This window comes from Rutilus rutilus (genome assembly GCF_951802725.1).
Source record: "Rutilus rutilus genome assembly, chromosome: 1".
Taxonomy (NCBI): Eukaryota; Metazoa; Chordata; class Actinopteri; order Cypriniformes; family Leuciscidae; genus Rutilus; species Rutilus rutilus.
In genome coordinates this window covers 15,645,931-15,718,019 of record NC_140209.1, presented here as the reverse complement: position 1 = coordinate 15,718,019, position 72,089 = coordinate 15,645,931, and the positions used below count along the sequence as shown (strand labels likewise).

The window sequence follows — 72,089 nt, the reverse complement described above, 5'->3', positions numbered from 1 at the left end:
ACCATCTGTCAAAGTTTCAAAGTTCCAGCTCTTACGGTTTGGGCTGCACGATGCGTTTTACGGCGGAATAATAATAATAATTAAAGCTGCAAGCAGCATTTATCGGGGTTCAAGCATTTAAGGCCTTTAAGCACATAAGCATTTAAGACATTTTAACCACTAAAATAATAGATGGAAAAGACCATTTAGAGCCAAAACAGGCAATTTACCAAAGGAAATATATGGTTTTCAAAGCTGTTTAACAGTTATAGCGCCACCTATCGTCCGATCTTCATGAAATTTTACATGCTTGTTTAGAATGTTATGGCACATATGCTCACCATTTTTTGTGAAGTTCTGAGTTTTCGTTTAGGATTTATAGGCTTTTGAGTGCATTTTGCCACGCCCATTTTCTTTATGACCCAATGTACCCATGCGAAAAATGCTAAAGTTCAACTTTTTTTTGATAATTATTGATCTAGAGAGTCCAGAGAATTGTCCTAGACTGGTCTGGTTCCGATCGGGCGAAAAACCTAGGACTAGTTCGCAAAAGTATGTTTTTAACATATTCATGAATATTTAATGAACTGTTTGATTGACAGCAATGGTTCTAGAGGCAAAGTTGTTCAGCATGAGCAGATCTATCATATGATATGCATTTTGTGACGATAAGTGTAACACCACGTGATTACAGAGCCATAAAACTCGTTAGCGCCAACTAGTGGCCGATTTCTTTCAAAATTCTTACAGACCTCTAGGGGCTTGAGCCGAACATGCCCACTGAGTTTCGTTCTGATCGGCCTCCGTTAACCTTGTCTAATAGGTGCTCAAACTTCATTGGCCGATAGCGGCCATGTTTTTTGAGATACACCAATGTCCTCATAGACATACATGGCACCTTGGACCAAGACACTGCATACCAATTTTCAAGTCAATCGGACTAACGGTCAGGTGGTTATAGCCTGTTTTATGTTTTTTTCATATTATAGCGCCACCATGAGGCCAATCACCGCGATTTTTTTACTGTCACCTCAACTTGAGCTCATACATATGTGTACCGAGTTTGGTGAAAATATCTCATTTCGTTCACGAGTTATAGCCATTTTCGTATAATTAGCTCCGCCTCCTGCGAACGTTTTGATACCCCTTAGCAACCGTGGATCGAAATTTTACATTTTTTTCGATAATTATTGATCTTCAGACTCCTGTGAATATTTCTGCACTGGTTTGGTTCCGATCGGGCGAAAAACCAGGGACTAGTTCGCAAAAGTAGGTTTTGGACAAAATCCAAAATGGCGGAAAAATTTGCATACCGGAAATGAAATCCTTGAGGCCTTTTTTGTTCGGCTTGACCCAAGGATTCCAAAGATATAAGACACTTGAGTCTGTGACAAAGGGTTGATGAGATTTAAGCAAAAATATGCCATTTTTTTGTTTTTTGCACTGTAGCGCCACCTATTGGCCAATCTAGCTCATATTCTCTGAACCTCTCCTCGATTTTTGTACTACCTTCTGGCCAAGTTTCAAGTCTCTAGCACTTACGGTTTAGGCTGCACGATGCGTTTTACGGCAGAATAATAATAATAATAATAAAAATCAGCACAATTACAATAGGGTTTCAGCATTTCATGCTTGAACCCCTAATTAAAGCTGCAAGCAGCATTTATCGGGGTTCAAGCAGTTAAGGCCTTTAAGGCATTTAAGCATTTAAGACATTAAGATTTATTTAGAAAGCTTTTAACCACTGAAATAATAGATTGAAAAGTCCATTTACAGCCAATACAGGCAATTTACCATAGGAAATATGTGGTTTTAAAGCCTTTTAACAGTTATAGTGCCACCTTTGGTCCGATGTCCATAAAATTTGGCATGCTTGTTAATGATGTTATGTGACTTATGCTCACCAATTTTTGTGAAGTTTTGAGTTTTCATTTAGGATTTATAGGCTTTTTAGTGTATTTTGCCACGCCCATTTTATAAATGACCCTATTACAGCCATCCAAATGCAAAAGTTCAACTTTTTTTTGATAATTATTGATCTAGAGAGTCCAGAGAATTGTCCTAGACTGGTTTGGTTCCGATTGGGCAAAAAACCTAGGACTAGTTCGCAAAAGTAGGTTTTTAACATATTTGCGAATATTAAATGAACGGTTTGATTGACAGCAATGGTTCTTGAGGCAAAGTTGTTCAGTATGAGGAGATTTATCAACTGATATGCATATTGTGTGGATGTGTGCAACACCACGTGATTACAGAGCCAAAAAATCTCGTTAGCGCCAACTAGTGGCCGATTTCTTTCAAAATTCTTACAGACCTCTTGGGCCATGAGTCGAACATGCCCATCGAGTTTCGTTCCGATCAGCCTCCGTTAACCTTGTCTAATAGGTGCTCAAACTTCATTGGCCGATGGCGGCCATGTTTTTTGAGATACGTCAATGTCCTCATAGGCATACATGGCACCTTGGACCAAGACACTGCATACCAATTTTCAAGTCAATCGGACAAACGGTCAGGTGGTTATAGCCCTTTTCATGTTTTTTTCAAGTTATAACGCCACCTACTGTTCAATCGTCGCGATTTTTTTACTGTGACCTCAAATTGAACGATTACACATGTTTACCGAGTTTGGTGAAGATACCTCATTTATTTCTCGAGTTATAGCCGTTTTAGTAAAATAGGCTCCTCCCACAACGTACGTTTTGGCGCCCCCTAGCGACCGTGAATCGAAATTTCAACTTTTTTTCGATAATTATTGATATTCAGACTCCAGAGAACATTTCTGCACTGGTTTGGTTCCAATCGGACGAAAAACCTAGGACTAGTTCGCAAAAGTAGGTTTTTGAGAAAATTCAAAATGGCGGAAAATTTTCCCAGGCGGAAATGAAATCGGAGATATACGTTTTGACCGTCTTGAGCCAAGGATTACAGTGATATAAGACACTTGATTCTATGACATACCGTCTAGGAGTTATGGCTGATTTCATACTTTTGCTTGCTATAGCGCCACCTATTGACCAATCGGGGTCATACTTTGATAGGTTCTCCCCAAATTGAGGACTACCATTTGGCTGAGTTTCAAGTCTCCAGCACTTACGGTTTGGGCTGCACGATGCGTTTTAGGGGAAAATAATAATAATAAAAATCAGAGCAATTACAATAGGGTTTCAGCACTTCGTGCTTGAACCCCTAATAATAATAATGAATAAGCAGTCACAAATCAAAATCACAAACGATACAAATATTAAAACAATAAAAAGAAAAAACAAAACAAATCAACTCGAACAGCAGGGGAGACAAGCTCGCACGGAGCAAACACGTAGTGTTGTGCTCTCCTGTTCCAAAAATTAGTGAGCATCAACCCCAAAAATAAAGCAAACTATAAATCAACGAAACCAGACAGCAACAATCCCCTCTATTAGTTGGAAAATACGGCGTTCTCCCAGTATGGCAGCAGAGAAGTGACAGGGCTTGCGGCTATATTCGTCGTATAGCGATAGAGAAAACGATCGGCAAAACGAGAGGGAGAATCCTGAGCCAAATACAAACAGAGAAAAAAAACAATTACTAAGATTTTATGAGTCAACTGCTAAAATTCTCAGCTCATAACTACATGCACGACGACACTTACCGGAAAAGGAAAATGTGCACTATTATCCTTTTACAGGCATGAGTACACAGCATTCATATAACCCGCCGTTTAGCTGGGATACAGGGATACTGCACATAACGCAAAACATCAGCCAATCCCTAAGCCCCGAGTGAAGCTAAACAATCTGCTTTTCACAGAACAGTTCGCACATACCTGAGAGGTGAGCAGTCTTAGAATCCTTCGTTGCAACAATGAATCGTTAATGCCACATGCACAGCAAACTAAAAGCAAAACCGCTACCTGCTAACGGCACATACCTGCAGCTCGTGTCAACAACAGAAAGGGGAGGAGCCGGACGTGACACATCCCAGGCTATAGCCAACCAGTTCTTAAATAGGAGAAACTCCTCGCTGATAGGTGCTCACAAATGTCAATCATCGCCACTCATCTCATTCATTCGGTTACACAGAGTATTTTCACATTAAACTCAAGCTGTTCAAGACTCATCTACAAAAGAGGCAGTTAACACATTTTCCATCCTTGTTGAAGGCAAGTGGACATGCAGCAGAGGTTGTAAATGTGAGTACTGCAGGTATGCAACACTGCTTGAAAATCTCGAACAGAGTTTTGAGGACAGATTCTCCGGCCTACGCCAAAAAATTTCATTTCTTATCAACCTATTCACTGCTGAATCAGACTGTTTAAAAGCCCCTTTAGTGGAAGATGAAGCGGCATCTCAGCTTGAAATGATTGAACTTTCGGAGGATGACAGACTTTAAAGTGTTCTGAGGGAAGGAACCGTGGAGTTTTGGAAGATTGTGCCGAATGAGAGATATCCCAATGTCAAACAGGCTGCAGTCAAACTAGTGTCAATGTTTGGGTCAACTTACATGTGTGAATCACTTTTTTCAACACTGAAACGAGTGAAATCAAAGCATCGCTCTGTCCTCCTGACTGACACGCATGAGAAAGAGTTACTACGAGTAACGGCTGATACTATGACAAACATTGACAAACATTAAAATCCATGAAAACTATTGTGTGTTATGTAATTGTAATAAGTAATAAATTGTAATGGTAATGTTATTGTGAGACATCTGTTGTGTGGCTCTTTGCAGTGATGAGGGATTTTTTTTTGGCTCATCATGCTGAACAGGTTCGCCACCCCTGTTCTAGATGTTCTGTAATGTGTGTATTATTATTATTATTATTATTATTATTATATTCATTCATTCATTTGTTTTATTTTAATGTTTTAATGTTCAAACAAATGTCAATAAATATAAAAAAAAAACATTTTTTTTTATTTATTATTTCTACACTGTTAAGAAAAGCCTGTGAAATTTATGGTAAAAAACCGGCAGCTGTGGTTTCCAGTATTTTACTGTAAAAAATATGGTGGCAACCTTTTATGTTTTACAGTACTTAAATTTATGGGCAAACACAATAAAAAAAAAAAAGTGATATTACGGTAAAAAAAAAAACGTCAGCTTGGTTGCCAGTATTTTACCATAAAAATGCGGTAGCAACCTTACTTTGGACTTAAATTTACAGCAAAAAAAAAAAAAACTTAAATGTGTGGTAAATAACAAAAATCTGCTGTGGTTCCCAGTACTGTACCATAAAGAAAACAGTAGTAACCTTTTAGTTTTCACGGGACAACCCTTACATTTCATAACCAATAAAAGTTATCATTCAATTTCACTAAAGTATTAAAATCTGCTTTATACCTTTGTAATATACAGATAACCACCATAATAATAATAAAATAAAAATGGATGATGGATGGATGTTCACATACCGTAAAATCAAAATAGTAATTAACTGGAAATGTTGCAACTTCTCATCCCAGAAAATTTCAACGACTGATAAAAACTGCAGTTTACTGGCAACATTACAGAAATCACAGACTGACGCAGAGAGACTAAACATCCATGAATCAAATATAAGCAAAGCTGAAGTTTCGAGATGAACTGGCCCTTTCAAGATTTAACAGGAAATCCTCTTTTAAGGAAGAGCATGTGACTTCTGCAAACACACACTAAAAATAAAGCTTCCAAAAAGTGAGGCTATTCCATTAAACCTACTGTAGGACCTCTCACTTTTGACACTTTCAGTTGCCCTTCCCATAATTATATAAATGTGGTGCTGCGTTATTGACCGAGACACAACAACGCTCCACCAAAGAGACTGAGATTGAGAACTTGTGATACACTAAAATGTCTACAAAACTACAAGTGAGCCACCAGGGACACGATGAAAGTGGTAAGTGGATTTGAATATAAAGCTTGTTGTTTTTCTAAATATCTGTGTCTGTTTGCACTGCATTAAAGTTAATTTGTTTTATTTGCAGATGAAGACTGTGACATGCCCACTAACAAACATGAACATAGTGGAAATGGTAAGTGTATTGCAATAGTTGTTCTATATATGAAGAGTTCAGGTGCAAAAGCCTTTAAGTGACATCTGAAATTTTCTTCTAGAATGATAATTTTGATCAAGTTTGTATATTTAAGTTCTGTAATTTCACTTAAATGCAATTAATAGTTCATTTTCATTGCCATTAAAGTGAAATGACTGAAAATGAACATTCTAGAAGAAAATTTCAGATGGCAGTTAGAGGCTTTTGCATCTGAACTCTTCATATATTAAGATAAAAACAAAAATAAGAAGGCATTTAATTGTTTATTAATAAACTAGTGTTTTCGAAATCAGTATCAGCTTCAAACATATCTCCATCTCCGCTGTAAAGGGAAATACATCTTTCATACTGATTACTTAATCAGACGGTATTTGCTTTCAATTTGAATTTGTTTGTTTAAAAGTGGACATTTCAAACTTTATAAAGGTATATTTCTGATGTCTGAGACAAGTATATGCTGTGTTTCAGTTCATTTTTGAGACAAGTAAAAAAAAATGCTATGTTGGCTTTAAGTAACTTTTTTATGTCAACTGGTTCAAAAATTACAAAGCTGGACAAAATTAAGACTGTTATCCTTATTCAACTAAATGGCATTGGATTAAACTTATGTAATTAACTTAAGTTAATTTAAATAAATAATGTTACATAAATTCAACCTTAACCTAGTTACGTGGAACCAGTTGACATAAAAAAGTTAATTAAAGCCAACATAGCATTTTTTAGAGTGCAGTTCAAGGAGATCATGAAAGTGCGCCTGCATAAACACGAATAAGAATATTAACTAGAATGCATTTCCGGAGGAACTGCGAAGTGTGCTTGCTCGGGTGCGGTTCACTAATGTGAGCAGGTAGTGGATAAGGGTGCATTGAAGTTTGCTTGATCTGAGAATTTCAACAATAGTACTTTTTTCAAGATTGGGCAAAAAGGTGAAAAGTTATGTGCATTAAGAGACATGTCTGCAATGTAGACTAGTGCCAATGGCATTGTTTATGTGGCTTGGCTGTTGGTTTTGAAATATTTGGTTATGAATATACAGCAGAGAGTGGGAGTGTTTTGGGTGATGAAATAGTATTGAAAAGAAGTTGACAGTCTTCATTTACTGTATCCAATAAGCCAATACAAATTTCACCCAGCTGTTCTGTGGTTGAGTGTTCCCTTTGATTAGGATCAAATTTACTATCTCAAATTAAGGTCTACCGTAATTAGCGCGATGCTTTTATTGCTGCTGTCAAGATGGTTGCCATCACCTACACAGAAACGCTGATTTTTATAGCCTACCGTCAGTCCTCATATTGTAATTAAATGAAAAACGTTATCAGTTTCACTATTAGCTTATTCTAGCGATGCAATCGCAACAACATGGATAACGCTGTTTGGCCTTGCCTAACTTTATATGACATATGCGCCATATGCTAGAGTTACACATCCCGCTCCCGCTGCCATTTCAGGGCTTGAATTTCGGTGCGGGAATGTGGGGATTGCGCATAATTTAAACCATTCCCACAAGGTTAGCTTTTATAGTGCGAGAAATTCCCGCACAAATATATTCGCTTCATCTCAGAACAAATTATTAAAAAGTAAATTCACAGATGCAAGAAAAAAGATGTCAAACTGTCTTTTATTTTCTAATTTAATTCCTCAATCAGCGCTGGACCGGCATTTTCTGTCTTCCGCTGAGTCCTGGCCATAGACCGATCATATGTTTCACGCTGTCAATGCAGTGGTCAGCGTTGCGCTGATCTTATTCACACTATCGAGTGTAGGTGCAGCCTTCTAACATTGAGTCATAATGAGCTGTTTGTGAAGAAATTATCCGCTTCCAAATTATGTCATTTTAATCATGAAATTGAAACATTAAAAAACAATTTGCTCTTTATGGTGTGCAAGTATAGAGCGCGGCAGTCAACAAATTATATATTTACAATTATATTGCACTATTTTACAACTACCTAAAATAAAATCACTTTACTTCACAAACTAGCTAAGCTGCCTGCATTCACAGAGGTAAATTATAATCATCAAAAATAGTATATGTAATATTCACAACAATAACCGTTAAAAATACTGTCATATGTATAACAATGGCGAAATGTATGAATACTTACACACATACGTAAACTCCTCCATCGTTAGTTATGACCATTCTGACTGGTGATGATGTGGTCATATACTGTCTATGGACGTGGTGCGCGAAATGTCAGTTGGGTGATCATCGCTCTCCACTTCCTGTGAAGTGATGTATCGATGTTCCCTTATTCCCTATGCGCAGTGCCCTTCGAACTGAACATGTTCGCTCCCTTCGGATTGGAATCTCACTTAAGATGGCGGAATACCCTGTGAAGTCCACTTCGCAGTCCACTTACGGTCAAATGGAACGCACCTCTAGAGCGACGTTGTTGATTGTTTGAGCATGTGACTGCGCGTTTCTCCTTGTTTTCTATTGTTTTGCAGCATATTTCCCGCGCGCACAAACACAGCCACAGACAATGAATTGTTTGTTCGGCTAGCGAAGAAGAGCATGATCATAATGATGTATTTTGTATAAAGTTTTTTTTTGTTTTGTTATTAACTGTTTTGAGAACTGGAAATGCACAATTCATGCATACAAATATGTAGATATTAATAAATGAAGATGATTAAATTAGACCGATGCATCAAAAGTTACCCCCCCCCCCCCCCCCATAATCTTTAGATCCCCCCTTGACCCATGTAAGCGGGAATTCCCTCCCAGTTTAAAAAAATGAAATTCAGGCCCCGCATTTATTAAGACAATCCTAGTAAAAACGAATGCAGTATATACACTGACTTGGCAGCTCTTTGAAATGTAATACAACAGTGCCACCTACTGTCTAAATGCATTAACATTAAAAGTGTGAGGTGAAACTCTTTTGCATAGACATAGATTTTTTTTTTTTTTTTTTTTTTTTTTTTTTAAATGGGTTTGTCAATTAGCCTGAAATAATTTTTTTTTTATAAAATGTCAGATCTTGTGCTTCCTCACATTGGAGTCCCGAGTTCATGTACAAAGTTTGGTTTCGATACGTGTCAGCGTTCCTTAAATATGAACTACTTCCTGTTTTGGCGACTACGCCGCCGATTTCGTTTGGCTGTGACGGGCAAACGCTTCCGAAAATCAAAAATCCTTCTAGTAACTTTTGCGAGGCTTGGTCCAAGGATCATCTACGTCCAGTTTCGTGAAGTCCGGACTAAATTTGTGACCTGTGAAAATTTAGTTTCGCTTTCTGTTCAATCCAATATGGCGGACAAACGACATGGACTCGTGGTGTCATCTTCGCTAGCAACTTACACCGGTACTGACCGTACGTTTTAAAGTTGGAACGGTGTCTCTGCCTCAAAGGGCCTAGGCGCAGGAGCTGGGCAAAATTTCTCTCCCGGGAATAATAATAATAACTAGAAAAATGCATTTCCGGAGGAACTGCAAAGTGTGCTTGCTCGGGTGCAGTGCACTAACGTTAGCAGGTAGTGGATAGATGCGAGATGCGAGAAAAAATGCGAGAATGCGAGAAAAAAGATGTAAAACTGTCTTTTATTTTATAATTTAATTCCTCAATCAGCGCTGGACCGGCATTCTCTGTCTTCAGCTGAGCCCTGGCCGTAGACAGATCATATGTTTTACCCTGTCAATGCAGTGGTCTGCGTAGCGCTGATCTTATTCACACTATCGAGTGTAGGTGCAGCATTCTAACATTGAGTCATAATGAGCTGTTTGTGAAGAAATTATCCGCTTCCAAATTATGTCATTTTAATCACGAAATTAAAACATTAAAAAACAATTTGCTCTTTATGGTGTGCGAGTGATAGAGCGCGGCAGCAACGAACCATCAGCTTGCAGCGTAACAACATTGAATGCTCAGCCGAACAGCTGATCATAGCTGTACAGGGCACCTTAATATTTTCCATCTCCATAAATATATCTAGTAGTAAAGCTAATGCAAGGGCTAGAAATCTATTAATCTTTTGCTGATACTTCCTTAGCTGTGTCTGAAACCGCTCACTCGTTCACTAATCCCTACATAATGAATGGCAGTTGAGTGCATTACATCAGCAAAGAATTCGGACGCTGACATAATTATCACGCGCCAGAGAGCTCAGACAATTTGTCATAAACATTACCTAACCATCTTTAATATTTCCTTTTTTTGGCTGTATGAATTGTATGTAACAATTGCATGTATGTATTTTTCACGTTTATTGCGTTATTTGATAAAAAAAAAAGAGAATAAAAACACTTGCTTGTCATATTTATTTACTTTTTACATTTATATGTGAAAATTAAAGAGAACAAAACACTACACAACACATTTGTTTATTCAAATATAGATATACCGGTATATATAAATAAATAACCAGGCGTCTGGTCTTATAAATGATTGTTTTCTAACTCGCGTGCACCGTTGCCATGGTGACATTTTTGTTTATTTTTCATTCGCGCTCTATCGCCTTATCGTGTTGGATTGTGGGAAATAGTGTCTCAGCAAGTGTACATCGTATGTACACTCGAATTCAGAGAGGATTGTGGGTAAAAGTAGTGAAGAATGTAGGGAACATAGACAGTAAAAGAAATGGACACAGCGACCCCATTGGAACTCAATTGAGACAAGTGAAGACCATTTTTAGCGATTTCTTAGCACTTCCTTTCCTGACGCGCAGACTCAAACCGTGCAAAGCATTACACGGACCACGTGAGCATCCCGTCTGTCTTCTAGTAGCTGTGCCAAGAGAAATCTGAATCATTCCCTTCCAAATCTTGCAGAGACGGAGAGTGTGAGTAGGAGCTGTCCATGAGCTAGGAGCAGGAGCAACTTTTGCTAGGTATTCTGATTAATTATATTGTCATTTTGCCTCCACGTCCCCCCGATTGCCCGCGAGCTTCTCCTCCCGTCCATACGGTAATCTCTCTACTGTGCGACAGAGAGTCGCGTGGTTATGACGCAATCGTTAGCCTACTTTTACAAAAACTGCTTCTACGGGGCCATAACATAAGCTAGAAGGTAATGGAGCATTTTATACATTGTCGTGTTTCTTTAGAAATAAATAATGGACAAATGGAGTCTTCAGATGCCTCAGATGTAAAGTTATTCGCTGTCAAAGTGACGCCAAAATGAATAGGAGTCAATGGGATGCTAACAGCAGGTGAAGTTCTGCTACAAGATGGTGGCACGCGGCCGGCTTCAACTTCCGGTCGACTTCCTTCCCACCTGGTAGGGAATGATGTCGTTCACTCAGAATTCGGACACCACTACAAAATGGCCGACACCCTAAATAGTGCACTATATAGTGGATAGGGAGCGATTTCAGACACAGCTCTTGTCATCATGGAGAGCGCAGTTCACGGTTGCATAGCAACGACAGACGCCACAGGAGAACAAGCGCTTGTGGAAAGGAGACAGCGGCGCGCTCACGCTTTCCACTTGTTTTTACACATCTAATGTGCTTTACATTCGACAGGGTCCATACGCAGTGTTCACTGCTCCCCTACTCCCTGAGCACGGTATATCAGTTGAAGTGGACTTCACTGACAATACCTGCTCATTTGAAACGCCCTGCAAATGTCATCAAAGAAAGTCAACGACGGAGTCAGATTATGATATAACATAAATATATATAGGACTACATTCATATTTTAATTTTTATTATTATAGTATATATTTATAGGTAAATTATAATCATCAAAAATAGTATATGTAATATTCACAACAATAACCGTTAAAATACTGTCATTTGTATAACAATGGCGAAATGTATGAATACTTACACACATACGTAAACTCCTCCATCGTTAGTTATGACCGTTCTGACTGGTGATGACGTGGTGCGCGAAATGACAGTTGGGTGATCATCGCTCTCCACTTCCTGTGAAGTGATGTATCGATGTTCCCTTATTCCCTATGCCGTGCGCAGTGCTCTTTGAACTGAACATGTTCGCTCCCTTCGGATTAGAATCTAACTTAAGATGGTGGAAAACCCTGTGAAGTCCACTTCGCAGTCCACTTACGGTCGAACGCACCTCTAGAGCGACGTTGTTGATTGTTTGAGCATGTGACTGCGCATTTCTCCTTGTTTTCTATTGTTATGCGCAGCATATTTCCCGTGCGCACAAACACAGCCACAGACAATTAATTGTTTGTTCGGTTAGCGAAGAAGAGCATGATGTATTTTGTATAAAGTTTTTTTTTTTTTTTTTTTTTTATTAACTGCTTTGAGAACTGGAAATGCACAATTCATGCATACAAATCTGTATATATTAATAAATACAGATGATGATTAAATTAGACCAATGCAAAAAACGAAATTCATGCCTGCATTTATTAAGACAAACCTAGTAAAAATGAATGCAGTATATACACTGACTTGGCTGCTCTGTGAAATGTAATACAACAGTGCCACCTACTGTCTAAATGCATTAACATTAAAGGTGAAACTCTTGCATAGACATAGGTAAATGGGTTTGTCTATTAGCCTAACAAAAAAAAAAAATCAGATCTTGTGCTTCCTCACATTGGAGTCCCGAGTTCATGTATAAAGTTTGGTTTCGATACGTGACAGAGTTCCTGAGATATGGACGACTTCCTGTTTGGCGACTACGCCGCTGATTTCGTTTGGCTGTGACGGGCAAACGCTTCCGAAAATCAAAAATCCTTCTACTAACTTTTGTGAGGCTTGGTCCAAGGATCATGCACGTCCAGTTTCGTGAAGTTCGGACTAAATTTGTGACCTGTGAAAATTTAGTTTAGCTTTCTGTTCAATCCAATATTGCGGACAAACGACATGGACTCGTGATGTCATCTTCGCGAGCAACTTACACCGGTACTGACCGGACGTTTTAAAGTTGAAACGGTGTCTCTGTCTCAAAGGGCCTAGGCGCAGGAGCTGGCCAAAATTTTTCTCCCGGGAATAATAAGAAGAAGAAGAAGAAGAAGAAGAAGAAGAATAAATCTTAAGAAGAACAGTAAGTGTGCTGCTTTCAGCAAGCACACTTAATAATCAACATTATCATTATTATTAGACTACATATTTAGAAGACGCTTTTATCCAAAAAAGGAACAAAGCAATTCGTTAAATGTCAGGTTAGACAATAATAATACAAGGCTAAGATTATCATAAAATAAAAGAAAACAATCTATAAACGAGTTCACTTAAGACAGTAATATGTTTATCATAAAATAATTCATCAATGTTTTATTTTTATATAACCTAACCATTTACAGTTTTGGAAATGTGTTTGTGTTATATTACTTTTTTATAGGCCTATATGAAGTCTTATTTGCTTATTCTATTATACTGAACTGAAAAAAAAAGACTTTAAAAGATGCAAGTAAATGTGTTTTTTTTTTATTAAGGAAATCATCCATTTAGAAAAATAGTTTAAACACAATGCATCCCACAGCTAAACAGTGGCCTGGTTGAATCCGCCGGCACAGACTGAGGGCGGGCCACAAATCCATGAGGACAAACCTGTGGGAATGGATTGCGAAAGCGTGGGCATGGTTTATGAATTTTTGGGTACAGATTGCAAAAAACTGAAGGCACGGTTTACAAATCTGAGAGCACAGATGAGGAACTCGTGGGCACGATTTGTTTACCGAGGGAACAGTTTAAGGATTCGTGAGTACGGTTTATAAACTGAGGGGACGGATTGCAAAACCGTAGCCACAATTTTTTTTTTTTTTTTTTTTCTCCCACAGGGCTCCGTAAAAACCAACTTGTTCTAATGTACAATGTTCTAATGTTCAGGGCAAAATGGTGTACATGTACATTTACATAGGAGCTTGTTTTTTTTTTTTTACATGTGTCTATTTGCACTGCGTTAAAGCTCATCTGTTTCATTTGCAGATTTAGAATCTGATATACCTTCTACCAAACAGCAGCAGAACAAGGGTGAAATCGATGAGATTACTATAAAAGAGTCAAGAGCACAAGGAACATCAAGTGTAAGCGGTGTCATAGGCATGTATGACACATATGACAGAGAAGCAGATGCCACGGCAGAAGGCATTTATGCTAAACACAAATTATATGTGTCACCTTATAAAGACAAACCAGGGGAGAGAATTCCCAAGGCTGGATACATTGCAGAAGCAGGAGTTGGACGAATTGGAGCTAAATACAGTATATTTGAGGCAGAAGCCAGAGGCCCTAACGCCGGTGTTAAGGCTGAAGCCAGTTGGGTTAAAGTTGGAGCAATGGCTCAAGCTGAAGTCGCAGCTGCATCAGCTAAAGCCGGTCCAGTTGCTGTGAAAGTGGGACTTGGATTTGACACGGGTGCATCTGTTGGTGTGGACGGGGTGGAGCTCAAATTCATGGGAACTGGATTCACAATTGGCCCAAAAATGAGTTTATCTGCTCTGGGTTCAGAAGCGTCCGTTTCATGTTCAGTCATGTAGTCGTGACATTTTACTACCAAACCATGAAGACAAAAAAAATATATAAAAATGGTTTAAACTGAAACCAGTTAGAATGCAGAATTAGTAATATTATTGAGCTATAAATACACAGAATTATACTTCAACAATATGAAAATACTGTTTTATTTTAGACTTTATAATTCAACAAATGTTGTATTTTCATTTAAGAATAAAATTTTGTGTTTGGTTATGCATGGGTTTTCTAACTGCTTTCCTCTTCAGTGCTGTCACTCCAAGCTTTTCAGTTAAAATATGTAAGTCTGTCCACTGATGGCAAGTTTGAAGAACCCAAGTGCCGTTTTATTGACATGAAAAGAACTTTAACAAAACGTCAAGTTAAAGAACTAAAAGTGAACATGGCTTGGCTTGACTTGGCTGGTACGCAGGAAAGGAGATCAGAGGCCGTTTTTAATGAATGGATGTTGTTACTACCGCAGCCATAACACAGCTCATTCAATAGGGGACTTATTACATAAAGAATATAAACTATTGTAGAAGGAAAATGAATCGGGGTAAACACAAACAACAAAAGAGCACACAGAACCGCCCACCGAACAGATTTAGCCGCTTATAGACTTCTTATCCCAAACCTACACGATCCACAGGTGCAGGCAATCAGTTCCTAACAAGACAAAGACACAAACAAGAACACTGTCGCCCCCTAGAGGACAGACAAATCATTACACAGAACAAATAAATCACAAATACATGCACATGTAACAGATGTCAGTGGAGAAGAGGCTTCACTACACCGAATAAAGCGCTTTTGTGAGGAAACACCTCATCATTTAATGAATCAACAGCCTGCTCACTAATCTTCAACATGTTTTACACTAAACAATACTTTTATTGGGAACAATGTGTAGATTTTACTATGATAAAAAGGTTATTTTATAAGGGAAGGCAGAGAAGGGAGTCATTTACGGCATTACCAAAGTATTTAATAGTTAAATTGAGTGATATTGTATTTTGTCTAAAGAAAGTAACAAATACCGATGTTTTCTTCCTGTGGCTGTCAGGTTTTATGATGAGATCTGAAGTGTAATGACTATTATAATGTATGTATATGATGCTGATATTATGCATTTTAATGAATAAAAACAAAATTAATCATTTAATTATAAATATTGTGTTGTTTAATTAAAATAAAATATGAAGTGTTGTGTCAACTTCTGTGTCCCTAATGATAATGATTTGATGCTTTTTAATGAATGATGGTAAAATAATATATATAATTTTAAATAATTAAATATGTATTACATTACAATTAAGTTTTTATTGTAACCTTAAATGTAGTTTTTTTGCGCCCTGCAATGACAAGTACTTTTAAGCTAATAGAGATAGGCCTATTCAGGCTTTTTTCTGCACATTCCTCAAACAATGCCATCTGTGCACAAAGGCTGATCATAAATAGGGGAGACCGGGGACGGTTGTAACACTTTTTTCTTCAGCACCTAAAACTACCTTTTTTTTTTAGCTACACGTCTGAAACTTTTAGGCAAAGTACCCATATTTGTCTACTACAAATGGCAACAATTTAAATTTCTTCAAATATATCACAGACTTTGTGAGATGATCATGAATACAAGGTGGTCCTTTGTTACAACCTACCCCACTACTGGGGTAGTTTGTAACACATACTGGGGTAAGTTGTAACAGGTAGACAAAATGCACAAACACTAAGGGTTTTTATTAACAACATTTTTATTTTAAATGAATGGCTGCAACAATAAAATATGTGTGAATATGGGGAGTGTATGTGCATATTTTGTGTGTTCTTCTCATCCCAGGTTTGTGGATGCCGTATGTTGAATTCCACCGCGAGTTGATAGGCAAACTGCATCTTGATTTAAGAATTTTTTAATATTTGGACTGGAAACAAGACAAAAATACTAAGTAAGAAAAACATGTTTTGCAGTGTATGTGTTGGTATTTATTTAACTTTGACCTGATTTTAAATATGTTATTTATCATTCACAAATTAAATTGAGTTTGCATAAAAGGTCCAATACAAATTAAGGTCACTTTCAAAACACGTGTTACAACCTACCCCGCCACTGTCACTATTGTTTAACTAGCTGTATTAGCATGGTGCTTTGAAATTAGTAGGAGGTTGATACACCATTCTTTACTATAGAAACTACAGTTTGACCTGATATAACTCATACAACATTATCTACAACGGTAGAAGTACTAAACAAAATATTATCTTATGTTTTTTTTACTTTGTTTACTTTTTTACCTAAGAATTTGATTTTCTGCTGTAGCTTGAGGAGAGATTGCAACGCAGACTTGAAAACGTACTCGGTTACTAACGTAACCTCGGTTCTCTCTAGAAGAGGGAACGAGTACTGCGTTTTTGTAAAAACGCTACGGGGAAAAGTCTCTTTTCACGAAATACTGAAGCAAAAAATTATCCTTAATTTTCATAAATGTAAAACGCGTTGCGGCAGTGCTTAGCTATGGCGAGACGGCTTGCTCGCTCATTGGCTGCTCTGCAGCAACTGCATAAGCCTATCGAGCGAGGCCTGAGGTGACGTCAGGCCAATGAGGACGCTTCGCGCCCTCCTAGCCATTTCCCGCCGAGACGGGTGTGGCTAACCTCTATATAAGGAGCTCGAGAAGGCTTATTCACTTGATTTTCATCGCCGAAGCGAACCAGAGTGAACCGTACGCACGGCAGAGAACGCAGTACTCGTTCCCTCTTCTAGAGAGAACCGAGGTTACGTTAGTAACCGAGTACGTTCTCTTACGAGAGTCCTCTCGTACTGCGTTTTTGTAAAAACGCTACGGGAACCCCTTGTAAAACGCCGTGCGTGCTGGGATAAAGACACCGATCACTGGAAGCTAACCAGGTGTACAGTGCATAATCACCAGATAGACTCAAAGAGCCTGGGATTAAGGGAGGGGAACCTTAATTCCCTATATTGTAACGTCCGCAGACGTAAAACATGACCTCACAGAGAGAGTCTAGAGACAAGAGGGGATTCCTCTGTCCTTATATGGTTGCGTCAGCAGACGCGAATATGACATCACATAGACAGGGTAGGGGAACCTGAACTAAATGTGGGAAATGTGGGTCTTACACAGTTCTGCCCATAAGACAGTCGGCAGCGCGTTGCGCGTGCGATTTCAGTGTTCTAGTTAGACAGCTGAATCGGCTATACCGATAGTAGCTTAGCCTGTAAGGCGGGAACCTCTAGGTTGTAAAACCTGATAAATGTAGACGGCGAGGCCCAGCCCGCCGCCGTACATATATCCTGTAAGGAAATCCCGCTGGACCAAGCCCACGAGGAGGCAACGCCCCTCGTGGAGTGCGCTCTAACTCCCAACGGGCACTGGAGGCCCTTGGTAGTATAAGCCAGCGCTATGGCGTCAACTATCCATCTGGATAAGCTCTGTTTCGACACAGCCATTCCCTTGGAACGTCCACTGAACGAGACAAAGAGCTGCTCAGTCTGTCTGAAGACAGCCGAGCGGGACACGTAAGCTCTTAGAGCCCGAATGGGGCAAAGAAAACTTGAGTCCCCTTCCTCACTTGATCCCGGCAGGGCAGACAGGGAGATAACCTGAGCCCGAAACGGTGTGTTGAGGGACTTTGGCACATAGCCATGCTTAGGTTTGAGTATGACTTTAGAGTCGTTAGGTCCAAACTCCAAGCACGCTGGGCTCACAGAGAGCGCGTGCAGGTCGCCTATGCGCTTCACCGAAGCGAGAGCCATCAAGAACACTGTTTTGAAAGACAAATGTTTGAGGCTAATAGATTGGATAGGCTCGAAAGGGGCACCTTTCATGGCCGCCAAAACCGTAGAAAGGTCCCACATAGGAACTGAAGGAGGTCTGGGTGGATTCAGTCTCCTAGCTCCCCTGAGGAAGCGGATGACTAAATCATTCCTTCCCAGTGACTGGCCCAGCGTTGAACCGGAGAACGCTGAAATAGCCGCCACATACACTTTGAGCGTGGAAGGGGATCTGCCCTTATCCAACAGCTCCTGTAGGAAGGAGAGAACCTCCGTCACCTCACAATCGAGAGGTGATAGGCTCCGAGCTGTACACCAGCCGGAGAAAACCGACCACTTCGAGGCATAAAGCCGCCGAGTTGACGGCGCTCTGGCCTGAGTGATGGTGTTCATCACTCCCTCTGCGAGGTCAACGGATAACCGTTGAGCGCCCACACGTGAAGGGACCACAGCTCCGGGTGTGGGTGCCAAATCGAGCCCCTGGCCTGCGAGAGGAGATCTCTCCTCCATGGCACTGGCCACGGAGCGATGTCTGCTAGCTGCATCAGGACTGGGAACCATGCCTGGTTCTTCCAGAGCGGTGCTACAAGCAGCACTGAGCATTTCGTTTCCTTGACCCGCTCTAACACCTGTGGCAGGAGGGAGACGGGGGGAAAGGCATAAAGCGGGCAGCGCGGCCACACGTGGGACAGCGCGCTGTCGTTTCTGGAAAAGAACACGGGGCAATGAGCGTTTTCGCGGGACGCGAATAGGTCCACTTCCGCTCTGCCGAATCTCTCCCACAACAGCAGAACTGTTTGCGGGTGTAGAGACCATTCGCCCAGGGGAATGTTGTTCCTGGACAGCCTGTCTGGGCCCACATTCTGGAGCCCAGGCACATGCACTGCTCTCAGCGAGCGCAAATTGTGCTGAGCCCATACTAGGAGGCGTTTCGCCAGCCTGTATAGGGCTGTGGATCTCAGACCGCCCTGGCGATTTATATAGGACACCACGGCCGTGTTGTCCGAACGGACTACGACGTGATGGTCCTTGATTTGGGGACAAAAGCGCGTCAGCGCATTGTGCACTGCCAGCATCTCCAGGCAGTTGATGTGTTGGAGCTTTTCTCGTTTCGACCATAGGCCGAAGAACGGTCTGCCCTCGAGCAGCGCTCCCCATCCCGAGGTGGATGCGTCTGTCGACACCATCCTCACTCTCGAGGAAGTCCCCAGGCTTACACCTGATCGGTACCAGTCGCCCGCCAACCAAGGTATTAGGGCTGCCACACAGCTCTGATTGACCTTGAGGCGTAACCGGCCGGACACCCACGCTCCGCGCGGAACTCGCGCTTTCAGCCAGAACTGCAGAGGGCGCATGCGGAGCAAGCCCAGCTGAAGAACCGGTGATGCTGAGGCCATGAGACCTAGCATCCTCTGAAACGTCCTGAGCGGGGTAGTCGCGCCGCAGCGGAAAGATCTCGCTGCGCGCTGAATGTGCAGCACGCGCTGTGGCGACAGCCGTGCTGTCATAGACTGTGAGTCCAGAATGGTACCCAGAAACGAGATCGTTTGACTGGGGTTCAGTGAACTCTTCGTCCAATTGACTGTGATACCATGATTCTCGAGGTGATCGAGTAAAATGGCTCTGTGCTCCACGAGCTGTGATCGTGATTGAGCTAGGATCAGCCAGTCGTCCAAATAGTTCAGCACTCGCATGCCTCTGAGTCTGAGAGGAGCGAGCGCTGCGTCCATGCACTTCGTAAATGTACGAGGTGCCAGGGACAAGCCGAACGGCAGGACTGTATACTGGTATGTCTGACCCTCGAAGGCGAATCTCAAGTATTGCCTGTGATGTGACGCTATTTGTATTTGAAAATACGCGTCCTTCAGATCTATCGACATGAACCAGTCTCCTCGGCGAACATGCGCGAGGATTTTCCTGGTCGTGAGCATTTTGAAACTGCGTTTCACTAATGCTTTGTTCAGCCGTCTTAGATCCAGTATGGGTCTGATACCACCGTCCTTTTTGGGGACTAGAAAGTATCTGCTGTATAGCCCCCCTTTGCTTTGAGCTAGGGGTACGTGCTCTATCGCCCCTTTGCTTATCAGTTTTGATATTTCGGCGCGAAGTAGGTGTGCTACTTCTAAATTCACCGAAGTTTCGACGCGCGCTGTGAAGCGGGGGGGGCGTCGACAAAACTGTAGCGAGAAGCCTCTCTTTATAATGCCTAGCACCCAGTCCGAAACCCCTGGGAGCGCTGCCCATGCTACTGCATGGTTGGCTAAGGGCTGGATGCGAAGCACGCTCTGTTCGTGTGACAGAGGTGCTTCGGGGTGCGATAACATAGGCGTTATGCCTGTGGCATTCGAGGCGGGGGGCGCGCTTATTACAGCGGGCAGAGCGCTCGTCCTCGACCTTACTACAGTGCTTAACTGAGTGAGGGAGGGCTGAGCGAGTTTCGCGGGACTCATGTCTGCGGGTAAATGTGGGCGGGACGCGGGCACATTCACTGCTTTGGACGCGCTGTCTGCCTGAGCAGAGCGAGCGCACACAGGTCTCGTTTTTACAGAGAGCCTGTGGTCCGTGAGACATAGTGTGTGTGGGCACTGGGAAGTGGACACTTTCACTACATTTGAAGCGCAATCGATCTGAGTCGATTTTATGTGCGCGAGCCCTAAGTGTAGGGCTGTGCTTATGTGTAGGGATGGGCACTGAGGAGTGGGCATCGACACTACGTTTATAGCACCATCGGCCGTGGCCGGGACACCAGAAAATACACTCTTTTCGGGATATATCTGGGTAGCCGTGAAAACGGCTTTTGTGTGCAGGCAAGCGGGCAACTGTGCGGGCTTGCGCCTTGCAGAAAACGCTGGGGCAGTCGCAAGTCTTGGGACTGAAACAGCGGCGCGCTTGGGTGAGAGACCGGCCGCAGCGGGACTCACACACCTGCGCTTTCCTAGGAGTGCTAGGACTTCTTCGGGGCTTCCGGCTTTACCACAATCCTCGGCCGCGGCCCGCGCTGAGCGGGGCGTCGGCTAGTAGAGCGAGAGCGGGACCTAGAGCTGTGCTGCTGTCGCTGCTGTCGCTGCTGTCGCTGCTGTCGCTGCTGTGAAGATGTGGCCGAAGGCGGGGGCTGAGGCTGAGAACTCCGCGGAGTCTGTTTCTCACGACTCGCTGCAGAACCGGAGCGCTTCGGAAGGAAGTGCTTGAAGGCTTGAGACGCTTTCTGGGCTTCGGTAAATCTCTCCACGAACTCGGAGAGAGAAGAACCGAACAGGCCAGCGGAAGACAGCGGGGCGTCGAGGAACGCGTTGCGCTCGGAATCAGCCATCTCCGTGAGCGTAAGCCATAGGTGTCTCTCAGCAACAGTGGCGGAAGCCATACATCGTCCCATGGCTTGTGCAGCGGACTTGGTAGCGCGGAGAGTTAGGTCCGAAGCGCTCCTTAAATCCGCGATGCAGATAGCTTCAGGTCCTATCTCATCCAACTTACGGAGGAGATCACCCTGGAATATCTGCAGTGTAGCCATGGTGTGTAGCGCTGACGCAGCCTGCCCAGCGGCGGAGAAGATTCGCGCGAGCAGCGTCGACGTCATGCGGCAGGCTTTGGAAGGCAACACCGGTTTAGTCCGCCGTCCAGCAGAGGGCGGGCAAAGGTGGGTTGCTATCGCCTGTTCCACCGGCGGAAGTGAAAGGTAGCCTCGGTCTTTTGCATTATCCAAGGAGGAAAATGCAGGCGACACAGACGAGCGCGTTCGCGCAGAGTAGGGCGCATTCCAAGCTTTCACCACTTCTTCATGAAGCTCAGGAAGAAAGGGGGCGGGCTTAGATTCCGGAGAAGTGCGCTCACCAGGGAGGAAGCTACCATCTAGCCGGGTACGAGAGGGGAGTTCCGGTGCAGACCACTCGAGGCCGAGGCTCGCCGCGGCCAGCGCGAGTACTCGCATGAGCTCCTTCTCGATATTGGCTCTCGTAGTGGGCTTGCGGGCAGGAGGCGCGAGGTCCTCAGAGCTCGCCCAGTCCTCGCTGCCTGAAGCTAACAGAGAGCAGGAGTCCTTCTCCCCCGACGCGGCCTCGGAAACGACTTCCTCTGATGAAGCGGCGGCAGACTGCGGGCGCTGAGCATCAGGAAGAAGAGCAGGAGAAGCCGGTGAAGCAGGCGGGCGAACCGGCGAGCTTGGTCGGGTTGGAGCGGGTTCCGGGACCCGCTGCGAGCGGCGCTTCTTGCGGCGCGGCAGCGCGGCGGGGCATGCAGACTCTGAGAAGGAAGCCAGGCGAGTCCGCAGAGTCACCATCGGCAAAAGCTCGCAGTGAGGGCAGCCGCCGTCAGCGAGCGCGAGCGCTGCATGGTCCTCTCCCAAACAGGAAACACAGATGACGTGGCGGTCTCCCTGGGAGAGTGGGGCTCGGCACGAGCCACATGAAGGCATCTTTAAAAAGACGCAGCTCTTTTAGGGGTGAGTGTCGCGGGGCGAACACACACACACACACACACAAGAACAGTAATAAAGGAAAGGATATAGCGCCGGAAAGCGCAGCAGGTACGGCTGTAGAAGGCGGCGTTGCCAGCAGCTTCAAGTGACTCGTCCCGCTGAAGTGCTTGCCTCAAACGACGCTTGCTTCCTCGTGATCCAGCGATGTGAGAGCTTCGCTGAAGAGATGAAAAATCAAGTGAATAAGCCTTCTCGAGCTCCTTATATAGAGGTTAGCCACACCCGTCTCGGCGGGAAATGGCTAGGAGGGCGCGAAGTGTCCTCATTGGCCTGACGTCACCTCAGGCCTCGCTCGATAGGCTTATGCAGTTGCTGCAGAGCAGCCAATGAGCGAGCAAGCCGTCTCGCCATAGCTAAGCACTGCCGCAACGCGTTTTACATTTATGAAAATTAAGGATAATTTTTTGCTTCAGTATTTCGTGAAAAGAGACTTTTCCCCGTAGCGTTTTTACAAAAACGCAGTACGAGAGGACTCTCGTAAGAGAACCTCCGTGTGCGATCGTAAAGGAAGCCTGAGGAAACTGACACTGTCACATAACTCATATCTTATCCCTGATTGGTGGAATTGGTAGTGTTACAACTAGCCCCGTGTTACAACCGTCCCCGGTCTCCCCCAGTCTGGCGCTTATTCTGACTCACACAGCGCAAGTATGTTTTCATATTTTAAGAATTTGCTACTGACTATTTAAACGCGAGCTTTCAGCAGTAGCGCTTGCTTGTCGTTTCTACGATCACAAATACAGACATTGTTTAATGTTAACATAGTGTTCTCACACCGGTAGCACATAATAGAGCACGCCGTGCTTTTCAGAACGATGAGCTTGTACAAATCAACGCCTTTCAGAAAGGCGGGGCATAGAGGAGCAACAATAATGTACGATAAAATACTGACTTTTTTAAACCCAAAACTGCGTAGACACCTTGCATTAAATAAACAAAATAATGTTTGTTTTAGAACTATCATGTGACTCCATTAAATCATTTTCGTGGGTGTGTCTTTTTTCTTACACCTTTAACCCTTTTTTACAAGAAAATATCTCCCTAATATGACTGTTTTTCTGCAGAGCTACTTTATAGATCACTGTAAAAAAAAATTACATCCCCAAGTCAAAAATTTCAAGTGACCGATAACATCTAAATTTTTCAATTAGTCTGACGTATTATTTCTCATTGAGCCAATGTTAACAGACTATTGCAACAAGAATTTCACTTGGGCCAATTGAAAAATTTAGATGTTATCGGTCACTTGAAATTTTTGATTTGGGAGAGTTAGAAATTTTTTACAGTGATGAAATGAACAAATTTGATAATTAATTGATGATCTTTACACTGGAACTGAATTAAAACTGAACTGACTTCAGCTGAAAAATGATACTATTTTCTTCTAGATCTGCTGTACAGATAAAACAAACGCCGTTGCATTATTTTCCTGTTATCTCTGTAAAGCTGCTTTGAAATGATCTGTATTGTATAACAAATAAAGGTGACTTGACTAGAAACAGATTTTACTAATTTACTCTGTATTTATTTTGTTGTTGAAAGTATTTATGGTCTTCTGCTGTTGTCTTTGTCATTTATTCATATGTATGTCTCATTTTTACAGGAACTGTAAAACTGCTTGAACTTGTTCATGCACTTCCAGTCAGACTGGACAGACAGAAGCAGCGTTTTTACCTTTCTAAGGGGACTGACTCCACCCAAGTACTTTTTTATACTTGCAAAAAAGAAACAAGTATATTTACGGTGTTTATAAAGCCATTTCCTTATAAACACTCTCATTATTTTTGTTAAATGAAATGTAAATGTGAGATACATCGAGTTTAACTATTATTCTTTGTCATAAAACCACATCAGAAATAAATCTGTGTTCTGTTTCACTTACACACTGTTCATAAGTGTGGTTGTCTTATCAGTGTTGCGCGATATGCCTTTGGAGAGTGTGTGAGTTACGTCAGCCTCAGATCGCAAATGGACGCTGGCGAGGCAAGACGCACTTGTTTTCTTCTCACTCTTCCCAGTTAATATTGTGTATAATGTGGAAAGAGGTTGGCGCAACAGATAATATTCTGATCAAATTGTCCCATATGTTTCTACAATAAATGCTGTCGTTTTTAAGCCATCCAGCTGTCTGCTGTGTGTCCTTATGTACAGAACTGGATCTGCTACACTTATAATAGTGAAACAGTCAAATGTCTTGATTCTTCTGATAACAGATTTAGACAACCAGATATCAAATCTCAACAATGTTTGTCATGCAGGAGTTCAACATGTTTTATGCACTATAAGATTTTAATATCCCTCAAAATAACTGATTACCAAAACATTGCCAGATCTCATGCTGTTGAATCACAGAAATACTAGAATAAATAAATATAAAATTCATTGAACACTGTTGAAGATGTTATTATTTAGAAAATAAGTCATTTAGCTTTAGATTTGTACACTATTATTTCCTTTCTGTGTGTGTCTTTGGGTTTGACTTTGGAAGCCTAAACGGACAGAATGTTGATGCAACAGAGAATTATATTTCAGTAAAGTCACATGGTGCAAACATTTGGGTTTCAAAAAAAAAAAATCTCAAAATATCTATAGAATGTATTACCATTTTTGGAAAGGATGTAGGTATATATGTGAGAAGCTGGCCACTGAGCTGGAGGGCCTTTCTGCAGGAGGCGTTCGGCTTTGTTTGTGAAACAAAGTCTAATATTTCTGTTACCAAAGATCTCTGAGAAGTGATTTCCCAAAAAGATTGAAACCACAACAACACGCATATAATAAAATATTATACACTGGATGAGATCAGTGGATCAGACGAGTCCATAATGAACATATTGTCACAACACCTGATCAACTTCCTGATCAATCTATCAATCAGCATCTAAACCTCTGTGAATTCTCAACAAGAACCTTTGTACGTGAAAACAAATAATGTCAAACTGGTGTGTGAACTGGTTTTACACTTGCTTCATCATTTTTAAATACTTCAGTTTTTACAAACGTATCCACTTTGGAGAAAGTTTTCAGAAAACATTCTTTTTCATTAATAAAAACTCTGTCTCAGTGTGGACAAAAGGCCAAAACGGAGAGAAAAAGATTTGTTTTCAAACGGAAACGTATTAGTGTGGACAAAGCCTTAGTCGGTGTTCTTTTATCACAGTGTCCCAATTAAGTGTACAGATTTACATCCTCAATCATTAAGCAGATGTTGCTATTTATGACTAATCTTTAAAAAATATATTGCACCAAAAAAAAGCACAGTCCATAATCTATATTCACAGTCATTTCATAGCAGTGAATACAAAAACACATGAACAGAGTTAGCAAGAAAAAACATTGACTGCTGTATATTTGATTTATACCAGGTCCCAGAAAACGTAGTAACTTCATTACTTTGAACTTCATTACAACACCTTGATCACACATGTAAAAGTGTATGTGTGTATGTATGAATTCAGTGATACATGTATGAATTAAATTATAAAGACTAATGAATTGGAAAGGGTGTTTCCAATAGATGGAATGATTTCTCCAAGCTATTTTTTCAATGGCTTTCCAAAATGGGTTGGGACGAAATCAACTTTAGCAAAAAGTGGTGGGAACACGTTCCACACACATCCTCTAAAGAAGCCTATAGAAGCTCAAAATAAGCTTTTTTTCTGAAACAATATGAGTCAGAGATAAACGCAGCAGTGGGGTGGGGCAGATAACTCTTTATAAATGCAGTGGTACTTGCTTTACATTCCGTTACAAAGCTGACAGTCAAAGAAACAGCAGTCAGATCACAGACCAGAACAGAAGTATGAAGTTTAACACAGCTTTGAGTGTTGCCGGTATCATACTTCTCTACACAGCAGGTAAGATCATACAAAAAAAGTCATTATGACAAATTTACATGTAAATTTGATGATTTTTCTATTGTTTAAAAACTGACAAGCAATTTAATTCCTGATAACCTTTGTAAACACACTTGACAATTTATGTTTCTCATGATTGAAAAAAACATTTGGATCTGAAGAGTTGTGGTTAAATGCTTGAAATTAGTTCTGTAGATCAACATACATTTCTTTACGAATGCATAATTTATGTATTTTAATGGATGGGTTTAATTCATGTAAATTCCTGGATGCCAAGAATCAGGATGCAGTTGGGTGACTGTGAAGAAGCTAAAAGATAGTTTTGATTTGTTTAATATTTTGGTAAATAAATCCCATTTTGTCATTTATAGGCTACATTTGATGACTTGATATTGATAAATATTAGGCCTATTCTAAAATGTGGAAAATAATGATAATAATAAAGAATGAATAGTGTCCAAACTTTTATGAAGCAAAATACTCGTAATAATCTCTAAAATACTGTACGTGCATTGTAATTCTTGTAATATGTTGTAAAATACTTGAGCAAACTACTCACACATTGTTTGAAAAATGCACACAAAGACAGGCGCACAATTATTTTATATTCATTAACTCTAAATAATTAGATGGAATACTGTTCCATCGATCCATCCAACCAATTCTCTTTTACCTAGTAATAATTTATGCCGATTTTAAAAACATAGAAAGCCAGAAGTATCCAATTCACATCCGCTCTGATTTAGGTTAGTTACTTAAATGATTTCACAGTCATATGAAATTAATAAAAAGGTATTTTGGCTAAAAACAATAAACACCATTATTCACCTTACTTTCATGCCAACATTAGCAAGCATTGATGTAAAAGGTGAACCAGTGATTGTGTTCTTTACAGACCAGGGCTGCGTTTCCCGATAACGCTGTCTCTTAGAGCGCTACGAAGACTCTCAAGTTATGACTTAACTAAAGGTATACTATTACTAGGCGTGTTCCCCGAACTATACCTTAGGAAGCTGCTTAAGATTTACCTTCTTACATGCGACGTTACCCGGCGCTGTCCGTGGCGATGCTGCTGAATCTCCTGATATCGATGACTCGAGAATCAATTATTCTCTCATGCAGGGGCTGTTTCACTGCATAATGCGAGAAAGCGGTGTTCTTTATAAAAGAAGAGTTCAGAAACAGTTGAAATTGCATTTATTAGGACTCATGGGATATTATCAAAAATAACATATAGCCTATAATAGCCTATAATAGCTTAGCCTACATATTTTAAAATATTATCATATATTGCTGCCATGATAACGATTTCAAATTTTTACGTGCTTTCTTCTCTTTCCCATATTTGTTCGCTGAGGTGGAGCTGTGATGAAACATTGTTCCTGTAAATACTTTCCAGCATTTCAGTAATAAAAGTGTACGTCATGTACGGTGCTCGGCGGTGATCAAAAAGGATTTAAACAGTGGATTTTGAATCTCTTTTTGTAAACTCAGAGATGTGGATTCAGACGGCAATTAAATTACCATACAACCTGTTTGTCAAAAAACTGTAGGTACTAATTTGGCCAGGGATTTTCACACGGGTTGGGTGAGAAAAACACTGATATTATGGATTCGGATGGCACTAAAATCACAGACTTACCCCTGTAAATGTTTAAATTACCGTACGAGCCCATGAGAAATAATTAGCGTCTGAATAGGACTTAACTGACAGTATCCTTAGCTTTCACTGGCCTTTAAAAGCGCTCTTTAATTAAATTAATAATATAATATATATAATAATATAATAAAAAATCTAACAACAATCAGTGTGATGACAATTTTATTATTTGCATGAAAACACATGAATTAGCCTAATTGAACAGTGTCTGGGTGTATTAAAACAGAATTATATTCGTGTAGACCTGCAACAGTGATAAGGTGAAGCTAAGAGTGGTCCAGACTAAACTTCCGAACGCATGACTTACAGAAGGTAAACTTAAAGGAGCTGTATGTAAGAAATGTATTTCAATTAATCCTAAAATGGCCCTGATATGTCACTAGACATTAAGAAATCATGTTAATTTCAAATACTTATATCACTGACAACAGTAGTACGGCCAGGATATTGTCATTTAAAAAGTGAAGTTGCAGCCCGAAAATTGATGTTGATGTTGTCATGTTGTGTTTTGGCCTGAAGCGCCACCCTCCACCTATCTACCAATCATGAAGTCAGTAGTGTTTCAGCATCCGGGTTGCCAGCTCTGCTCTAGTTACCACAGCTGCAGCTCCTTGTAGCAGCCTACGTTCCTGCTGGATCCTGCAGCATATCTGGCAACCTCGAGTCAGGGGGAGGGGGAGGGGATACACCGCTCTACAGTAATTTGAAAGTGATTGCAGTACCACTTTTGGCCACAATCTTACATACGGCTCCTTTAACTAAACGCTTCGGGAAACACGTATTATCGATAAGGTACAGCTTAAGGTGTAACTTAAGAACGATGTAGCGTTAAGAAGGTTTCGGGAAACACAGCCCAGTTTATCAGCTCTACCCACATGATTGTCTACTTACTTTGTCTTTGTCTAAACACACAGGTTCCCTCGGCCAGTTAGATGGTAAGTTGTCATAATAAACATAAGAACTCTTGTTCCACACAGAATGTTTCTTCTATGTCTGTGAGGCATTTTAACAAGGAAATCTCATATCTTCCTCTTTCTCTACAGTATGTGGTCGAGCGCCCCTCAACAGCAGGATTGTTGGAGGGGAGAATGCGACGGCGGGGGCTTGGCCGTGGCAAGTCAGCATTCATGTCATCGGCTTTGGCCATAGATGTGGTGGGACTCTGATCACTAAAGACTGGGTTTTATCTGCAGCTCACTGCTTCGAAGGGTATGCAGTTTAACACTTAAGATACATTTGTAGATTGATAATATTAAAGCAGACTTTCTCTATTTACAGGCGTAATGAATCTGACATTGTGATGTACTTTGGCCGTCTGAAACAATCTGGCTCAAACCCTAATGAGATATCCAGGACACCGAGTCAAATCACCAGACATCCTAACTTTGTCTATACAAATACTGACAATGACATAGCACTGGTCCAGCTCTCCTCTTCTGTGACTTTCTCTGATTACATTAAGCCTGTCTGTCTGGCGGCGGCTGGTAGTGTATTTTCTGCAGGCACAGAGAGCTGGGTCACTGGATGGGGCAGGCTACAGTATGAAGGTGAGTGAGCAAGCAAGGCAATTAATACAAACAAATACAAACAATCCTGGTCTGTCATCATTGCTTTTTACTAGGGCTGGAAAATGAATAATCGCGATTAATCGCATCCAAAATAAAAGTTTGTGTTTACATAATATATGTGTGTGTACTGTGCATAATTATTTTGTATATATATAAATACACACACATGCAAGAAAATATTTAAGAAAAAATGGTTATTTATATATAAAATATTTATATTTATAATACAAATTATATATAATATATATACACTGTATACACTGTATATGTAATATATTATACAGTATATTTTAGCAAATATTTCTTAAATATATACATGCGTGGGTGTATTTATATATATACAAAATAATTATGCACAGTACACACACATATATTATGTGAACACAAACTTTTATTTTGGATTTGGATGCGATTAATCGCGATTAATCATTTCCCAGCCCTACTTTTTACTAATGTTAGTTTTTGCTTATTCAGCTTTATTACACTGTTAGACCTTACCAGGCTTTTTTACAGTAAAATACTGGCAGCACTGTTGCCAGTAATTTAATGTTAATTGTACAGTTTTTTACTGTAATCTACAGTATGTTACTTAATTGAAAATGTTTGGTTTGAAGTTACCATGATGGAGATCCATGTTTGCTTTAGTTGGGATGCTGACCCTTGACTTTTCAACATTAGTTTTTCTCTTGCTGCTTGAACTGTGTTTTTGCAAGCAACACTTGTGTGCACACGGTTTGCGAATGCAGTTTGTTAGATTGAATATGATGACAAAATCACCATATAGCTTGTTCTTTCACTAATCTCATTCAGAGTTTAATCCTGTCAAGTCATCTTCATTTATATAGCGCTTTTAACAATGTAGATTGTTCAAAAGCGGCTTTACATTGATAATAGGAAATTAAAGTAACAGAGATTGTTTTGGCTTTACAGCAGTTCTAGAATAAAGTTATTGTCCAGCTAAAGTAAGTTTTGATTGATTCACTTCTGTCGCAACGATCATTAGTTATTAACTTAAGGCCTGCTAATACGACACCAGTAGTTTGTTGAGGGTTGGTTTGTTGGGAAGGACTACACGCCTACGCACATATATTCAAACGCGCATACCTATAGACTGAACTCGTAATGTGCATGTGCACACTATCTGCGTTCACACGGATTCGCGTTTTTGAAGTTTGCGCAGAAAGAACTTAAGAGTTTTGGGGCCTTACAGGGTAGAGACTAGTGAAACTTCAGAACTGCGTTGTCGTCGTGTCTGGGCGCAGGTCCTTCATCAGATCTGGATACGGCCTGGAACCGGCGGACTGCGGTAAACCTCGGGATAAACAGAGAGACAAATATTAGCATAGACACCATTCTTCTTGTGATGTAATGAGTACATCAGGATTTATGGGAAGTGTTCCCGGTTCCGGCGGCTCTAATCTATGCAGCCTAACATTGAATTATATAAGTCTATAATGTGTTATGTGTATGCTAGGCCAAAGAGATGTGTTTTTAGTCTAGCTTTGAACTGACAGAGTGTGTCTGCTTCCCGGACAATGTTAGGAAGACTGTTCCAAAGTTTTGGTGCTAAATAGGAAAAGGATCTACCGCCAGCAGTCGATTTAGATATTCTAAGTATTATTAAATGGCCGGAATTTTGAGATCGCAATAGACGTGAAGGCCTATAATGCGTTAAGAGCTCGCTCAAGTAGTGCGGAGCTAAACCATTTAGTGCTTTGTAAGTAATCAGCAATATTTTAAAATTGATGCGATGTTTAATAGGGAGCCAGTGCAGTGTTGACAGAACTGGGCTAATATGGTCAAACGTCCTGGTTCTGGTAAGAACTCGAGCTGCTGCGTTTTGGACCAGCTGTAGTTTGTTTATTAAGCATGCAGGGCAACCACCCAGTAGAGCATTATAATAATCTTCCCTTGAGTTCATGAACGCATGAACTAATTGTTCCACGTTTTTCAATGAGAGCATATGGCGTAATTTAGATATATTTTTAAGATGGAATAAAAAAAAACGGTTTTACAGATACTAGACACATGACTTTCAAATGAAAGATTGGTATCAAAGAGCACATCCAGGTTCCTAACCGACGACGAAGACTTGACAGAGCAGCCATCAAGTGTTAGACAGTATTCTAGGTTATTATGTGAGGAAGTTTTTGTCCAAAATTAGAATCTCTGTTTTTTCAGAATTTAGAAGTAGGAAATTACTAGTCATCCAATTTTTTATATCAGCTATGCATTCCGTTAATTTTGTGAATTGGTAAGCCTTGTGGTACGCCATACTGAACTTGTCAAGGGTAAAGAGTCCAACTAAAGCAAACGCTGATCACCATAATAGTGACCCTAAATGAAACATTTTCAATCATTCATCAACTTCTGTTAATTCTCAATAAGAATTGCTGTAGACGTGTGACAGAAATACAGTCAGTTTGGTTAGTAATAAGTGAAGCTGTTAATGTTTAATCAGATCTTGAGAGAGTTAACATCTTATCTTCAGTTCATCTAGTGGCTGAATAAAGTTGTAGTTTGTGTTCTTATTACTCTTTTGAAAGATGATTGAAAGAATGTTTCAGGAACATCACACTAACTTTGAAATAACATTCAGGAAAGTGCACATTTTTATGGTCTTGGAATGTTAGGAATCAACGTTCACAGAATGTGGAATTGTTCATCAAAATTAAGTTGAAAGAACGTTTGAGTAACATCATACCTATGAAAACACGTTCCTCTAACGTCAAGAAAACTAGACATTTTTTACGTTCCCAGAACCAACACTGAATATTTGGAGAACGTTCTTGCTTTTTAGGTAGTACTCATACTTACTGGTTTTAAAACTTAAATGGTTTAAGGCAATTGGTTCCCTCAAATGGTTTGAGTTACCGTAACTTATCAGGTTTTACATTGTGTGAACCTCAACAATTTACCTTGAAATTTTTTTAAAAGCCATAAAATGTGTCCTCTGATCTCTGTCACAGGCCCGATTCCTAATATACTGCAGGAGGTAAAGATACCAATTGTGAACAACAGTGTCTGTAATAATTCTTACAGAGGGATGAACACAAGCATCACAAACAATATGATTTGTGCTGGATTGTTAAATCAGGGAGGAAAGGGTTCATGTCAGGTAAGATTGCAGTCAATAATTTTAACTCTTTTTAATCCAAATCAATTTACAAAACACCTGCCAACTTTACACTGCCAACCTAGTTGCACAATTAATCCCAGTATTTACTCCACGGATCACAAACTCGTACATTAGGACTGATTTTTGAAAATACACCTGTGGTCGGTTGCATAATTAAAAATTAGTCGTCTAATATTTTTCTGCAAGACTGTTCATAACTTTTTATAGTCAGTTACGTTAAAATATACAGTAGATAGGTCTAATTTGATTACGAAAAGTAAGACTGATTCCCACTTGCTAGATAGGGCAAGCTCACACTACAGCACTACGAGACTACTCGTACGAGATGCTCACACTATTGTTGTTGCATCGCTCACACTACAAGAACATGTGGCGATAATATGAAGTGAGTTACATGACGTAATGCCAATTACTGTGTCCCATATTTGGAATTTATGCTCTACCTCTCACCCATCCAAGTGCGCGCACACACACAAAACACACACACCAGCAGCGGGCAGCTGTTTTTGCTGCTGCACCCGGAGAGTGATTGGGGGTTAGAAGTCTTGCTCAAGGGCACCTCAGTTGTGGGTGAGAATGGAAGAGAGCACTGTTCATTCACTCCCCCCACGTACATTTCCATTTGTTTTTAGTTTTAAATTAGACTTTGAATAACACCTGGTCATTCATGCGTTTTAAATGATCAGATAGCTATCCGTTTTGTTAAAACTGTTCTATTTACAATGGGCAACTCAACTGTATCTCTACAAAACTAACATAAATCTAATCTTCAATTCATGCGCTTTATGCAAATTTAATAGCGTTCGAAAAAAGCAAGCTCAAGATCAAAGACTGCCATTGGGGGGGGGGGGGAGGAGAGAGAGATCGAGAGAGAGAGAGAGAGAGAGAGAGAGAGAGATCAGCATTAGTAAGATAATTTATTATTTTTAATGAAGCATCTGTGTGCTTTAGGATGAGACACTGAACTTTGATTCATTTGCGTCAGTTTGCGCGTCAGCTTGCTGAAGAGAGGCTCAGCTACTCCTCTGCGGCGATGCGTGTGGTAGTAGCGCTATCATATACCCGGAGCCGTTATAAAATGCTCTTGCATGTTTAGTTTTTACCATTTTAGGAGGAGTAAAATTTACATTTGTGGCTTCAACATCCAGATGCATTTTGTCCACACTGCAAAAGAAATCCTAATTTTACAGAAAATAACTGATTTTTTGACGTTCTTTTTTTTTTTCATTTTAAATTGTACTCAAATCTCAGTAAAATTACAAATAATGTCTGTAAATTAAAAAAAATCAGCTGTTATTTTAGGTATTGTGACATTAATGACAAATTGCAGTAATTCACATTTTTCAACAGTAATTTCTGTTTTCTTAAATTACATAAAAATGTATGTAAAATTACAAATACAATCTATAATTAAACAGTAACAAAACAATTAAATGATAAAATAGTCGAATGACTGGCAGCCCAAAAAAACCCTGTTTAAATTGTTGAGATTCATACGCTGATTGTTGATATCTGTGTGTGTCAGCATAGATTATCTATTTGTGCTCATGTAACACAGGGTTTATAATGTTAATGTATTAATGGAACAACATAATTAATTGTTAGATTTAAATAATATCAATGAATCAGGTGATTACATGATCGAATTATGAAAACCCTCAACATATACTGTACGCTTCATCATCTGATCTCATTTCACTTTTGCTTTCTTTGCTGCTGCAATTGTGGGGGCGGCGGTTGGCTTGAAGTCATGGTGCAAAGAACCCTAGGTTGATTTTACTCCAAACCATCCTTTTAAGAGCCCAACTAATGGAAACACTAACCACTGTTATGGTGACTTCAAATGAAATACATTAGAGTTAAACCTCTGTTAATTCTCAATAAAAACTTCTGTAGACGTCTGACAGAAATAAAGTCAGTCTGGTTAGTAATAAGTGAAGCTGGTAATGCTGTTTGTGGAGTTGTTTAATCCTCCTCTGCTGAGATCTTCACAGATTTAATGTCTTCTTTTCTCTTCAGTTGATTTCATCTGAGGCTGTGTCTGAAGTCAGTTGTAGTTCTTGTGTCTCTTTTTCTGTTCTCTTATTTCCTTCTTTGATTCTGCTTGTTAACAGGCTTACTAAAGCCCTATTCACACTATAGTATTATCTGGGGATATTGTGTGATTTAGAAATTAGCCCCCCACATCTGAATTTTGTGTGGCGCATTCGCACACGATGCCTGTGATTTTACTTGAATTTATTGACTTATCTCCCGGATATGATGTCAATAGGCTATTGCTTGGAAATGTCTTGTCGTTTTTATAGGTCTAGCTGTATGATATATCATAAACAGAATATTGTTCCTTACCGCATGATACTATACATGTCATTCATCTCCATCTAATCATTATTTTTGTTTTTGCTCTTCTGATGGTTTTCAGCTTTCTCTTTCTGCAAATTGTATAGTTGTATCGTATGGTGTATAGCGATATGACCCAGCACCCAAAATACTATCAAAACACTCCAACGCAGCCTCCATTCGTCGCAAAAAAATGGATAAAATGGGACTAATATTATCACAGGACCTCGGTGTTCGGCGAAATATGGCAGGTCATTGGCGGGGGAATTTTTACTCTACAAATTACAGACAGGGCTGATTTGCACGGGATTAAGATCACAGACAACCTCCGCAATTATTACAAATGACTAGAGGTCACCAGGTAATACTTATCCCGAGCGAATAGGGCTTAAGGCTGAGATGACTCCACATTTAATATACACAGACTTTGTGGCTCAGATAAGGTCTAGTTCTGGTTTATTTCTTTGCTCTTGGCTGACATGTGGCATTGCTATGCCCTGCTTGTGGCCCAGATCTGGCAAACAGGAGCTGTCCGCCCAAGTGCCGTCATTCCACGCTGCATGTGGGCCAGATCATCATTCCACATGTGCCAGATGTGGGCCAGATCTGGTCTGAAACAATGTTGCTATGTAGGTTGCGCAGTTCAATTCTCACACTTTAATAATATGTATAGGCTAACTCCTACCTTAATGTAAAAAGCTGTGTTACTACGAGGAATGATTACCTCAAAATTCAGATCTGAATGCAAGTACAAGGTATTTTATCTGAATGAAATACATACATCTCTCTCACTTTTGCTCAAGTGCCAGTGATTAACCCTAAGTGTGCTAGTGCTGGCACGGTTGCCGACCCCTGCTCCAACCATTAGCCCAGAACTGCCCCAATATGGCAGCGTCTGTGACTGCTGGAGACAGGCTCAGATCACATCACTGACTTGCCCATACTGAACAAGCATCGCTGAACGCAATGAGCAACAATTTGTCGTTCCTGGCTCTTTGTCACAGAATTTGGAAATCTGTCTGCAGACAGCTAAATTTAAGCAAAAGTTGTGTTGTGTGAGCTTGCCTTAAGTTAAACTAGTTCTTATGTTATCAAAATGTCTCAACTATTGCATACTTGTCTCAACATGTCTTAACTATTGCATACTTATGTCTGTAACAGTTGTTCACTGTATACTGTCAGAGATATAAATGCAGAATGTTTGTCAATACAGGGAGACTCTGGAGGTCCAATGGCCAGTAGGAAAGGCTCCCTGTGGATTCAGTCCGGCATTGTGAGTTTTAGTATGAGATGTGCTGACCCCAAATATCCTAGTGTGTACTCCCGAGTTTCTCAGTACCAGGACTGGATCAAGTCTTACATGAGCAGCAACCCACCTGGATTTGTTGAATTCAACACTGAAAAGCCAACATCCACTGAAAAGCCAACATCCACTGAAAAGCCAACCTCCACTGAAAAGCCAACATCCACTGAAAAGCCAACATCCAACTCCAACTTCGGAAGCATACCCAACCTCCTCTTATTTTCCCTTTCTCTCACATTCTCCTTCATTCCTTGCACATTCTCCCTCTACCTTGCTTAGAGATTGTATGAACGGTAATTCTCAGGGTTCTTTGATGAAGAGAACAGTTTTGCTGTACATGCTCTCATAAAATGTGAAATGTGAGAAAAGAGCAGTTTTTATGAATGTTTTTGGGATTTGGGATTTGACCTCTTGAGATTTAGCATGTTTGCATAAATAACAGAGATAGACCGATATTAATTTTCTTAAAAATGATACAGATTATTTTTATGCTTATATGTCTGGTAATTGGACATAAGATAGAACTGGATAATATTCTGATCCAATCTGACTTCTGATCTGTAATGCTGCCTGGATCATAATCATACTCTGTGCATTCATTGGCCAGAGGAGAACTGAGCGACTGAGCCTGGTTTCTCCAAAGGTTTTTGTCTCCATTCTGTCACCTGATGGAGTTTTGGTTCCTTGCCACTGTTGCCTTGGCTTTTGGCTTGCTTAGTTGGGGACACTTTATATTCAACAATATTGATCTGCCTGCATTGACACCATTGTATGAGAACAAAACTGAGCTGGACGATGACATCACAGTTTTCTCCAGAGCGGCTCTATAACTAAATAACTTTTTTAAAAACAAAAATTAACCATCACTGAATTTAATTAAGCTGGACTATGCCACTATTTTCTTACAGATCGGCTGTACAGCAGAAACAAACTTTGTTGCTGTTATCTCTGTAAAGCTGCTTTGAAACAATCTGTATTGTAAAAAAGGGCTATGTAAATAAAGGTGACTTGACTTGATAATTTTTACTTAAAGAAACTACACTTTCATGACAATATTTCTAAACACACTTTAGTGCACTTTTTTAAATGGACTTTGTAATAATGTCTACTTAAGTTTTACTTAAACATACATTTTAAATAATTATGATTTTATAGGGTTTTAAAAAAGTACACTTATGTTGATGTATTGACTAATATACTATAAATAAATAAGACTTTTAATGGAACATTTTAATTTCAATTCAAGTGTGTTGTCCAAAATTAATTTGTTAATGTATTTAAATGTTTAGTTTAAAATATATATGTGTGCATTAATGCACTTAAACTTTTATTTTTCCTCTAAACTGCAATACATTTGCTAATACAGTATAATCTAGTACAACTTGTTGTTGAATTTATCACCAGCTCCCGCTCTATGGACTCAACTGCAAGTGTCAGTTTTCTACATAATATTTGACAATAAAATGTTATTTATGAGAGGAGTACTTAATGAAATAGTAATGTATTGTACTTTACATCTGTTACAGTAGAACGGAGACAAGAGGCGTGCAGATCCATATGCAAAGCCTTTTATTTACAAGAGATGTGTTTAGAACAGGCAGGGGCCCAAACAAAAGCAAACAGGTATGATATGGACAAGACAATGAGCATTCCAGGGACAGGCGAGGGTAAACAAACAAAGACCGTAATCCAGTGGACAAGGCAAGAGGATAAACCAGCTAACCAGGCTAAAGTCCAGGTATCAGGCAAACAATATCCAAACAGGGCAAGACGAAAGAGGTAATCCAAGGCAAAGCAAGAGTCCAGAGAAGGCAGAACACGGGAAACCAGACGAGGATCAAAACACAGCGCAAACGAGTAAGAACACTAGAATAGGCTCTATAAAGATACTATCAGCTAGACAGACGTATAAGCTAACAATACTTAGCAATCAGTGAGCTTGTGCATCAGTGTTTTATAGTCCCTGTGATTGACTACAGGTGTGGAAATAATTAAAGCCATGGAACATGGGAAATGTAGTCCAGGGTAACCTGTAACTTAGTGTGCAGTGAAAAAGTCTTAATGGTGAACAGGCGACTTCTGGTGGTGAATGGATGGAAACAGCAGGCGTAGACATATATGTGACGACATTTGTGTACAGAATACTTTCAGTATCATTATGCTGTCATACATTTTCACATTTAATAGCGAGTAAAAGTTAAACAAATCTAAACAAAATTAATTTGCATTTAAATTCAGTTAAAATACTTTTAATTTTAATCAGACACACTACACTGTAAAATGATCGACTTTTAGTTAGGTGAGTCAAGTTTTGTGAACTTACAGAGTCTAACAACACATGAGTTAGAACAGGGGTGTCAAACTCAATTCCTGGAGGGCCACAGCCCTGCAGAGTTTAGCTTCAACCCTAATTAAACACACCTGATCAGCTAATCAAGTCCTTCAAGCTTATTTGAAAACTGCAGGTGTGTGTGTGTTGAAGCAGGGTTGGAACAAAACTGTGTAGGGCTGTGGCCCTCCAGGAACTGAGTTTGACACCTGTGAGTTAGAACAACTTAAACTTGAACAGAAATGAAAAGGCTGAAATAGCATTTAACCATGCATGAAATTTATTAACTTTTTGTTTAATACACATGCGCCAGAAATAATGAGACTGCAAATAATCGAGTCGAGTTAGTATATCTTGATATATGCTTTCTTTATTTTAAAATTGTCACCGTAACGTGGCAGTTGTTATTGCGATTAAGAGTGCATAGCAGATAATCCCAAGTGTTGTTTTATTGACATGAAAAGAACTTTAACAAAACATCGAGTTAAAGAACTAAACTTGAACATGGTTTGGCTTGACTTGGCTGGTACGCAGGAAAGGAGAGCAGAGGCCGTTTTTAATGAATGGCTGTTGTCAACTGAGGACATTGGATGTTGACAATTGAGGACATCACAGCACAGCTCGTTCAATAGAGGACTTATTACAAAAAGAATATAAACTATTGTAGAAGGAAAATGAATCGGGGTAAACACAAACAACAAGAGAGCACACAGAACCGCCCGCCGAACAGATTTGGCCGCTTGGACTTCTTATCCCAAACCTACACGATCCACAGGTGCAGGCAATCAGTTCCTAACAAGACAAAGACACAAACAAGAACATTGTCGCCCCCTAGAGGACAGACAAATCATTACACAGAACAAATAAATCACAAATACATGCACATGTAACAGATGTCAATGGAGAAGAGGCTTCACTACACAAATATAGCGCTTTTGTGAGGAAACACCTCATCATTTAATGAATCCTGCTCACCTTCAACATGTTTTACACTAAACAATACTTTTATTGGAAACAATGTGTAGATTTTACTTTGATAAAAAGGTTATTTTATGAGGGAAGGCAAAGAAGGGAGTAATTTACGGCATTACCAAAGTATGCAGGGCCGGCGCTAGCCATTTGGGTGCCCTAAGCACAAATGCTTGGTGGTGTGCTCCAACTCCCCCAACTCCTATGAACCTCTTGAAAATGACCGCATAGAACAACAATGAAGAAACTTATCTAAAGCGGTCTAATTTGGCAAAATCACATCACGTTCAGTTGCAGGGTTTTTATAAAGTTCACCTTACCAAGAGGCAGATAGACATTGTATTGAAGCGAAGAAATTACAATAGGGAACGTTCTGCACTATCATAGCCTATGCACACATCTGTAACGTAATACACCTACCTAGGGGAAAATTAGCTTTATTTGTCATTCAAATATGACGATGAGGACCCCAACGATTGGCCTTCCTTTCCTTCTCAAACAAACTAACTGCATCTTTAACAGCCCAAGTTTCAAAATTTCCCGGGGAAGAATCCCCCGGACCCCTGTTAAAATAAAAGACTTAACGCCCCGGATCTTTTGCACTTCTACTAGCGATGCCCCTGGACATGCATACACGCAAGGGCTACAAAACTAACATTTTTATTTAAAACATTGTCTTACCTGCAAGCGACGCGCAAGCATCATCCCGCTGTCTCTTCTTTTTTCTTTTTTCCGCCCCCGACTCTTGGTGCCTTTTCGAGGGCATGTCTGAGGTCGGTGTCTGCCAAATTTGACATTGAGGCATAATCGAACAGACCACTGGGAGGTGGGGAAGGGGGGGAACCAGAGGGAGACTGGAGAGAGGATCGCACAGGAGATTCACCTTTTTCTCGACTAATTTGGTCTAGGCCTATATATTACTTTTGTATTGCTTTTGTATATTAACATGCTTTAGACATATTTTATTTGTTATTTATACTAGTAGCCTATTGTGATGATTTTTCACAACCCAGATTTTTTGGTGCCCCCCCAAGCACTTGGTGCCCTACACGCTGTGCGTGATGTGCGTGTGCGGAGCGCCGGCCCTGAAAGTATGTAATAGTAAAATTGAGTCATATTGTATTTTGTATAAAGTAAGTTACAAATAACGATGTTTTCTTCCTGTGGCTGTCAGGTTTTATGATGAGATTTGAAGTGTAATGACTATTACAATATATGCATATATATGATGCTGATATTATGCATTTTAATGAATAAAGACAAAATTAATTAATAATTTAATTATAAATATTGTGTTGTTTAATTAAAATAAAATATCAAGTGTTGTGTCAACTTCTGTGGCTGATCCTAAATACAGTCTGGCGCTTATTCTGACTCACACAGCAAGTATGTTTTCATATTTTAAGAATTTGCTACTGACTATTCAAATGTGAGTTTTGAGCAGTAGCGCTTGCTTGTTGTTTCTACGATCACAAATGCAGACATTGTTTAATGTTTAATCAGTAATCATGTCCCCAATTAAATAAAACATTACCAATCTGATAAGTTCTGGTCCAGTCGCGCTGGCAAAGTTGATCGATCAGTTTTATCCGGATCAGATTCGTGCTCGAATTGATAAAGTAGTACCGAGATTATAACCTGTCATTATTGCTTTGAGAGCGGATGTTCCAAATATGGTAACGGGCGTGACATTTGACGGAGCGTAAGGTTTTTGGGCCAATCACAATGCACTGGATCGCTGGCCAATCAGAGCACGCCGTGCTTTTCAGAACGATGAGCTTTGTAAAAATCTACGCGTTTCAGAAAGGCGGGGCATAGAGGAGCAACAGTAATGTATGATATGTGTAAAATACGGACTTTTTTAAACCCAAAACTGCGTAGACACCTTGCATTAAATACACTGTTCGTTTTAGAACCATCATGTGACTCCTTTAAATCATTTTCGTGGGTGTGTCTTTTTTTTCTTACACCTTTAACCCTTTCTTTAAAAGAAAATATCTCCCTAATATATCACTGTTTTTCTGCAGAGCTACTTTATAGATGAAATTAACTAATTTAATAATTAATTGATGATCTTTACACTGGAACTGAATTAAAACTGAACTGACTTCAGCTGAAAAATGATACTATTTTCTTCTAGATCTGCTGTACAGATAAAACAAACGCCGTCGCATTATTTTCCTGTTATCTCCGTAAAGCTGCTTTGAAATGATCTGTATTGTATAACAAATAAAGGTGACTTAACTAGAAACAGATTTTACTCATTTACAATATAATTATTTTTGTTGTTGAAAGTATTTATGGTCTTCTGCTGTTTTTTTATTTATTCATATGTATGTCTCATTTTTACAGGAACTGTAAAACTGCTTGACCTTGTACATGCACTTCCAGTCAGACTGGACAGACAGAAGCAGCGTTTTTACCTTTCTAAGGGGACTGACTCCACCCAAGTACTTTTTAATACTTGCAAAAAAGAAACATAGCCATAATGAGCCTCGACATACAGGTATGCCATTTCCGTATAAACTCTCTCATTATTTTTGTTAAATAAAATGTAAATGTGAGATACATTGAGTTTAACTATTATTCTTTGTCATAAAACCACATCAGAAATAAATCTGTGTTCTGTTTTACTTACACACTGTTTCACTTGTCATAAGTGTGGTTGTCTTATCAGTGTTGCGCGATATGCCTTTGGAGAGTGCGTGAGTTACGTCAGCCTCAGATCGAAAAGCTGTGACTTACTGGAAACTGCTGTTTCTGTAGAAAGTCATCTGATTTTACCTGTCATGTGACTCTAAAGAAACCAGCATCCACTTCTTGTAAGAATTCCAGTTTCAAAGGGTCATGATGTAGTCATTTTCAGTTTTCACGTATGACCCTGCATACCTCCAGCCTGAAATCCTGTTATCAGAAGAATCTTTAAAGACATTTGACTGTTTCACTTGTCATGAGTGTGGTTGTCTTATCAGTGTTGCGCGATATGCCTTTGGAGAGTGCCTGAGTTACAGATCGCAAATGGACGCTGGCGAGGCAAGACGCACTTGTTTTCTTCTCACTCTTCCCAGTTAATATTGTGTATAACGTGGAAAGAGGTTGGCGCAACGGATAATATTCTGATCAAATTGTCCCATATGTTTCTACAATAAATGTAGTCGTTTTTAAGACATCCTGTCTGCTGTGTGGAATTCCTTATGTACAGAACTGGATCTGCTACACTTATAATAGTGAAAGTCAAATGTCTTGATTCTTCTGATAACAGATTTAGACAACCAGATATCAAAATTCAGCACATGAATCTCAACAATGGTTGTCATGCAGGAGTTCAACATGTTTTATGCACTATAAGATTTTAATCCCTCAAAATAACTGATTACCAAAACATTGCCAGATCTCATGCTGTTGAATCACAGAAATACTAGAATCAATAAATATAAAATTCATTGAACACTGTTGAAGATGTTATTATTTAGAAAATAAGTAATTATTTGTACACTATTATTTCCTTTCTGTGTGTGTGTCTTTGGGTTTGACTTTGGAAGCCTAAACGGCCGGAATGTTGATGCAACAGATAATTCTATTTCAGTAAAGTCACATGGTGCAAAAATTTGGGTCAAAAAAAAAAAAAAAAAAATCTCAAAATATCTATAGAATATTACCATTTTTGGAAGGGATGTAGGTATATATGTGAGAAGCTGGCCACTGAGCTGGAGGGCCTTTCTGCAGGAGGCGTTCGGCTTTGTTTGTGAAATAAAGTCTAATATTTCTGTTACCAAAGATCTCTGAGAAGTGATTTCCCAAAAAGATTGAAACCACAACAACTCGCATATAATAAAATATTATACACTGGATGAGATCAGTGGATCAGACGAGTCCATAATGAACATATTGTCACAACACCTGATCAACTTCCTGATCAATCTATCAATCAGCATCTAAACCTCTGTGAATTCTCAACAAGAACCTTTGTACATGAAAAGAAATAATGTCAAACTGGTATGTAAACTGGTTTTACACTTGTGTCATCATTTTTAAATACTTCAGTTTTTACAAACGTATCCACTTTGGAGAAAGTTTTCAGAAAACATTATTTTTCATTAATAAAAACTCAGTGTGTAAACTCAAGTATGTCTCAGTGTGGACAAAAGGCCAAAACGGAGAGAAAAATATATGTTTTCAAACAAAAACATATTAGTGTAAGACTGAAAATACTGGTTGAGGCCCTGGTCTGAGACAAAGGGCTAATTACCATTTGACCAGGGACGTGCGGTCAGGGTAGGCAGGGTAGGCAGTGCCTCACCAAAGGAAATGTTGACATTACATTTATTAATTCCAAGAACTTTATTAATTCACCACATTATTAATTGCATTTATTTTATTCCAAATATTAATTTTTGTAACAAAAATTTTCAGGCATACACATATAATATACTCATTTTGCCATTGTTTGCTCCTAAAACCATTGTTTCATGCAGGAAATGCAAGGCCATGGCCATTGAGGCAGAGGTTAGCAGTGCCTCTTTGGTCCATAGAACGTAGTTTACGTAGGTTTGCGCATGCGCAGTCAGTTCTCATGCTGTCTTGAATTATCAACATTGAGGCAGAGACCGAGCTTGCTTCATGTCACGTGATCCACTCGCTCTCACTCAATCCGCGCTTCCCGATCTAGCGGCGCCTAGCGTTGGCTGTCAACAGGCCCGGGGTGGGTAATCGGTAGAATTCCCGGTGGGCCGCTTCACTTTTGGGCCGGTCGAGGATTTTCTTTTTTCACATTTGTCACGTTAGTTACATTAGGCTACACACGATCGGACGTTCCGCATTCTGACACCGCAGCGCGCAGCCTCTGCATGGGTTGTACCATGTGAGGGAGTTCTCCCCTCCCCTCCTATAGAGTTGGTTGGGTCCATAGCCCGTCTTTTCCAAAACGTTTTCTCAGGAGTAGGCTACCGCGGCACCGCCGGCGCCTACCGATAGCTGGGCCGGCCCTACCATAACGCGTCAGGGAGGATGGATGGGAGGAAGAGGCCAGGAGGTATGGAAGCTTGTTTCCGCCACAGAATAAAACATTTTAAAAGATAATTGCGACTTTTTATCTCACAATTGCGAGTTTACATCTCGCAATTCTATCATTATTTCTCAGAATTGCGTGAAATAAACTCGCAATTGCATGTTATAAAGTCAGAATTGCAAGATATAAAGTCAGAATTGTGTGAAATAAAGTCGCAATTGCTTCTTATAAAGTCTAAGTGAATTATTATTTAACCTTTACATTATTTGTTGAACCATGGCATTAATACTTGTAAACTACAATAGTGACTAGGCTGCTTGTCGGTTCGCTGACACCACGCCGCCTCCCTCTCTTAACGTTACTGTGTCCCGCACAAAACATTTGTTTGTTGTATAAGTCATAAGATAGATGTGTCCATTAATTTGATTATTAGATTTGATTGTGCATTAGCCTCACATATGACTGACTTTGCTGTATGCAGGCAGCGATGTGATGATGCCTGATATGAACTTGGGTTGCTACATTAACTGAATGAATATATAAACATATATGCCACATTGATAGGTCACAGCCTACCCATGACAAGATTTCACCGCACGTTACTGCATTTGACCTCCCCCATACGACCTCACTTCCGCAAACTACCAAGAACTCACACAAGAATATGGTTTAATGTGAATGTTTATCATTGACTGTTATGTTTTTGGTGTCATTTAAAATGTCTCAAAGTGAGTGGTACAGATATCTCATATCCAGATAGATAAAATAAAAGGTAATAAGGTTTTAAGAGTTTATGGATAACTGACTTACAAAGGAAGGTGGTCTCTCAAGCAAATGGTCACCCACCCCCACGAAGGTGCGACCACTGCATGCAAATATCTTTTGTTAGTACATGTTTCCTTGTGAAAGGTTTGTGTATATAAGGAGATGCAGCAGAGTGTTCGGGGCCTTTTCTGTACTTCAGATCGGTCCATTAGGCTGGGAGATATAGATCTCTCAGCATAACGTTTTCATCTTCTCTCTATTCCAGAGCATTTGATGTTTTGTATCTATTATCTTTGAATTGATTATGAAATTGGCATGATACATTTACCTGACTCAATAAATTGTTACATTTGATTATTCTAACTGACTTTGATATTATTTTCATTGAAGAGTTAAACGGAATAGTCAAACATTCCCTCACTTTTAGTGAGGCACAGATATTATTAAAACCTTTCATTTATGGAGTCAGATGAATTAACGAGAGAATACATAACTAAATGTATTGTAAATTTAACCAACCAATACTTTGCATGAGTGAGGACAAGAACACGTGATAACCTTCCCTGTGTATTGGCGGACCGGCAGATTGGGCCAATTTCACGGGCCTTACATTAGTGTGGACAAAGCCTTAGTCAGTGTTCTTTTATCACAGTGTCCTAATTACGTGTACACAGGTGAATTTTAAACAGATTTACATCCTCAATCATTAAGCAGATGTTGCTATTTATGACAAATCTTTAAAAAATATATTGCACCAAAAAAAAGCACAGTCCATACCAAATCTATATTCAGTCATTTCAGAGCAGTGAATACAAAAACACATGAACAGAGTTAGCAAGAAAAAACATTGACTGCTGTATATTTGATTCATACCAGGTCCCAGAAAACGTAGTAACTTCATTACTTTGAACTTCATTACAACACCTTGATCACACATGTAAAAGTGTATGTGTGTATGTATGAATTCAGTGATACATGTATGAATTAAATTATAAAGACTAATGAATTGGAAAGGGTGTTGTAAATGATCTCTCCAAGCAATATTTTCAATGGCTTTCCAAAATGGGTTGGGACGAAATCAACTTTAGCAAAAAGTGGTGGGAACACGTTCCACACACATCCTCTAAAGAAGACTATAGAAGCTCAAAATAAGCTTTTTTTCTGAAACAATAAGAGTCGGAGATGAATACCGCAGTGGGGTGGGGCAGATAACTCTTTATAAATGCAGTGGTACTTGCTTTACATTCCATTACAAAGCTGACAGTCGAAGAAACGGCAGTCAGATCACAGAAGTATGAAGTTTAACACAGCTTTGAGTGTTGCCGGTATCATACTTCTCTACATAGCAGGTAAGATCTTACAAAAAAAGTCATTAACATGACAAAATTACATGTAAATTTTATGATTTTTCTATTGTCTAAAAACTAACAAGCAATTTAATTCCTGATAACCTTTGTAAACACACTTGACAATTTATGTTTCCCATGATTGAAAAAAACATTTGGATCTGAAGAGTTATGGTTAAATGCTTGAAATTAGTTCTGTAGATAAACATACATTTCTTTACAAATGCATAATTTATGTATTTTAATGGATGGGTTTAATTCATGTAAATTCCTGGATGCCGAGAATCAGGATGCAGTTGGGTGACTGTGAAGAAGCTAAAAGATAGTTTTGATTTGTTTAATATTTTGGTCACTACATAAATCCCATTGTGTCATTTATACATTTGATGACTTTAACCCTTGTGGTGTTCATATTTTTGTTATTCAGCCAGTGTTCGTGGGTCTGGTGGACCCGCTGCATTTTTGGGTTTTTAATTCAACACAATCAAACAATTTTATGCTAAAAAACTCAACAGATGTTTGCTTCATCCCAATTACAAGCAATATAAACAGCATATACTGTATGGTTAATATTTTCCCTTTACCTTTGTTAATCACATTTAAGAATTGCAAACTTGTGCGGGAACATCAGGGGTAGAAACACAAAACTCACTCTTGCACTCACATTCTCTCACACTTAGACACAATCTCTCTCTCACACACACACACGCACACACACACGCACACACACACACACACACACACACACTCGGATATGTGGTTTACGGGGACTCTCCATAGGCGTAATGGTTTTTCTAATGTACAAACTGTATAATCTATAATCTATCCCCTAAACTTACCAATCACAGAAAACTTTTGTGTACAGTGTGTGGTCATTGAAAATGTGTTCTGATATATATTCTTCACAGAAAATAAGCCAAGGCCAATGAGTCTGAGTTTAAAAAAAAAAAAAAAAAACAATCGTATCATTATTCTTTTGATAAAAAAAAATTAAAACAGGTCCCACAGACCAGAACATCATACAAGAGTTAAATATTCTAAAATGTGGAAAATAATGATAATAATAAAGAATGAATAGTTTCCAAACTTTTATGAAGTAAAATACTCGTAATAATCTCTAAAATACTGTACGTGCATTGTAATTCTTGTAATATGTTGTAAAATACTTGAGCAAACTACTCACACATTGTTTGAAAAATGCACACAAAGACAGGTGCACAATTATTTAATATTCATTAACTCTAAATAATTACAGATTGTATAAGTTGTCTAACTATAGCTAGACTTTGGGATTTGAAAAAACTAAAATCACTGACTTACCCCTGTAAATGTTTAAAATACCGTACGAGCCCATGAGAAACAAACTTCAGAAACTTCAGAATTATATTCGTATAGATCTGCAACAGTGATAAGGTAAAGCTAAGAGTGGTCCAGACCAACCTTTCGAGCGTATGACTGTAGCCTATGCTTTCACTGGCCTTTAAAAGCGCTCTTTAATTAAATAAACAATATAATATATATAATAATATAATTAAAAATCTTACAACAATCAGTGTGATGAATTTTATTCTTTGCATGAAAACACATGAATAAGCCTAATTGAACAGTGTCTGGGTGTATTAAAACAGAATTATATTCGTGTAGACCTGCAACAGGGATAAGGTGAAGCTAAGAGTGGTCCAGACTAAACTTCCGAACGCATGACTTACAGAAGGTATACTTAACTAAGAACGTTTCGGGAAACACGTATTATCGATAAGGTACAGCTTAAGGTGTAACTTAAGAACGATGTAGCGTTAAGAAGGTTTCGGGAAACGCAGCCCAGTTTATCAGCTCTGCCCACATGATTGTCTACTTACTTTGTCTTTGTCTAAACACACAGGTTCCCTCGGCCAGTTAGATGGTAAGTTGTCATAATAAACATAAGAAATTTCCACACAGAATGTTTCTTCTATGTCTGTGAGGCATTTTAACAAGGAAATCTCATATCTTCCTCTTTCTCTACAGTATGTGGTCGAGCCCCCTTCAACAGCAGGATTGTTGGAGGGGAGAATGCGACGGCGGGGGCTTGGCCGTGGCAAGTCAGCATTCATGTCATCCGCTTTGGCCATAACTGTGGCGGGACTCTGATCACCAAAGACTGGGTTATATCTGCAGCTCACTGCTTCGAGAGGTATGAAGTTTAACACATACATTTGTAAATTGATAATATTAAAGCAGACTATCTCTATTTACAGGGTTATAGCATTTGAGATTGTGATGTACTTTGGCCGTCTGAAACAATCTGGCTCAAACCCTTATGAGAAATCCAGGACAGCGAAACGAATCATCAGCCATCCTAACTTTGTCTATTCAACTGCTGACAATGACATAGCACTGGTCCAGCTCTCCTCTTCTGTGACTTTCTCTGATTACATTAAGCCTGTCTGTCTGGCGGCGGCTGGTAGTGTATTTTCTGCAGGCACAGAGAGCTGGGTCACTGGATGGGGCAGGCTACAGTCTGAAGGTGAGTGAGCAAGCAAGGCAATTAACCGAATACAAACAATCCTGGTCTGTCATCATTGCTTTTTACTAATATTAGTTTTTGCTTATTCAACTTTATTACACTGTTAGACCTTACCAAGCTTTTTTACAGTAAAATACCGGCAACACTGTTGCCAGTAATTTAATGTTAATTGTATAGTTCTTTACTGTAATCTACAGTATGTTACTTGATTTAAAATGTTTGGTTTGAAGTTACCATGATGGAGATCCATGTTTGCTTTAGTTGGGATGCTGACCCTTGACTTTTCAACTTTAGTTTTTCTCTTGCTGCTTGAACTGTGTTTTTGCAAGCAACACTTGTGTGCACACACGGTTTGTGAATGCAGTTTGTTAGATTGAATATGATGACAAAATCACCATATAGCTTGTTCTTTCACTAATCTCATTCAGAGTTTAATCCTGTCAAGTCAAGTCATCACCATTTATATAGCGCTTTTAACAATGTAGATTGTTCAAAAGCGGCTTTACATTGATAATAAGAAATTAAAGTAACAGAGATTGTTTTGGCTTTACAGCAGTTCTAGAATAAAGTTATTGTCCAGTAGGGGTGTCGCAATATACTGGTGTTGACGATAATCGTGATATTCAAAGCATGAAATATCGACATCGTGTTAATTTAGAGTGTGACAATATACCGGTATTGGCGATAACCACAATGTTTAAAATGAAACACTCTGTCCACACCCGAAAAAAGTAAGCTCGCTACAGTATGGAGTTCTTCGGCTTCAAAGAAAACAGCACCTTAAAGGGGGTCGCACACCGGACGAGAAGCAAAGCACCACGACTTTAAATTTCGAACACATTATTCTCTATGAGTCCACACCGGCACCCAGACACAGAAATGACCACAACACAGAGCACCATTTACATTGTTTTATATTTGTGGCGGAGCTGAAACACTACAAAAACAAATTAAATCATTAAAACAAGGTTGTCTCCGCCCATTTCCGTTGCTAAGTGGGAAAAAAGGAAATGAGGTTATCACATAAAAGGAGGAGTTTATACTGAAGAAGGGGAGAGAGAAAGTGTTGGAAAAGACGTGAAGTTTGTTGTTACGAGGGCGATTTATCGAGGTGAGAACCGGAAAGCCTCAATCACAGTCGAACGCCAACTGAAAGTAACCACATGAACTGAACGAGCTGTTGGTAATTCCGTGGTGGAATAGTAAATGCAAAAGAAGGTGTGTTCCCTTACCTGGGAGGCGGTGACGCAATCGTCAGCGGGTAGAACGCTGTGCCTCTGCTGGAGCGGATGCGGGAGAGTAAACCGCTCTCCACAACAATGTCTTCAGCGCGGAGCGTGTAAAAGACCCTCAAGCGAGCTGTGTTAAGGACCGTCTGGATCCTGTGGCTGTTTCCAGTTACCATCCAACAGAGTTTCACCATTGCTAAAGGCTACGGCGTGGCTGTATTCGCGGCTGGTTTTCCCAAACACTCACACAAATTCCTCTGCACTTTCCACATCCGGGTTATCCGGTCCCCCACAAACTAAGTAGTGAGTAATATTTTTTATTTTTATTTATTTTTTTGGCCCGGTTTTGTTTTATTTTTTTGGAGTTTTTATTTTATTTTATTTTTTTTGCCACAAAACAAAATTGACATTTCTGATATATTTTTGTTGTGTTGAGAAAATCTGATTCTGTACCTGGACGAACGAACTGTTGAATCCGTGGTCTTTGTAAAGAAGATTTGACTGGGAATTTAAAGTGGTTGTATATTTTTTTTCCCTTTTTGTTCTTTTTTTGTGTGAAATGGTATGAAATACAGACATTTCTAAACTGATTTTGAACTGTCCTTGGTGATTTCTTTTTTTTGTTTCCGTGTATGTAACTGGTGGCATCTAAGCTAACTGGGTTATTATCCTGAAAATATTGGCAGGGTTACACCTGCCTGGCGCCCGAACTTACTAACTTTTATTTGAACAATCATTGGTTGATTATTTGAATTTATTATCGGGTTACCACCGTTACAGAAGTGGCGCCCGAACAGGGACTTGAAACTTGAAAACCTGGAACCTAATCTGAAAACTTGAATATATTATCTCTTTGAACTGTTTTGTTTTGGATTTGCTCTTGTGATCATTGAACATTTTTTCCTGTGAACTGTTGCATTATCCAAGTGGACGTTTATCATTTTTCTGATCATTTGAACTTTGGTGAATTGAACTGTGGTCTATCCAGACGATTTTTGAGAACGTTTGGGTTTAATTGTGTGAAAAAAAAAAAAAACTTCTGTGAAGTAACCTCTCTGTAGTTTGTTATTTTGTTGTTGCCCCCTTTTGCCAAAAGAAATTGAGATTGGCCAAGTAGTGTTTTCATTACTTTATTTTTTTTTTACATTTCACCATTGACCATTGCCACTTCCACACATACACGTCACCCATGGCCCATACCCCTCAACCACAATCCACTTTCGTGGCCATTGACCCTCCAGACATTGCAACACCCAACTGGCCCCTGGTGCAACAAACTCCACAGCAACCCAGACAACTACCTCCTGTTCCCACTTTCTACTCCACCCCCACTCAGTTTCACCCTCCAAGAACCCATGTGCAATTTTCCACTCCACCACCAGGGGAAAGGGCTCCTCCTCCACCGACTGCTGACATGCCGTTGTGCACTTCCATGGAACTGACACCACCTTCTGGAACACAGCGTGACTTGCCTGCGGTTCTCCCAACACCTGGCAGAGGAATGTATCAATTATCAGAGCACGTACAAGGGAACTGGGATATCCTGTTTAATTGTCTCAAACAGCAGGACACAGCTTTGAAAGTACTCACCCAGGAACTTGCAACTACCACTTCACAGCATGATGCCAAGATTGAAACCTTGACTGCTAAGATTAAATCCAACCATCAGCAGCTTCAGACCACGATCACTGCTCTAAAACAACATGATGAAGAGGATACTGATCAGCTGACAAAAGCCATGAAGGTGATGGTGACAGGAGAACTGCAGAAAAGTGAGCGCACCATAGTCTCTGAAGTCCGATTTATGGTCGAACAATTGCAACTAGAGGTACAGAAAGACATCCATGAAGTGCAGCAAAGTACTCGAAAGGATTGTGGCCAACTTTTCCAGGAGATCAGTCAATGTACTGTCCAACTGAATACCGAATGTGACTCCTTGAAAGAGATGAAATCAGAAATAAGCAGTTACTTCAAATTCCCTGGGAAAACAGTAACTGACCTTTCATCAATGACACTAAAATCACCTCCTCGCTCCACTGCTGCAGAAGGTGAAACGTCAAAACCTCACCCATTCTCGTCTGTACATCCACCTTCTTCGCATCCAACATCTGTGGTAAAGAGTGATCATTTGAAACTAACCTTCCCCAGCTTTGGCAGATCATCAGATGATAGTGACCCTCTGTTATATTTAACCAGATGTCAAGACTTTCTGGCATTACACCCCTTAGAGGATACAGACATTCTGGCAACCTTTCGCACTGTCCTTTATGGAACAGCACGGGACTGGTGGGAAGTGGCTAGATCCTCTGTTCGAACATGGAATGAGTTTGAATCCGCATTTCTTGCAGCATTTCTTTCTGAAGATTATGAAGACGAGCTAGCTGAGCGTGTCCGCACCCGAATTCAAGGGGAAAAGGAGTCCATTAGAGATTTCGCTTTTACTTACAGAGCTCTATGCAAGCGTTGGAAACCTTCACTGACAGAGTTTGAGTTAGTTAAATTGATACTCAAAAACATTAAACCATACCTTGCCAGTCAACTTCGCAGCAGAGTAAGTTCAGTGGATGAACTGGTAAAACTTGGGCATCAACTAGAAAAAGACTATGTTCATCAGCTGCATTATGAAGGACGAACCATGACTTCACCTATACCACAAAAACCTACCTCTAACCGCCAAGGTGAAAGACCCACCGTCCAATGCTGGAGATGTAAAGGTCAGCATCCTCCTGGAAACTGTCCACAATACTCCACTTCACCTTTCACATCGCATCAAGGTCCTTTCCAACCTGCAGGAAACAAGCGAAATTCCCCAGCACAAAACACAGGAGGAACACCATCAAATAACGCCCTGTCTGTCGCACCTCCATCTCAACCATCCACTGTGACTGCCTCTTTTACTTCTAAATGTGAGTCTATACCTCAACAGTTGGTCATCCCAATTACTATTGGCAGATGGACAGGAAAGGCTATAGTCGACACCGGGGCAAGCTATACTCTTTTACACGAGAGCTTATGGACAGAGCTTGCATCCTCTGATCCACTCCGTACTTGGGCTCTTGGTCCTCTCTACCTGGCTAATGGTGAGACCGCTGTACCTATAGGATGGACAACCATTGAAATGACACTCCATGACCAAGTTTTTTCTCTACCTGTAGCCATCCTTTCCACCAAAGCTTTAGCATACTCTGTAGTCTTGGGATTGGATTTTATATTCACCAGTGGTCTTCAGATCAATGTCGCAGATGGAAAATATTCTTTCAAGTCAATTCCCAACAGCGAATATCCTTTCCAGCCTGGACGAGCTAGCATCCCCGCTAGAGGAAACCAGCATCTGAAACAGAAAGCACAACATAAAAATACAGGGAGAACTCTCACATTGTTCAGCTCTATTCCTCCACAGCAAATGCCAGGGGTGTCCCAGACACCAGAGAATCTGGATGAAAAAACTTTAATGAAAACCCTGGTAGACTCAGCACACTTACCACCTGAGGGAAAGTGCCAATTGTTTCACCTCTTAGAGAATAATCCTCAAGTCTGTACCCTCCAGCTCGGGAGAACAACAGTACTCCAGCATTGTCTTTATACTGTCCATCCTGTGCCCCTCAAACAGCGTCCATACAGATTAACACCAGAGAAACAAGATGTGGTACAAGAACAAGTTAAAGAAATGTTGAAGAATGGTATCATCGAACCATCACACTCTGCTTGGGCCTCACCTATTGTCCTGGTCCCAAAAAAGGACGGCAGCCAGAGATTCTGTGTGGACTATAGGAGAGTAAATGCTATCACTGAGAGAGATGCCTATCCTCTACCTAATATCACTGAGATCTTGGAATCCCTCTCCGGTGCAGGTATTTTCTCCAGCATCGACCTCAACAGTGGGTACTGGCAGGTGACCATGGAACCTGAGAGCAAGTCCAAGACTGCATTCATCGCCCCATCTGGGTTATACCAATTCAATGTCATGCCCTTTGGTCTGAAAAATGCTCCAGCAACATTTCAGCGATTAATGGAGACTGTCTTAGGGGAACTGCGAGGAAGAATATGTTTCGTGTATATTGATGATATTATAATTTACTCACCCTCTGCCACCCAACACTTCCATGATCTTCAGACTGTCTTCGACCGATTGCACACTGCTGGTTTAACCATAAACCTAAAAAAGAGTAAGTTCTGCCTTCATGAATTGACCTTTCTGGGACATGTGGTAAACACAAAAGGCATCACGGCTGACCCCAGCAAAGTAGAGGCCATACGTTCCTACCCTGTACCCAAGAACCTTAAAGAAGTTCAACGATTTCTCGGTTTGGCGGGATGGTACCATAGGTTTGTGCCCAATTTCTCTCGGATAGCTGAACCTATAAATGCCTTGAAGAAAAAGGGACGTAAATTCCAGTGGTCACCACAGTGTCAACAAGCCTTTGAGAAATTGAAGATATGTCTCACCTCACCTCCAATCCTGGGTCATCCTGACCTTCAGCTTCCTTTTGTTGTCTACACTGATGCCAGTGATTCAGGGCTCGGTGCAGTGTTGACACAAAGGAAAACACATGGCTTGGAAGAAGTCATCGCCTATGGGAGTCGGACGTTAACCAAAGCTGAGATTAATTATTCAGCTACAGAGAAAGAGTGTCTGGCAATAGTATGGGCCCTAGAAAAATGGCAATACTACTTGGAACCGAAACTCTTCACAGTAGTCACGGATCATTCAGCTCTACAGTGGGTCATGAATTCCACAAAAACCACGGGACGTCTAATTCGTTGGGCCCTCCGTCTGCAAAAATTTGACTTTGTGGTTGAGTATCGAAAGGGAAAACTCAATGAAGCTCCAGATGCATTGTCCCGGATGTATTCCGTACCTGGATGCCACTTATACTCCAATCAGAAGGAGGACTTTGGATTTCCACTTTCCACAGTAGACATCTGGGAAGAACAGCACAAAGATCTGGTAATTACCACCCTATTTCAGTCACTAGCAGACAACGATTCCTCTGTGCAAGATCAATATGAGGTAATTGAAGATAAGCTGTATCATCGAACTCATCTGACTAATGGGCAAGTACATTACAGACTCTATGTCCCGGCTACCCTTGTCCCAAAAATTCTACAGCATTACCATGCGCATCCCTTAAGTGGTCATTTGGGAATTAGCAAAACTTACCAAAGAGTGCGTCAGGTCGCTTTCTGGCCCTCCATGTGGACATCTGTAAAAAAATATGTAAAAAGATGCATGAAATGCCAGACCTTGAAAAATGAGAACCGAAAACCTGCTGGGAAAATTCAACAAACCACCACCAGTACCAGTCGTCCAAACGAGATGTTGGGAGTAGATATCATGGGACCACTGCCTCGCAGCTCCCACCAACATGAATATCTACTAGTGTTCGTGGATTACTATTCCCGATGGGTTGAACTGTTCCCCTTGCGAAAGGCCACTGCTCAGGCTGTTGCATCACACCTCAGAAAAGACATCCTTACGCGATGGGGGGTACCGGATTTCATCCTCTCTGACCGTGGTACACAGTTCACCTCAGCCGTCTTTCAGGACATCTGTGCCAAATGGAAAGTCACTCAGAAGATGACTACAGCATACCACCCACAGACAAACCTAACCGAACGAGTGAACAAAACATTAAAACAGATGATCTCAGCATATGTAGATGACAATCATAAAAAATGGGACCAACACCTACCTGAACTACGGTTTGCCATTAATTCAGCGGTACAAGAAACCATCGGTATGTCTCCAGCCGAGCTTCACCTTGGGAGAAAATTACAGGGACCAATGGACAAGCTGCTGCATGGGCAAAATCTTACCCCAACTGCTCCATCTTACGAGGTCACAGAACATCTGTCCGAGTTGCAAGCTAGAGCCAAAGAAAACTCCAAGAAAGCATCATTAAGACAGCTCCGTAGCTACAACAAGACCCGAAGAGATGTCTTCTACAAAGAAAAAGACCGTGTATGGGTGAGAAATTTCCCGCAATCAAGTGCACTTCACCATTTCTGTGCTAAACTTGCCAACAAATGGAAAGGTCCCTACAGAATAATAAAGCGGCTGGGACCTCTGAATTATCGTGTGGCATTAGAAGACACTGGTGAGGATGTGCGTACCGTTCATGTATGTAACTTGAAGCCATGTTTTCCTACCGCTGATGAGATAAACCGTCTGGGAAAATCGAAACTTTTGGAAATTTTCCACGAATCCACTGATGACGATGAAGAGTTTCTTGGTTTCTGACAATGCTACCCTTTAAACAACCTGGAGTTGTTTTTTTCCTAGGGGGGAGGAGTGTGGCGGAGCTGAAACACTACAAAAACAAATTAAATCATTAAAACAAGGTTGTCTCTGCCCATTTCCGTTGCTAAGTGGGAAAAAAGGAAATGAGGTTATCACATAAAAGGAGGAGTTTATACTGAAGAAGGGGAGAGAGAAAGTGTTGGAAAAGACGTGAAGTTTGTTGTTACGAGGGCGATTTATCGAGGTGAGAACCGGAAAGCCTCAATCACAGTCGAACGCCAACTGAAAGTAACCACATGAACTGAACGAGCTGTTGGTAATTCCGTGGTGGAATAGTAAATGCAAAAGAAGGTGTGTTCCCTTACCTGGGAGGCGGTGACGCAATCGTCAGCGGGTAGAACGCTGTGCCTCTGCTGGAGCGGATGCGGGAGAGTAAACCGCTCTCCACAACAATGTCTTCAGCGCGGAGCGTGTAAAAGACCCTCAAGCGAGCTGTGTTAAGGACCGTCTGGATCCTGTGGCTGTTTCCAGTTACCATCCAACAGAGTTTCACCATTGCTAAAGGCTACGGCGTGGCTGTATTCGCGGCTGGTTTTCCCAAACACTCACACAAATTCCTCTGCACTTTCCACATCCGGGTTATCCGGTCCCCCACAAACTAAGTAGTGAGTAATATTTTTTATTTTTATTTATTTTTTTGGCCCGGTTTTGTTTTATTTTTTTGGAGTTTTTATTTTATTTTATTTTTTTTGCCACAAAACAAACTTGACATTTCTGATATATTTTTGTTGTGTTGAGAAAATCTGATTCTGTACCTGGACGAACGAACTGTTGAATCCGTGGTCTTTGTAAAGAAGATTTGACTGGGAATTTAAAGTGGTTGTATATTTTTTTTCCCTTTTTGTTCTTTTTTTGTGTGAAATGGTATGAAATACAGACATTTCTAAACTGATTTTGAACTGTCCTTGGTGATTTCTTTTTTTTGTTTCCGTGTATGTAACTGGTGGCATCTAAGCTAACTGGGTTATTATCCTGAAAATATTGGCAGGGTTACACCTGCCTGGCGCCCGAACTTACTAACTTTTATTTGAACAATCATTGGTTGATTATTTGAATTTATTATCGGGTTACCACCGTTACATATTAAATTTACATTATATACATGTCACGGGTGACAAAATGCTGGAAAAAGCGGAACCTTTGTTTTCTTTCCATGTTCCCCGAGGGGAATTATTTTGGTGTAACGCCTCACTCCGGTTCCGGGGCTGCGTTCCAGTCCAAAATTGTCATGCCCTTCACTTGCTAACTTCCCTCCGTCTCGTTCACTCGGATGTACGTCATTGCAAGTGCCCACTACTGGCGGAAACTGCAATGGTCTGAACTGGAACGTCCTAAGCCCTTGATCACTTGTGGATCAGCTGTGGAGTTGATGTATTACTTACATTTTTTTCCCTTTAATAATTTGTTTAATGCAGCATCCAAATGTTTATAGGTGTGTTTGGGTTGTTTTAAATAAAAAAAAAATTATAATTAATATATCATAGAGTTGTCTGTGTGGTGGTGATTAGACGAGCTATGTAGTGACGTCACAATCGTACTGCATTGTGGGACATATAGGTGCCTGAAGTGTACATTTGAAGCAGACTCGCTCCCTCGGTCAAAATCGAGGGAACGAGGGTCTGTCCATATAAACTTCCCTCGTCCACTTCACGAAGTGGAACGCACTTCAAAATGGCGGCAGGGATTCCCCCAAGGGGAAGTGCTTAGGGAAGTTCGCAAGTGCGTGTCTAACAGTGGACTGGAACGCAGCACGGGTGTAGCTGAGATATTGTCCAAACTAATTACCGCTGATGCACGACAGGTGTGAGGGAGAGAGGAGCGGTGTTTGCACAGGCTTTCCGCTTTACAGGAGGAGGATAAAAGAGCCATTCGAAGTCGAGTTGAGGTGGAATTGAGGGCAATGAGAAGGCAGACGAGTTGGCAAAAGAAGCACTTAAAGCAGAACATGTAGAAGTACAGGTTCCACTCAGCAAATCAGAATTGAAAACAATAATTAAAGATGGTATTCATAAACTCTGGCAAGATAAATGGGATAAGGGGGAAAAAGGTAGGCATTTATATAGTATTCAACAGAATGTAACAGTTAAAATGATCAGTTCACTTCCACGACAGGAGGAAACCTGGTTCACCAGGCTAAGGTTAGGACATACAGGACTGAATAGCGGCTTACACACAATAGGGAAACATGAGACAGGAATGTGCCCATATTGTACGGAAACAGAAACCGTGAAGCATGTACTTCTGACATGTAGGCAGTACTCTGAAGAGACAGAAAAATTTAAGAGGGTAACAAATAACTCTGTTACTTTGAGCAACTTGTTGAGTCTACCTGGAACACAGTCTACAACCAAAGCAGTGATAGAGTTTTTAAAAGAAACACAACTAGCAAGAAGACTTTAGTTTTTTTTTTTTTAGTTTTTTTATGGAGGTTTGAGCTGAGGTTGAAGCTGGAGGAGCTGAACACGCAGCGCTAGCTGAAGCTTGGGCTCTGATCTCCTTTCTCCTTTTTTTTTTTTTTTTTTTTTTATGACTTCCCAATGTGATCACACCTCAATCCTGTAGATGGCGGTAATGCACAAAGATTGCAAGCTGCCAATAAAATTCACTGAAGAAGAAGAAGAAGAAGAGTTGAGGTGGAGGTTGGAACTGGTAAAAGTCAATCGGTGTTCAGTTGATCAGTTGTTTGGCTGGGTCTCTGTCGTTGTGTCTTGGGGTAGAAGATCTCCTGTTTGAGTACTTATATTGGACGCTGTAATCCTGGAAATTCGTGTAAGTGAAGAACTGCCATTGGAGTCTGTCGTTTAGAACTGCTTGTGGAATATTACTGGATTGAACTGCTGTTTGGATCTGCGCTGGAAGAGAGAAAGATAAGTGAATTAATTACATCATTGAATCAAATGTAAAGCTTGAAGAAAAGACTGTGAATGTGAAACTTACTATTGAAGAGGACATCTGTTTCAGATATACTGGAGAAGAACTGAGAGTTGAATATTCCCAATGAAATGCATGGATGAAGCGAGGCTTCTGATCAGCCCTACTGTGTGAGTGATTTGCAGTTGTTTTGCCTTACCTGATGCACGTCGAATTAATGCTGTGGATTTGTAGTGAACACGAGTGCTGTGTGCTATGCTGAGAAGAGTCTTCCAACGCCTGCTTTCATTCTTGTGAGATGATCTACTGGTCTCCATCTAAATCCCAGAACGATACAACTGAACTGGTTAAGTAATGCTTTGTATTGTCCTCTCTTCCACTGAATATTGTCGTGAAGTAATTCCTCATTGAAGGCTCCTGTTAATTCTCTTCCTTCCTCTGAAAGTACAAGTCTCGTGAAGAACCGTATGGCTGTGGAAAAGTCTGAATCGTTATACTTACTGACCGAGCTTTGAAGAGGTACAACATCGCTGGTAAAGCTGCCTATCGAGTCCCTCGCTAATGTCTGATGAAAGAAGCTGCTGTTAAGAGGAGAAAGCTTACCTGTTACCTACCGTCTGAGTCCTGCAGATGTACAGCAACGCTGTGAAGTGAGTTTTAAAGTCACAATTTCCCTCTCACGTCCTGATAAGAGAAGCTGCTGTTAAGAGAAGAAAGCTTACCTGTTACCTACTGTCTGAGTTCTGCAGATGTACAGCAACGCTGTGAAGTGAGTTTTAAAGTCACAATTTCCCTCTCACGACCTGATAAGAGAAGCTGCTGTTAAGAGAAGAAAAGCCCACTTGTTACCTACCGTCTGAGTCCTGCAGATGTGCAGCAACGCTGTGAAGTGAGTTTTAAAGTCACAATTTCCCTCTTACGTCCTGATAAGAGAAGCTGCTGTTAAGAGAAGAAACCTTACCTGTTACCTACCGTCTGAGTCCTGCAGATGTACAGCAACGCTGTGAAGTGAGTTTTAAAGTTACGATTTCCCTTGCATGTCCTGATAAGAGAATCTGCTGCTGAGCGAAGAAACATTGTCTGTTACTTACCGTCTGAATCCTGCAGATGTGCAGCAACGCTGTGGAGTAAGCCTTCCCAGCCACTATTACACCATTGGGTCTCGAAGACAGTGCATAATCGATCCAGCGGCTACTCCGGCCGAATAGAGTTGCTCATTCTTTCCTCAAGTTGATTATTATTCAATAAAGATTGTTACTTGTGAACTAAATTACTTGCCGCCTCTTTTGTCCGTCTGTCGCGTGCCTGTGGTGTTGGCTCCTCACGGTGGTGCCTGGAGTCAGGGGCGGCTGGTCATCCGAGTCCGCCCCGGCCTGCACCGGTGACATACATTTAATTTTACATTCATTTACAGAAATCAGCTGCTTGAATGAAAATTGCTGATGTTATCGGATTTTCAGGTGATATTCTCAATTCATTCAGTTAACGGATGCTCTGAGGTAAAGTGTTCAGATCGCAGACTCAGCAACTATTGTATATAATTGTACAGTACAATCATAACATAGTACAGACATTATCTTAATTTCATAATGTCCTTAAAACATAAGAATATGACTGGCAATAAACTGAGAAAGTGCGCGTCCGGTGTGCGATACCTCGAGTTGACGCGACGCGGCACTGCAGAATGTGTAGCCATCAACCTTTTTTCCAAACAATCCGTCGCAACAATCATTAGTTATTAACTTAGGGCCTGCTAATATGACACAGTTTTAACAGAAAGTTCTTTCTGCGCAAACTATATGGCGGTGCACATGCACATTACCAATTCAGTCTATAGGTATGCACGTTTGAATATACTGTATGTGTGCAAGCGTGTAGTCCTTCCCTACAAACCAACCCTCAACAAACTAAACCTTGGGATAAACAGAGAGACAAATATTAGCGTAGACGCCATTCTTCTTATGATGTAATGAGTACATCAGGATTTATGGGAATTGTTCCCGGTTCCGGCTGACCTAATCTATGCAGCCTAACATTGAATTATAGAAGTAAATAATGTGTTGTGTATGCTAGGCCAAAGAGATGTGTTTTTAGTCTAGCTTTGAACTGACAGAGTGTGTCTGCATCCCTTTTCTTATTTAGCACCAAAACTTTGGAACAGTCTTCCTAACATTGTACGGATCTACCGCCAGCAGTCGATTTTGATATTCTAGGTATTATCAACTGGCCGGAATTTTGAGATTGCAATAGACGTGACTATAATGCGTTAAGAGCTCGCTCAAGTACTGCGGAGCTAAACCGTTATCAGCAATATTTTAAAATGTATATGATGTTTAATAGGGAGCCAGTGCAGTGTTGACAGAACTGGGCTAATATCGTCATACTTTCTGGTTCTGGTAAGAACTCGAGCTGCTGCGTTTGAACTAGCTGTAATTTGTTTATTAAGCGTGCAGGACAACCACCCAGTAGAGCATTACAATAATCTAGCCTTGATGTCATGAACGCATGAACTAATTGTTCCGCATTTTTCAATGAGAGCATATGACATAATTTAGATACATTTTTAAGATGGAAAAAAGCAGTTTTACAGATACTAGACACGTGACTTTCAAATGAAAGATTGGTATCAAAGAGCACACCCAGGTTCCTAACCGACAACGAAGACTTAACAGAGCAGCCATCAAGTGTTAGGCAGTATTCCAGGTTATTACTGTGAGGAAATCAGAAAGGATACAATTGCAAGTAAAAGGCGTTTATTAAGGTGGTCAGAAACGCACAACACAGGTCGGGGAAAACAAACACTCAGATGATGATTGTGGCGCAGGGACCTTGATGGCATCCGGTGGTGGTGAAGTGATCAGCGTGCTTGGGAAACCAGGAACCAGTGGAACATCCAGACGAGGTGACGAATAACAACGAATCCACACGACGATAATCCACAGCAGGGAAACAGAGAGCCACACGGGAACAGGACACGACACCGGGAAAGCACAACGATCTGACAACATGAGATGGGAATTACTGCACATATAAAGGGAATGGGGATTGATCACAGCTGGCGACACTAATCAACACAATGAGTAACCAAACCCACACACAGACACACACACATCAGAAATGAGACAGCCGATTCATGAACCATGACAGTACCCCCTCCCCTAGGAACGCCTCCTGGCGTTCCCAGACCACCTTACCTGTCGATTGTAATCATCAATAAGGGAGTGATCCAGGATGTCTCTAGCAGGTACCCAACTTCTCTCCTCCGGACCGTAACCTTCCCAGTCCAGCAAGTACTGAAATCCGCGTCCCCTCCGTCTCGAGTCCAGAATACGACGTACCGAATAAGTAAGTTCCCCATCTACGAGTCGCGCCGGGGGGGGGAACCGGGACGGGCGGATTAATGCGAGAATAAAACACGGGCTTGATCTTAGATACATGAAAGGCGGGGTGAATTCTCCTGTACGCTGGAGGGAGTTTGAGTCGGACTGTCACCGGACTAATAATCTTGGTGACAGGGAACGGGCCGATACATTTGGGAGCTAACTTGTTAGAAACGGAACGGAGCAGAATATTTCTGGTAGAAAGCCACACTTTTTGACCCACGACGTATACGGGAGGCCTTGACCGGTGGCGATCGGCCTTGGCCTTCATGCGCCCCCCCGCTTGGAGTAGAGTCTCACGGGCTCTAGTCCAAGTGCGGCGGCACCTCTGGACGAAAGCGTGAGCGGAGGGAACCGCAACTTCGGATTCCAGACTCTGAAAAATTGGTGGCTGGTAACCTAAACTACACTTAAACGGAGAGAGGCCCGTGGATGACACTGGTAACGAGTTATGGGCGTACTCCACCATAGAAAGTTGTTGGCTCCAGGACGAAGGATTCTTGGTTACCAAACATCGCAACATTCTCTCAAGATCTTGGTTGGCCTGCTCAGACTGACCATTGCTCTGGGGATGATAACCCGAAGACAGACTGACCGTAGCCCCCAGTAATTAACAGAACTCCTGCCAAAATTTGGACACAAATTGGGAACCCCTGTCAGAGACCACGTCCGTCGGGAGGCCATATAACCGAAAGACGTGATCAATGACCGTGACCGCTGTCTCCTTGGCTGAAGGTAATTTGGGCAAGGGAATGAAATGTGCCGCCTTCGAGAACCGGTCCACTACGGTTAAAACAACCGTCATGCCATTGGAGGGCGGGAGGGCGGTGACAAAATCTAACGCGATGTGGGACCAGGGTCTCGAAGGGACAGACAGCGGTTAGACGTCTTACCAGTGGCACAGACTGAGCAAGCCAAAACAAAATCGTGAATATTGCGAGCCATTAACGGCCACCAGAATCGTTGCTTAACTAAATAGCTGGTGCGAGTCACTCCAGGATGACAAGCCACGTTGGAGCAATGACCCCATCGAATAACGTCGGACCGTAACCCCTCCGGAACAAACAAACGATTCGGTGGGCAATCGGGCGGAGGCGTTAACCCTTCTAAGGCCGTCTAGACCTTCGACTCGACCTCCCATACGAGTGTGGAGATAACTACTTTCTTGGGTAAAATGCACTCGGGAGTCACCGGGCCTTCGGATAGATCAAAAATACGAGATAAAGAGTCGGGTTTGATGTTTTTGGAACCCGGGCGGTACGAGAGATCAAAGTCAAAATGTCTGAAAAAAAGTGCCCACCGAGCCTGCCTGGAGTTGAGTCTTTTAGCAGATCTAATATATTCAAGGTTCTTGTGATCGGTCCAAACGATAAAGGGTACCCCTGAACCCTCTAACCAATGATGCCACTCCTCCAACGCTAACTTGACCGCCAACTCCGTTACCAATGTCATAGTTACGTTCGGCAGGCGATAATCGATGAGAAAAAAAAACGCGCAGGGATGCATCTTGTCATCTGAGGAAGCGCGTTGTGAAAGAACTACTCCTACCCCCACCTCTGACGCGTCGACCTCCACCACGAACTGATGTGTGGGATCAGGGGTGACAAGAATGGGGCCGAAACAAAGCGACTCTTGAGGTTGATGAACACTGCCTTAGTAGTGTTCGACCACCTGAACGTCGTTCGGGGGGAGGTCAAGGCAGTCAGAGGTGCGGCTAGTTGGCTGAAGTTGTGGATGAACCGCCGGTAGAAATTGGCGAACCCCAGAAACCGCTGTAGGGCCTTACGGGAATCTGGGCTTGGCCAATCCACCACAGCCTTAACTTTGTCAGGATCCATGCGCACTCCCTCAGAAGAGATGATGTACCCTAGGAAGGGAACAGACTGTGCGTGAAAATCGCATTTCTCCGCCTTGACAAAAAGCCCATTCTCTAATAATCTCTGGAGCACTCGTCTGACATGTTGAACGTGTTCCTGGAGAGACGAAGAAAAAAATCAATATGTCATCTAAGTAAACATATATGAACTGATCTACCATGTCTCTCAACACGTCATTAACGAGTGCTTGGAAAACCGCTGGGGAGTTGGAAAGCCCAAAAGGCATAACCAAATATTCAAAGTGCCCCCTTGTGGTATTAAAAGCGGTTTTCCATTCATCCCCCTTCCTGATGCGAACCAAATGATAGGCGTTACGTAAGTCCAATTTTGTGAAAATGGATGCTCCCTGTAACCTCTCGAAAGCTGAAGACATCAACGGCAAAGGATAAGTATTCTTTACCGTGATGTTGTTCAGCTCTTGGTAATCAATACAAGGTCGCAGAGAACCATCCTTCTTCCCAACAAAAAAGAACCCCGCCCCCGCAGGAGAAGAGGAAGGTTGAATGAACCCAGAGGCTAGAGAATCAGAAATATATTTCTCCATGGCCTCCCTCTCCGGGACAGAAAGAGAGTAAAGTTTGCCTTTAGGCAGAGACTTTCCTGGCAGTAAATCTATAGCACAGTCATAGGGACAATGCAAAGGGAGAGAAGCAGCACGAGACTTACTGAACACCTCCTTCAGGATGAGATACTCCGTGGGCACATTAGACAAATCCGCTGCCTCACTCTGAAACACAGAACCAGACACAGAAGAACAAGCAGACACCAAACAGGACTCATGATAGTGGTTACTCCATGTGGAAATAGTGTTAGTGCACCAGTCGACACGAGGATTGTGCTGAGTGAGCCACAGGTGTCCCAGAACCACTGGGGCAAGTGGTGAGTCCATGAGGAGAAATGATATGAGTTGTGATTGCCAGAAGTGATGAGTGTGATGGTTTCAGTAGAATGAGTAATCCGGGGAAGTTCCTGTCCATTGAGTGCGTTGACGGTTATCTTGTGCGGGAGGGGAGTGATGGGAATCTGAAGCTTGAGTGCAAGTTTGAAGTCCATGAAATTACCTTCCGCTCCCGAATCCAGTAGTGCTTGAGTGCTGTGTGTGGACGTTGGCCATCTCAGTCTTACCGGGAGGAGGGTCGATGATGCTGATGAGGTCTTCTCGGCAGAGATCCTCCTCATACTTACTATCGGGCTTGCTCTTTTACCGGACAAGAGTGGATAAAGTGGCCAGCCCGACCACAGTACAGGCAGAGTCCATGGGATCTCCGCCTTCCCCTCTCCTCCCGGGAAAGCCGAGCTCTCCCTACCTGCATGGGCTTGTGGTCGAAAACAGGGCTGACCGCACTCACTCCACTGGGCTGGTGGTCCTCCGCGCCGTGCTGGGGACGATTCGGACATGCCAGTCTTGTAACACGATTCAGGCGGGCATCCACTCTCAACGCCAGCTCCACCAGTCCTTTAAGTGTCTCAGGGAGGTCCAAAATGTAGATTTCCTTTTGAACGCGGTCAGCCAGCCCATGCAGGAACCTGTCCCACTGCGCCTCCTTGTTCCAATGGCACTCTGCGGCCAGGGTGTGGAACTGGATGGAATAATCCGACACCGAGCCTTCACCTTGACGCAGATGGGCGAGTAATCTGGCCGCCTCCTTACCCGCCACTGCGCGATCGAAAACATCTCCTCATCTCCTCGGAGAGTGCCTGGAACGAGGTGCAGCAGTTGTCCCTGTTCTCCCACACCGCCGTTCCCCAGAGAGCCGCCTTTCCTGACAGCAGTGTCAGTACGAACGCCACCTTGGAGTGTTCACTATGAAAGGTACGCAGCTGCAATGCAAAGTGCATGGAACATCTCATGAGAAAAGCTCTGCAGTAATCAGGCTCACCAGAATATCCCTCCGGTGTGGGTAGACGAGGCTCAAGTTGATTCTCTGGTGCTGGTGCTGGTGGGGGAGGGGCGGGCGACCTGTGTTGGATATACTCTCTTCTTGTTGATCCATACGTGTGATACTGTGGGAAATGAAGTCGCTCAGACAAGTCGCGCTTGCTGTATACATATTTGGTCAGATCGTTCTGTGAGGAAATCAGAACTGATACAATTGCAAGTAAAAGGCGTTTATTAAGGTGGTCAGAAACGCACAACACAGGTCGGGGAAAACAAACACTCAGATGACGATTGTGGCACAGGGGCTTTGATGGCATCCGGTTGTGGTGAAGTGATCGGCGTGCTCGGGAAACCAGGAACCAGTGGAACATCCAGACGAGGTGACGAATAACAATGAATCCACATGACGATAATCCACAGCAGGGAAACAGAGAGCCACACGGGAACAGGACACGACACCGGGGAAACCACAACGATCTGACAACATGAGATGGGAATTACTGCACATATAAAGGGAATGGGGATTGATCACAGCTGGCGACACTAATCAACACAATGAGTAACCACACCCACACACAGACACACACACACACACACACACACACACACACACACACACACACATCAGAAATGAGACAGCCGATTCATGAACCGTGACAATTACGCGAGAAAGTTTTTTGTCCAATAATTAGAATCTCAGTTTTTTCAGAATTAAGTAGTAGGAAATTATTGGTCATCCAATTTTTTATATCAGCTATGCATTCCGTTAATTTTGGGCAATGGTAAGCTTCGTCAGGGCATGAAGAAATATAGAGCTGAGTATCATCAGCATAACAGTGAAAACTAATGCCATGCTTCCTAATGATATCTCCTAAGGGTAGCAAGTACTGAGCCTTGTGGTGCTAATTCTGTACGATCAAGTTGCGTTTTTTTAACAAGTGGTTTAATCATAGCCAGCTTAAAAGTTTTTGGTACGTATACTAATGACAAATAGGAATTAATGATATTAAGAAGAGGATCTATGACCTCTGGAAGCATCTCGTTCAGTAGCTTAGTCAGTATAGGGTCTAACATAGATGTTGTTAATTTAGATGATTTAACAAGTTTAGCAAATTCTTCCTCTTCTATAGCAATGAATGAATAAAAATTTTCCCCAGGGAGATAACAATGCACTCTCTGATGCGATACTGTAGTAGACGGTTGCATGGTTATAATTTTCTCCCTGATATTATCAATCTTATAAGTGAAGAAGTTCATTAAGTCTTTACTGCTGTGCTGCTGGGAAACTTCTGGGCTTGAAACTTTCTTTTTCGTTAGTTTAGCCACTGTTTCAAATAAATACCTAGGGTTCCGTTTATATTCTTCTAATAGGGTTGAAAAATAAACAGATCTAGCAGCTTTTAAAGCCTCTCTGTATGCAATCGAGCTCTCCTTCCATGAAATGCGAAATACCTCCAGGTTTGTTTTATTCCAGTTGTGTTCCATTTTTCTAGCTGTTCTCTTAAGAGCAGCAGTGGCTCTGTGGTTCATGTTGGTTGTTTACAAACCAGAAGGTTGGTGGTTTAATCCCCGGTTCCACCTGACCAAGTGTCGAGGCAAGACATGAGACATGAGCAAGACACCTAACCCCAGCTGCTCCCGACAAGTTGGATGGTGCCTTGCATGGCTGACACTGCTGTTGGTGTGTGAATGTGAGGCTATATGTAAAGCGCTTTTTTGGCCATAGGTCTGTGAAAGCGCTATATAAATGCAGTCCATTTACCATTTAAGGGCCTGAGTGTGCTCGTTGTACCACAGCGTGTTGACTATTTTCTTTAATCTTCTTTAAGGAATTGAAACATTTTTGAAAAATATGAAACTCAACAAATGTGAAAGAGATCATTTGTAACAACATTATTGTGTTACAGATGCTGAATGTTGATTTATGTGAGTGTTAACTTTGTTTAAAACATGTTTTGTGTCATTTATACACTCACAGACATCAACATTTGGCATATGAAACAATGGTGACATTCTGCATGCCAGCATACAAAACAAATCCATGGCTCCCAGCATGCATTGTGGCATGGATACATTATGTAGATTAATTATTTTTTGATTGTCACCATTGTTGAGGTTTGTATTATGAGTGTTGATGTCTAAGTGTGTCGTTTTTAACTTTTAAGTGTTTTCGGACCACATTACACAAATTTCTGCAGTGTTACAAATGAATTTTATCACATCAATTGAGTTCATTGAAAGAATGTTTCAGGAACATCACACTAACTTTTAAATAACATTCTATTAACATTCAGGAAACAGGACATTTTTAGGAATCAATGTTCTTAGAATGTGGAATTGTTAATCACAATTAAGTTGAAAGAATGTTTGAGGAACAACATACCTAAGAAAGCACGTTCCTCTAACGTCAAGAAAACTGGACATTTTTTACGTTCCCAGAACCAACACTGAATATTTGGAGAATGTTCTTACTTTTTAGGTAGTACTCATACTTACTGTTTTTAAAACTTAAATTGTTTAAGGCAAATGGTTCCCTCAAATGGTTTGAGTTACTGTAACTTATCAGGTTTTACATTGTGTAAACCTCAACAATTTACCTTGAAATGTTTTTTTAAAAGCCATAAAATGTGTCCTCTGATCTCTGTCACAGGCCAGATTCCTAATATACTGCAGGAGGTAAAGATACCAATTGTGAACAACAGTGTCTGTAATAATACTTACGGAGGGATCAACGTAAGCATCACAAACAATATGATTTGTGCTGGATTGTTAAATCAGGGAGGAAAGGGTCCATGTCAGGTAAGATAGCAGTCGTTAATTTTAACACTTATAATCCAAATAAATTTACAAAACACTACTAACCTGCCAACTTTACACTGCCAACCTAGTTGCACAATGAATCCCAGTCTTTACTCCACGGATCACAAGCCCGTACATTAGGTCTGCTTTTTGATATTACACCTGTGGTCGGTTGCATAAATTGCTTAGACTAGTCTTAAAAGTTAGTCGTCTAATATTTTTCTGCAAGACTGTTCATAACTTTTTATAGTCAGTAACGTAAAAATATAGATAGGTCTAATTTGATTACGAAAAGTAAGACTGATTCTGACTGACTGATTTTTAGTTTTAAATTAGACTTTGAATAAGACCGGGTCATTCATGCATTTTAAATGATCAGATAGCTATCCGTTTTGTTAAAACTGTTCTATTTACAATGGGCAACGTATCTGTATCTCTACAAAACAAACATAAATCTAATCTTCAATTCCTTCCTTTATGCAAATTTAATAGCGTTCGCATCAAAAGAGCAAGATCAAGATCAATGACTGCAATTGGGGAGAGAGAGAGAGAGAGAGAGAGAGGCATCAGCGGCATTAGTAATCATTTATTACTTTTAATGAAGCATCTGTGTGCTTTAGGATGAGATGCCGAACTTTGATTCATTTGCGTCAGTTTGCGCGTCAGCTTGCTGAAGAGAGGCTTGCTCTGCGGCGATGCGTGTGGTAGTAGCGCTATCATATACCCGGAGCCGTTATAAAACGCTCTTGCATGTTTAGTTTTTACCATTTTAGAAGGAGTAAAATTTACATTTGTGGCTTCAACAACCAGATGCATTTTGTCCACACTGCAAAAGAAATCCTAATTTTAATTCTCCTAATTTTTTGACGTTCATTTTCTTTCATTTTAAATTGCACTCAGATCTCTGTAAAATTACAAATAATGTCTGTAAATAAAAAAAAAATACCTATTTTAGGTATTGTGACATTAATGACAAATTGCAGTAATTCACATTTTTTATACAGAAAATTTACTGTATTTTTAATACAGTAATTTTTGTTTTCTTAAATTACATACAAATTTATGTAAAATTACAAATACAATCTATAATTAAACAGTAACAAAACAATTAAATGATAAAATAGTCGAATGACTGGCAGCCCAAAAAAACCCTGTTTGAATTGTTGAGATTCATACGCTGATTGTTGATATCTGTGTGTGTCAGCGTAGATTAACTATTTGTGCTCATGTAACACAGGGTTTATAATGTTAATGTATTAATGGAACAACATAATTAATTGTTAGATTTAAATAACATCAATGAATCAGGTGATTACATGATTATTATGAATTATGAAAACCCTCAACAGATACTGTACGCTTCATCACCTGATCTCATTTCACTTTTGCGTTCTTTGCTGCTGCAATTGTGTGTAACGAACACACTGTCATAGCGGCCGAAAAAGACAAAAGCAATAATAAGAGTTAAAGGGATGGTTCGGAGTAAAATCAACCTAGGGTCCTTTGCACAATGACCTCGAGCCAAACAAACAGAATCGAGGCTGATTTGTAGATTGTACAGACAAAAATTCTGAGAATTTTTGTGTTTTTGTAAATTTCCCATTCATTTCCTATGGGTCGGTCATTTTTGACCGAAGACCACGAGTGTGAGTATTTTTTTTTATGACCACTTAGCATGCTCGGATCATGACCTCAATTTTTTTTTTGTATTCACATACATAATGCCATAAAAGTCACTAAGTATCATAACCTTCCGATGAAGCTGTGATTTTTAAAAATTCAAAACAGAAAATTATTCGGTCAGAAGTGACCAAGGACCATCAGAGGGTTAAATAACACTTGCCTGACGGCTCATGCTACAGCTAACCCGGATGTCGACGTCACTTCAGTGATTTGGGAAAAGCACGTAAAATTCCTGACAGAAAGCGATTCATAAGGATGTAGTGTAACGACGAATTATAATTTTTTTTCTAAAATGTTAACAACTTAGTGTTAACTAATAATTGTTGCAAACTGGTATTGCCTTATGCATTGCTTTCTGCCAGGACTTTTTACGTGCTTTTCCCAAATCACTGAAGTGACCTCGACGTCCAGGTTAGCAGTAGTATTACTATACATGTCATTCATCTCCATCTAATCATTCTTTTTGTTTTTGCTCCTCTGATGGTTTTCAGCTTTCTCTTTCTGCAAATTGTATAGTTGTATCGTATGGTGTATAGCGATATGACCCAGCAACCAAAATACTATCAAAACACTCCAACGCAGCCTCCATTCGTCGCGAAAGATGGATAAAAAGGCGCACAGGAAACAAAAACCGACTCCGCCAAATCAACGACGAA

The 72,089-nt window shown here is 40.8% G+C and overlaps 2 protein-coding genes and 3 long non-coding RNA genes across 5 annotated transcripts; 2 read left to right on the top strand and 3 right to left on the bottom strand.

The window, feature by feature from the left end:
• The first annotated feature begins 5,670 nt into the window (after nucleotides 1-5,670).
• LOC311286018 (uncharacterized protein) lies at nucleotides 5,671-14,605 on the top strand. Its single transcript, XM_084402015.1, has 3 exons — nucleotides 5,671-5,833; nucleotides 5,922-5,969; nucleotides 13,845-14,605. Exons 1-3 carry the CDS (start codon nucleotides 5,788-5,790, stop codon nucleotides 14,393-14,395), a joined length of 645 nt encoding a protein of 214 aa, XP_084258141.1. The 5' UTR covers nucleotides 5,671-5,787; the 3' UTR covers nucleotides 14,396-14,605.
• Nucleotides 14,606-26,426: 11,821 nt separating this feature from the next.
• Nucleotides 26,427-36,770, top strand: LOC311298554 (chymotrypsin-like protease CTRL-1; the record flags this gene model as incomplete). The annotated part of the gene is made up of 6 exons (XM_084421575.1): nucleotides 26,427-26,481; nucleotides 29,056-29,076; nucleotides 29,185-29,350; nucleotides 29,420-29,688; nucleotides 32,679-32,827; nucleotides 36,402-36,770. The coding sequence occupies 6 exons, from the start codon at nucleotides 26,427-26,429 to the stop codon at nucleotides 36,768-36,770; spliced, it is 1,029 nt and encodes a 342-aa protein (XP_084277701.1).
• Nucleotides 36,771-51,895: 15,125 nt separating this feature from the next.
• On the bottom strand, nucleotides 51,896-52,547 carry LOC311293878. Its single transcript, XR_014627968.1, has 3 exons — nucleotides 52,426-52,547; nucleotides 52,234-52,336; nucleotides 51,896-52,133 (listed from the first exon to the last, which is right to left on the bottom strand). It is a non-coding gene; the product is annotated as an uncharacterized lncRNA (long non-coding RNA).
• A 2,146-nt stretch (nucleotides 52,548-54,693) lies between these two features.
• LOC311293882 lies at nucleotides 54,694-55,191 on the bottom strand. Its single transcript, XR_014627969.1, has 3 exons — nucleotides 55,095-55,191; nucleotides 54,908-55,011; nucleotides 54,694-54,799 (listed from the first exon to the last, which is right to left on the bottom strand). It is a non-coding gene; the product is annotated as an uncharacterized lncRNA (long non-coding RNA).
• Nucleotides 55,192-55,339: 148 nt separating this feature from the next.
• On the bottom strand, nucleotides 55,340-56,636 carry LOC311293871. The gene is made up of 3 exons (XR_014627966.1): nucleotides 55,805-56,636; nucleotides 55,503-55,566; nucleotides 55,340-55,417 (listed from the first exon to the last, which is right to left on the bottom strand). It is a non-coding gene; the product is annotated as an uncharacterized lncRNA (long non-coding RNA).
• Between the last annotated feature and the right edge of the window lie 15,453 nt (nucleotides 56,637-72,089).

Bases quoted from the DNA above. Each gene is read 5' to 3' on its own strand.
- LOC311286018 (XM_084402015.1), top strand. From the start codon at position 5,788: ATGTCTACAAAACTACAAGTGAGCCACCAGGGACACGATGAAAGTG. The intron at 5,834-5,921 runs GTAAGTGGATTT...TTTTATTTGCAG, and splicing joins CCAGGGACACGATGAAAGTG to ATGAAGACTGTGACATGCCC. The intron at 5,970-13,844 runs GTAAGTGTATTG...TTTCATTTGCAG, and splicing joins ACATGAACATAGTGGAAATG to ATTTAGAATCTGATATACCT.